Source organism: Amyelois transitella, chromosome 2 (genome assembly GCF_032362555.1).
Source record: "Amyelois transitella isolate CPQ chromosome 2, ilAmyTran1.1, whole genome shotgun sequence".
Lineage (NCBI taxonomy): Eukaryota > Metazoa > Arthropoda > Insecta > Lepidoptera > Pyralidae > Amyelois > Amyelois transitella.
The window spans coordinates 3358766-3419713 of record NC_083505.1 but is presented as its reverse complement, the minus strand read 5'-3'; the positions used below and the strand labels follow the sequence as shown (position 1 = coordinate 3419713).

At 35.8% G+C, this 60948-nt stretch overlaps 2 protein-coding genes across 2 annotated transcripts in view; both read right to left on the bottom strand.

The window, feature by feature from the left end:
• Positions 1 to 1688: 1688 nt before the first annotated feature.
• On the bottom strand, positions 1689 to 25699 carry LOC106143077 (protein Wnt-1). Its single transcript, XM_013345048.2, has 4 exons — positions 25567 to 25699; positions 19599 to 19861; positions 5416 to 5714; positions 1689 to 4481 (listed from the first exon to the last, which is right to left on the bottom strand). Exons 1-4 carry the CDS (start codon positions 25662 to 25664, stop codon positions 3954 to 3956), a joined length of 1188 nt encoding a protein of 395 aa, XP_013200502.1. The 5' UTR covers positions 25665 to 25699; the 3' UTR covers positions 1689 to 3953.
• A 35001-nt stretch (positions 25700 to 60700) lies between these two features.
• The window catches only part of LOC106143050 (protein Wnt-4), a 2216-nt gene continuing 1968 nt past the window's right edge, over positions 60701 to 60948 (bottom strand). Inside the window, exon 2 of the mRNA XM_013345022.2 lies at positions 60701 to 60948. This exon is cut by the window's right edge and continues 1246 nt beyond it. The gene's annotated coding sequence lies outside the window, so the exon portion shown is untranslated.

Here is a 60948-nt window from a genome sequence, read left to right as displayed (position 1 = left end):
CTTATGACAGATTTCTCAGTTCATAAACTTCATAAACATAAATTTTCCAACGTGAGCGATACCCGTGGGAATGCGCCTGCGGCCCCACGACCACCAACACCGATCGACTTTTCACTCTCGACATACACCACCAACCAAATATAAACCTTAAAAACTTGATAGCTGCGTATCCTTTCCAACAACTGCAAAAGATTTGCAGAAAATAAAGCTGTTTCAGAAAATTGCAAGCTATCAAAAAGACCTCAACGCAGCTGTTGCGCAATGAAACAAAATGGCTGATATCATAGAATTATGACAGTTGTTATTAAATTAAGTAAAGAGGGAGTATCAAGTGAATGAAATCATTCAATCTCAATTTAGATCAAGAATTACACTAAAAGTAATTACCTACCGTACAAATACTAATACTGGGTGTGTAATAAAACATAGTAACCTAAAAAATATATTAGCAATACCAACGCTAACATCTACCTACTACTAAGAATACTCTTCAAATGGACAAATATACTTATTACGAACGTAGATTATGAAGCACTATTTTGATTCATCCCACGACACTTTATCCTCAACCACTTTTACTTATATTCTATATCTATATCAGTGGATATTCTCCTGTTTTAATTTAAACCACTAACTACTTGATAGATAAATAAAAACATAAAACTGTTTCATAATAGTACTAAATCTAAATTGTTATTATAGATATATGCTTAATAAAAGTTAACAAAGTTTAAATTGCAACTAATGTCCCTTCTAGATGTCATAATTCTAAGGCTGAGATTATGACAGTTGCTTTTAGCAGTGCGCGCATAAATAATCGAATGAAAACATCATCATATATTGAGCAGTGGACATCTTGGGGTTGTTACTTTGCGTCTTATTACGTATCGGAATGTGACTGAGATAGACTGCATTACTTAGGATGGCGTATACTGTAGAGTGAAAGAGACACAAATAGCAGATTGCCGATAGCGATGGTATCTCCTTCACGTAATAAGTGTGGTAAAGTTGAGCATACAAGAAACTGAGACATAAATGTCTAATGGACATGTTTTGTTCTTTTTCTCGTAAGAATCTTTTGTATTGCCCTTAACATTTTATTACGAGCTTATACATAAAATCACGCCTCTATTCCAGAGGGGTAGGCAGAGACTACATCTTTTCACTTGCCTCAATCTCTGCATACTTCTTTCGCTTCACTCGTCGGTTTCGGGTACTCTTGAACTGACCTTTTGCCAGATTCATCCTAGTCTCTCGTTTACTTGGTAAATTTTGATCGTATATAAGATCATTTATTTACCTGACTGGAGATCCAATCCTAGACCCGATTTTTAGTAGGACTAGAATTGATATTATAATCAAAAAAACATTATTTCGTTAGTCGCCTTATGTGGATATCCTAATCCACTTTTTCTCTACCATCGTTTCTAGATATTAAAAAATGTTACTGATGTAAATCTTTCAAAGTATTCGGATTCAATAAATTTAAATAAAATATCCGGAATATAAAAGGGGAAACTGATTGACTGACTGACTGATATAAATGCTCAGCCCAAACCGTTGGTTCTATAAGTTTGAAATTTTGAATGAAGTTTCTTATGGAACCACAGGATTTCTTCATATGAAAATAAAATAAAATACGAAGTATTCGATCAATTTTGTATTTTTAGTAACAACTAGGTAATCAATACTTTAATTATAAATAGGTACTGCTAATGTACAACCAATATTAATACAAATGTGTCAACCCCAAAAGCGGTCATTGGACGAAATATCATTTCAATAGTACATTACTTTATACAACAATAAGCTTTGAGATTCAGTTGAGTTCAGCTGATTTCAATTGTATTGTTCACTAAAATTAACAATAAAAATGCTACATTCACATAAATAACTTAAAAAATATATCTACTAATAATGACAATATTTACATATGTAAAATTTTAATCGGAAATTTGATTGGTTACATGAATTACCGTCAGGCGTAAAATGCTTAAAATGGCACCAAAATCAACTTTTGAATACACTGGTTTTAAATTAAGTTAAAATAAGTTTTTATCACATTCGCTTTCTTTCTAAAACTCAGACATGGCTAAAGGCTTAATGCAGTCATGGACATTAAATCTACGATAATTAAAAAAAACTTCAGTCTTTTAAATCCGACGTATCAGTTCCACAGTAATTTTAAACTTGGAAAACACTACGATTTTATCGCCAAAATGTAGACAGTGCATGCACATGCGATTAAAATTATAATAAAGTTCAACATTTTGTGTGATTTTTTAAATTATGCGACATAACCGTAGTGTGCACCCAGGCTTACACTGTTTTTCTTTTTAATGTCTATTTACAAAAAACCCAAAATACATTAATAAATTTAAGTACAATACCTGCAAATCACCGATCTTTTTGACCTCGGATTTTTTCACTTATTCTAAAGTTTATTTTACTTTGAATGGCAATTCTCAAAGTAAAATTAAATAAATTAAAACAAGTTCAATAAATATTTGTTATTTTTAAACATTCCTACGCGTTCAATGATATTTATGATACAGTTTAAGCTCACAGGATGGCTATCTATAATACTTATTAGCTAACACTATCTTATATCACATATGAAATATCATTCACGTTGATATAAATACCTATTTTCATAAATAATAAAGCTACTATTCATTGATCGGCAAGTCTGTAGAATGCGGGCAGTCAGAATTAGTAAATCTTTAATGATCAAAATATTATTTCGAAATATTATAATATGTCAAATTTATTGTGTCGTGTAAATATTTTAAGTTATAATGTTTATTTTTTGAAAAATTTATGTGTCGGATTTGTTACAGTCAAAATTCCATCACATATTCGGGTTAAATTCAATACAGTAGTTACAAGTGTTGTTAGTAATATTATAAGCACTTTATATTATAAATAACATGCTTAAAATGGACGAGCAATGTATAAATCCTATAACAAATGTCAAGAGTTTGCGTGCCACCTTATCTCAACACATCGGACTCAACACGCATACAAATATAATACGTATAATACTGATTATTTAATTCCTTTAATATTTAATTAAAATTCTCCACGAGAGCGGTTATCTCGTAATGTGGGACACTTTTACGATGGTGCTACTTACTCACTGATAAGGCTGAATGCAGCCTGCGACCGGACACCCAAGAAGAAACTTTATGCTAATGCCGTTAAGCCACAATTTCCATTAACTGGCGTAATTATAATATGAAATTATAATTACAAGATAATTTCGCTCTTGGTTCTTAAAACAGTTATGCGTCCACGCACCGAAGTCTAAATAGAAAGTATATTAAATACGGTTCATTAATACTCATTGCTTTACAACTTCGAGATATTTAATGTACTTTAGAAATGATATTAAGAAATATCAATCAAAGTCCCTTCAAGCATTCACATAATCTCTTCACTGGGTGCGATTATTTTTAGTACGATAATTAAACACATGATAATAGACCCTTACCGCGTTAGGAAACCAATGAACCCAAGTTCGTTTATTAAACGGGGATGACAGGTTGACAAAAATATGTCGCCGATAAAGTAACTGGAGTCATTAATTTCCGAACGTCGCAGTATCCACCAGAAAGAAAATTACATTTACTAGATCACATGTTCGCACTTAATAGCCAAATAAATTAACCGAACGAGTAGCTTATTTTAATTTCACGCCGTATCAATTATCGTACATAAAGAAGGTAAAAACAGTGGTAAAGAACTATTTACATAAGTCAACGTGAAAAACGATATCGAATAATTCGATAGATGAATAAGTGAAGCGATTATGTACAAGGTCCGTTATCTGCCCTCGAGTACTTAAACAGGTCCACTTTCGTCCAAGTCACAGTCACAACCATCCAACACTAGTTACTTTTGATCACAAATGACGCTACCAGTACTAGTTCGGGTCATTGGCGTCCGCGCGCCTATAAACACGTGTGAACCACTTTTTCCGTGCGACAGAGTTTGCATTTGACTTCGCAGCACCAGTGGAACGTGCAGTTACATCGTTCCACCACGAACATTGTTTCCGTCTTATATCCTCGCCCGCAACACATGAGGTCGCAGCCATCAACTCCAATACTGGTGTCGTTGCAAGCTCGCCCATGCGTCCCAGCAATACCTAATCTAGGGTTCTTTTCGCAGAAACCTGGCGAAGGATCCAGATATACGAGGTCTTTCACTCCTGGATTCTTGTAATCTTGATTGAGTGCCCGTAATTTGAACTTGTACCGTTCCTTGCGCGGCACCCTGTGTGACGCCGCGTCGTTCCGCTGTGTAGGTGCCTCCAGATCAGTGTTGGACATCATGACTCGTGAAGCTCCATCGAAACGATCTTTTAATGCGTCGCCTACCGAGCGAAAACTCGGCAGTCTCATCCAGCAGGTCTTCACGGTACATGAACCTGACATGCCGTGGCACTTACACTCCTGCCGCATTTCTGTTTGCACGTGCTGTGGACAAAATGAAAGAATAAACATCTAATATTTTAATCTATTCTTACTTAACAGGAGGTCTGTTATGTCCAAATATCTTTGAATTCCTACGATAAGCTTCGATACGAGTGATCGATGATCTCTTAGGCGCACTCCATCGATCGCGTCTCACGATCGAGCAAATTGTTACAAATCGTGAGGAGGTGGGCCGGTCGTCACCGCGTGTGGACTGATCATAAATCATGATCTAGGGACATTCATCATTCTAAGAAGGTAGATAAATGACGCTAGGTTGGAGACAGTAAATATTTTCCTATCCACAAGCGCAGGCGCTTCGGAGAACGTGTGTGATGGTATTTATTCATTCTCATGTAGATAGCTGGATATTTTGTACGCCTAGTGTCCAAATATGTGTTAAACAATCGCTGGAATGTCGTGAATATTCATCAGGTGGACACCCAGTGCGTTTGCCGTGACAGGAATTAAGTGCAAGGCTTAATGATGCGTCTGGGTGGCTCGGGGCGCATGCTCTCCCTTTTTGATAAATTTTGGAAGGACTGAGCATACCGTATGCAAATGTGGGTGTGCAATGGGAGGGAGATGCGCGAGCGCAGCGAATGGGTGCCTGTTGTGCAGTCGTCGCGCGATGGGCCGACCCAGCGCCGCATAATTAATATTACACTTAGCAACATGTCAAGTAGCCGACGATCGATCGTCACCCGTAATGGTAATGTAAATACGTCCGTTGACAAAGGCCGTCATCTCACTGTTTTGTTTAATGGATGTTTATGAGGTGCTACTGTGGAGTGGCGATTGGATAAGTGGTATTGATGGATGGGAATGTCAACAAGCCGTAGACCAATCATCGAGCGATTTAACTTGTAGCTGTGACCAATTGTGTATTCACATGCTTTATTGGCTAACTGACAAATACAAATAAAGTGACGCTTACCGCTCTGCCAGCTTCGTTGTTATGAAGATTCATTTTCTCCCTCAAGGTCTTCCCCCTTTCTCCAGTGTCGACGAATTCGCGACTGAATCTGAAGCCAAAGCCGATGTTGTCGCTGCATCCGCCCCATTTCCAGACGCGGACGTTCGCGGCTGTAGCTGCGCGGGAGCGAATCGGCGAGCGGTCTACGTGCGAGTAGTCGCAAGTGCAAGACTCTATGGAACCCTCGGCACATGCGCGAGCGACTGCGTGAGTCACTCCAGCGCTGGTGATGGCGTAGATGAATGCTGTTTCGCGGCAACCTGCGACAAAAGAGATGCGTTTAGTAAAGCTTGCATTGTTCAGAAATTTCCAAAGTATTTCTTTGCTCATTTATCCATTGCTTTTTAAGGGAACAGTAATGTAATCCTTCGGTCTGATCTGAAGGCAATAATAAAAACTCTTAATATTATCTTTGTTGTTTGTTGACTGTACCAGTACAAGGCTGATATATTTGAGACTGGGTCAATATGTTTAAGCTGTACTTGTTGTAGGTATGTTTGGTATGCGAGCAATTAATTCGCACTAAGTTGAAGGTTTTGGGGCCTCAGCCCAAACGTCCTGTGTGGTTATTGACATACCTTATTGATTTTAGAAGTATGTCAGTTACGTAATTTACAATCATTTTTATTTCTTATTAAAACATCGCTTCAGTGAGATTTTTTCGTAACAACCCACACACTGGTTTATCTCTTTGCCATCATCAAAATCGGTCAAGCAGGTTTCGAGAATATTCGTTACAAAGAAAAATACAAACATACCTACAAACCTTTTCTGTTATTAAGTACTTAATTTATTCTAAATATATTTTTTTAATTCAACAAAGTTCATGAATCAATATGATACAATTTCTAAATAACCTTATGATTACAAACTAAAACCACTTTAAAAAAAAAAGATGATTAAAACTATATTGACTATATGACAACAGCATAGCATCAACCTTCGGGACTATGCCAAGAAGGCTGGCAGTTTTGCCATTTTGAATGGCAATGGAATATATTTCAATTAGTTAAAACATCAATTTAATGGTTAACCACTGATTTAAAAAATGTTATTCACAGAAAGGTTTGACATAAACCGATCACTGTACAGCATTCATTCATCTCGTACGAATACATAAATCGATGTTCTCATCCCGTATCGAATACTATAAATAATTAATGGCCTGACATTAGAATCAAATACTCATAAAATACAATTAAAAGAGAGAGGGTATATCTCGACGATTGAAAATAAAAGAAGTGCCTCTTACCTACCCGAGAGATTATAAATTTGATCATTACAACTGGTACGGCGCATCGAATTCCCTCGCTTAATATCGATTTAATAGCCATCGTACTTTTATCGATTAATACCAAACTCATTGTCTACGAGCATGAAGGATCTACGATGATATTATTAACGGATAATATTGGACGTATCGATGAATAATGATTGCCTCACCATGACCGATTAAAAAAAACAGTGCATAAACTTGCCAGATTGTCGTGTACGGCCATTACCCGGTTATTAATTCGCGTGCGTAGACATTGTAATTTTATGGGATAATACACTTTAATAACTAAGCTATTGTTGTTGGAAGCTCATCTCATTAAGGCTTTGGAGGTTATGACGGAATTCCTGCGAGACTATAAAACTGCAGGCACCGTCGAATAAAAATGAACGGGTAATTAACGCCGTCCTAATATATGTGTAATCACATGTCACCAGTGCGGTTGGTGCCATCCATTTTGAAATATACTGCGCACCGTGCGCCTGCGCCTTTGGTGGGCTTCCGGCCACCATGCGCATGCGCACAGTAAATTTCAATCGAAAACTGGCCAAGTTCGAGCTGTTTAGAGTGGTGATGATTCCGAAACTGAATCGACTTTTTCAGGTTAAAGACATGTTTCAAGAAATTCTCTAACATTCAAGAAAAAAGAATTTTTGTTGAACCTTGAAATATCCTGACTGACATTTTCATACCTTCAGATTCTAGTTTAAAAATACGAAAGTATGATAACTCCTAATAACATCGAAATTCCGAGCCCCTGAGAACTAACTTTAACGAGGAACGCGTATTTGTTGTTATTTATAATAATAATATGTGGAACAGCGAACGGACCGCGCCAGCTTTATTAAGGGCTCAATAAGCAAATGAAATCATTTTTTTATTGAGTTGTCATCGTGCACGGATATAAATTACGGTCCGCACACAGCGGCATGCAGCCCCGCATTCGCTTTTTGTGATTCCCTTTGCGATGTTATACAAAAGTATTTTATTCAGCAATTACTTGAGACGTTCGACCGGGAATTTTAATGTCAATTTTGCCATCATTCAATGCTCGGACGAAATTAATTCAAGATACGAATACATACGGGCCGAGCCGAGCATTTATCTTCTGTAATGTCTGCGAAACGTTCTCTCGCATTAACTATAACGAATAGGTGGGGGCCAATTAAATATGGCACACGTAAATAACCCTCGTTAAATAATAGCTTTCGGCTAATCCGATTTACAGTTGACATCTCAAAGGTAATGTGCAAATAAAAGTGGAGGACCGAGATGGACCTTTTTGTCAACTTAGTACTCTTGAACGAACGAGTTACGACAAAATAAATATAAAAGTATTTCTTATGGAAGATTATTATTTACATTGGACGCGTGTAATAACATCAAATAATTACTTAATTTTTGATAACCTCTTGTATTTTGAAAAAAGATTTTAATGCTTAAATATCGTTCCCTTAACTGTCACACTGTAACACGAAGACTTAAGTCGATTGGCTACATGTAGTTGCTATGAAGCAATTATTAAACCCATGTAAAGTTTTAACATCAATTCCTGTTTTTAATTATCAATTAAATTTAGATTTCAAAGAGCCACTTTTACCCAAATAATGATGATAGAAAGCACGGTTATCTAACAGGAGCCGCGGGGAGTCCGACCAGGTGGTCGCGTGCTGTGAAGAGCACCTCTCAATCCCAACCCACATCTGCCCTAACAGATGTCAAGAAACCACAGATTTACAATACTCTTTATAACGGAAAAACTATCACACCAATCACAAATAAACGACAACTGGACACAATTTTTAATTACCCTGCCAGAATTTTTAAGGCTTGTCTAAGCAATAACTCACTATCAACTAGTTTGACTCCATTCGGCAGCGAAATCTCTGTCTGACACACAATTCAACTATAAATAAATCGAACAATTTATAATCGTATCCGTACAAAGAACACTGTCACATTTTGCGAATAATCGCGACGTAGAAAAATTATGACAGATGTAAATACGCTTCATCCGTATAGTCGCATTAGTCACGGCATTAATAAAATGCAAAGTCCCTTCACGAGCCTAATCAAACGACCAAACCTAATCCGACAACAAGTACTTACTAATATACAACAACCATTAGTTTCCGTCTACGATAAAATACAAGTAATTAAGGCATGCTATTATTTTATTATGGCAATTTCGCCCCATCAAATAGCAGTCAAATAAGAACAAACATGAGTAATGTGGATCTATAAAAGTAAATTATTATTATAACTGATAATAAAGTGGTGTCCGTGGATTATCTGTGCGGATAATAAATGGTCCCGGAGTGGGTTTACAGCGAGCGATAATTCCTTCTGCTCCGCTGCCAGTTAAGGTGAGGCGTTGAAAATTTATAAAAGTCAAAAAGTCGTAAATCCGGCTGCGCGTCCACTGGCCCGCGCGGCGAAATAAAACTTAATCACTGTTGACGTTTGACGAACACCTGGCCTCACAGAACAAACCATTAAATAATTCGAAATTAATGCACTAATTAAATATGTTCCTGTCCGCATTAAGTCATCACGCCTGGCGTTTCTACAAGATTAATTTGAAGGATTGACTTATGAGGATGACGGTTTCGCGCTCGGGCCTTATTTATGAGGACTTTATATTATTCAAATTTGATGAGGCGTAATTACTCAAAACATCCATAAATCACTCGTTTTATAATAAGACGTTTGGCCGGTTTAGAGATCGTTCTATCGGACGGCTTTATCGACAAATGATGAAGTCATTGATGTGTTATTTTTATCTAAACTCTCTTTTATGACAACATAATGACATTTTATTTATTTTTATGGCAACAAGTGAGTAGACGACCAGTGCCTTTTGGCAAACTCGCCTCTAAAACTATTTCTGTCATTCTTTAACCTAATAAGTTCGCAATTTATTTCTCCATTGAAACACAGAAATAGAATAGAGATATTTTTTGCTGCGAAATTGTATCGAGATGGTGCAATAAAAAGCAATAATTCATTTTCGTTATGGCGTGTATGGGTGATAATTTCACATCGAGTCCGCGTTTCGAGGCTTCAATGCGACAATTCAAAATTACGTCGGTGGTATATCTCTCTTTGTGAGAGACACAAAGGGGCCGAGCTACCACTCGGTACCAGCCTCCGCCGTGGCTCCCGTTCACACAATATCCATTTGTTTCACGACAAAACGCACCCAAAACGATTCCGTTTTAAGTAACCTATACACAAACATCAAAGTCTAAATTAACGTTAGTCATTTAAAAAAGGTAACACGCCGATCATCACTTGGGCTACATCGAAATTTAATCGTCTCATTTCAGTTTCACAAAACGTGTGTTATCTCGAAAACAATTCGAACGCCACAAAACCTAAAACGCTTATCTAATTGAGCATTAAATATTTCGTCGAGGGCATTTTATATCCGTTTTATTTTCGGTGTCGATCGTTTTATACGTTTTATCCACCCACGACGTTGGAATCTCGGGGGCTAACAGAGATACACCAAAACAGGAAATATTTTTAAAAGGTCGGCTTTATTGGCCGAGTTACCTGCCATTAGGGTCGTGTTAGGTGTAAACCTGGCTTCCGTGGCTCTTGTCCTGAGAGCAGTGCGTCGCTAAACTACTCCGCGGGGGGCGCGCCGCGGGACTTCGGACCATATATTTTTCTATTCTCCGAGCGACAAAGCCGAGGTGAATAAAGGCCGGAGCATTGTATCGTTGTCATCATTTGTGTTAATACGGTGCTTGAGGTTTACGCCACAATGCGATGAAGTCGTCCTGCCGTCGTGTCAATGGCGTGTCAACGTGTAAATTAGTAATTATTCGTGTCCCATCCGGGGGTCTTTGTGATCGCGAGCAGTAATTATGTCTCGCAACAACGGTATTCATCTGTATTTTGATGAGCTGGAGTTCGGAGTCATGTTTGCTACTTTTTTTTGTGAGTAGCGTTATCGTCCCCCGTTGCGTCCGCTGTCAGTTTTTATGCGATCCTCAAACGACGTAATTGCAATGTATTAAAAGTTTTATCGAGAATATTGCGTCTGGACGGGTAAGCTGCGATTCGCTCGCCCCGCTCGCCCTTAATAAAGTAATATGCTCTAAATGGACGCGCATATAACATAAATTTCGTAATCTCTTTGCTCTTTTTATCAAATGAAATTATTACGATGGTGGTCCGACTCGTACTATAAGTATCTGGTTTTTAATTTAGAAAAATGGTACTCAGCCTTTATGGTACGTTCGATTAACAGTATTTATATTTGCTCTAGGCGATGTTTTTTATATAATGGTAGCATTAATATTTTTTGTGATACTATTTTGCTTGATTACTTTATTGTTCATCGGTTGGTGAAGCACAATTTGATCGGGGCTTATTAATCATTGATAAAATTTGTTCTGAAATAATCATGAAAAAAATACATAAGTTAGTCATTGCGTCAACCACTAAAGAGCATTATTTCATCAGGAAAATTTTTAGAGTGCAACTCGAAGAATTTTTAAGTTGTTATTAGTTAATTAAAATATTTGGTCTTTTTATAGATATAAATTAACAAGTGTATTCTTAGCCCAATAATTCTTTTGATATTACCTGCCCATTCTAGCCACATTCGGGTCTCAATTCGCCCGAGGCGTGTGCTGACCCGCGGACATTTTTTATTTGTTATAAATATTAATGTTGTGTAAATATATACATCTAATTGCGATTTGTTACCAATTTACTTTTCCATGAATATTTTAATGTTTATCGAGTCTTGTCGAACGGGGACATACCTAGTAATTAAAATTTACGGCGACATTTGTATCTAAAACATATTGATTTATATTTTATTGAAGGCAGACGTGTGTGATTAATGTCCTAATCAAGTCGTGTTTGCATTTTATTAGGAATATCGAAATTAGACAGGAAACGACACATACCTACAACAAAGCTTTTAGTTGTAAACATCTATACATATTATCACCTCTTTTTCTATTACTGGGTAGACAGAGCAAACAGTCTCGCAAATACAGAAAGGCCACGTTAAGATGTTTGACTTAGTGATGTAATTGAGATTATGGTCTTTTAGTAAGTAATGGTAAAATTATTGCTTTATAGGATATGATTTGGATTTTGTTTCGGCGAATGAAAAAATAAGATCTCGCACTAATTTGTTGTCATTACTAGATTCAGAATTGAGAAAAAATAAAAGATTACATTGAACGACATAAACTCCAACGAAAAAACTAGTTGAAAATCAAAAAATAATACTGAAGCATCGAAAAAGTTACCGGCTCACATATTTACATTATTTACCATCGCATTTAAATTTGTAACACAATAAAGCACAGACAAACTCACAGTAAAAACATAGTCACAAACAAAAACATACCGAATCGTTTGAAGGCCACCACAACTAATAGAAACATCTCACCGAAAGCGCTTGCACAATTCATTAACGTATTGGAAGAGAGGTCAATAACCGGGCCGCACGGACAACCCGCTCCAAGACGTATCCGAAATGAAATCGAATTAGACCCAGATATCGCTCGAGCACAAGATAACCCCCTAATGCAGCCCACTGATCTCGACGGGCATTATCTAAATTTTTATTAGCACTCAAGGAAAATGTTACGTAATACAAATTACACTTTCATTGTTAAAAAACACGAAATTGAATCACCAAAACTTTTTTGCTAAAAGGCCAGATGTTCGAACATATAATAAGCCGTATCGCACAATGAATCGAAATCGGACACCGGAGATAGCACAGCCTGTGCGAAACTTTCTGTCGAATTTAATGTCAAACAATTTTGAACCTTGACCGTGACATCGTAAGTGCTAAGAGTAATTTTTTGAACAGTTTACAAAATATTTGTGTAATAACAAAGCCGAGGCTCATTCAAAGTCGACGAAAATACATTTTTTACGTGTTTTACAAGAACGAAAGTCGTATACGTTTCCTATGCTCTAAATCAAGCACTATATCGCTTCACTATACTTGTGTGACCAGTTGTGAAGCTAATGGGCATCTATTTGCAGATTTGGATCTATTGATTACAATCTACATCCATTGAAATCAACTAAATGTATTCACGCTAGCGCGATTCTGAACCGGTGTTTATGGCATAATAGATGCTCATTTTATCCAATTTTTATACAAAAAATTACGTGATGTTTAAATTAAAACATTTTAACGCTTATACTGAGAAATGTTCGTAGATATATGTCAATGAGCATAGTAGGTACTCGAAATCTCATGGATATAAACACTCCTTCAAATATAATTTCTCTGAATTTTAATAATACTTGTGAAAGTCAATAAATCAAAACATGATAATTATTTTCACTTAATCAAAAACTTATTACCTGCATCAAAGACAATAATATTATGAAATTTCGAACACAGCTGTTTCAATTATTTTAAACAACTTTCAATAAAGAATTTCTCAAAGAGAATTCAAAAAAGGTACACATTCGGCGTATAAAAAGAGAGGAACGGGAACTCAAACGTCATTCGGTTGCATGTAATTGATCCAGGATGTTTTATCTTGATGAGCCCTTTATATGTGCCCCTGACTCGCTACCCTCCCGGTGAATACAGATAAAATCTTTTAAAAGGGTTGCCAACTAAAGATATCACTTAATTTGTAGCCACTCTTTGTAGCTGGAATTAGGAGCTTGTAAAAAAATAAACCTTTTTGTACGCCGAGCTTTTGCAGAGTTAAACTGAGTACATTCGGAGGCGAAATGCCGATTACATTCAGAACATCATTCAATACTTTTTAATCTGTTTCCTTAGTATTTTTTGAAGTTATGCCTTTTTTGTTTTGTTCTGTACCCGAACCGAATTAAGACAAGAATGACGCGTGTTCTCAAAAATCGCTATTTAAATATTGCTTTTATTATTGTCCTTTTTGTGTCGGCGTGGAGCGTGATGCGAGTATTGCAGTTCGCATCGAGGCACAGCGCGCATCACACGTACGACATGCCGATGGTACGATCCCCACCTCCGCCCGATGTATCTTCGCGAGACGAAAACACAAATAGTGTTGATAAACTAAAATGTGACTCATGTAGAATTGTGATCAACGAGTTGTTGACTTTCGTAAATGATAAAGTTGATACCTTACCCGAGACAGGAATCGTGCAGATATGCACCAGTGCATATGACACAGGAGAAATTGAAGCAGCGAGGTTATTAGCTTACAAGCTTATGGCTCCAACGAAAAAAATAATGAGGAGAAAAGAAGGAGACGCACAGAAAAGCATATTAGAAATTATTAAGTTGATAAAGGAATGTGAGAAAAAGAATTTGCCGGTATTTGCATGTGTCAATTTGAACAAACTACCGCCAGTGTCATTTGATTACGTAGATGTGACCACATTTCTTAAACAAATGACTGTACTCAAAAGGGACGTCGATGAGTTGAGGCAAGAGAAAAGCACGGATGTATGTAGGGGGGTATCGTCATCCGATATTGTGCACCTTAAAAAAGAAATCGATGAGGTTAAAAGTATTCTATCCAAATTACAATATGTAATGCCTACAAAATGTCACCCATCTCCTAGACCTTGTCATAGTGATAAGGAGACCGGAAATGAGAACTTTTTAACCGATTTAAGAAATGCAAATGTAGGTTTGAATGAGTGTTGCAATGTCGCTAATATTGATGGTTCGAGCCATGTATGCAGGCCGAGCGGACGGGGACGCAAGACGAGAGGGGCGCGCGGTAGAGGAGGGAGATCGGAGTGCCCGGCCGCCGCGATTGGCGCGAGCGTGACTCATGCGCCGCCGCTAGCCGTGGCGCCAAAACCGACGCATTCAACGATTGCAGTGCAACAACAGCAACTGACCGATGCGAAGGATATGACATACACTGCTTCCTATGCAGAAATTTTAAATAATGAAAACGTTGTGCAGACACATACAGACAACACAGGTTTTACGACAGTAACACATAGGAAAAGTATTAATAAAAATAAATACAGAAATATTCGAGGTACTTTACGAAGTAATAAATTAGAGGCAGCAGAATCGCTGGCATATATATACTTATCACGCACCAAAAAGCATGTCAAAGTTGATGATATAAAAGAATATATAAGAGAAATGAAAGAGGATTGTTTGGAAGTAGAAATGTTAAAACAAAACAAGGACACGCATTTTAACTCTTTCAAGATTACGATTCATTCATCAAAAATCAATATATTTTTGCAAAACGAATTCTGGCCTTTTGGTTTAGTCTTCCGTCGATACCGGCAGCAACGTCCACTCGTCGTGGGTGCAAACGCAATAAATAACACTGATAATGGATATACAACCAAACAATGAGATTGTTATGTCGTCTTTTAACTGTAAAAATGTTAAAAGATCAGTGCATCATGTCCAAGACTTATGTGGGAGCGTGGATATACTTGCACTGCAGGAAACTTGGCTCTGGCCACATGACCTAGGATTAATTCAGGAGATTGACAAAGAGTTTAGCTGCTGTGCTAAGTCGTCCATGGATACTTCTACTGGTGTCAAACGCGGGCGTCCCTACGGAGGAAATGCTTTGTTGTGGCGCACGAATTTGTTTACGTCTACGGAGATAATATCGTGCGAAAGCGACCGCATAGTGGCCGTAAGACTGTCTCGTGACGATCGAAGCATGTTAGTTTTTAGTGTATATATGCCATGCAATAGTGAGGATAATTTACCCGAGTTCACACAGTGCCTTGCGGAAATTAGTGCAGTGATTGAGACTTGCGACATAGAAAGCGTTTTTATCCTCGGCGACTTTAACGCGCATCCGGATACGTTGTTCGGAAAGGAATTAGCCAAGTATTGCAGTGAGTTGTTTTTACGTTGTATCGACATAGAACGCCTACCGGCTGACTCATATACTTTTGTGAGTGATGCACATGGGACTTGCTCATGGCTTGATCATGTCATTGCGACTGTCGCCGCTGATAGGCTAGTAACTAATGTTTTTATTAAATACGATTGCTTTTGGTCGGATCACATGCCTCTAGTCATTAAATGTAATTTTAATTCTATAATACCAAAAAATACAAATGATTCTAATAACATTGTAAATAATTTTAAATATATATGGGGTAAGAGAAGTGCTTACCAAATTGAAAGGTATTCTAAAATGTGCAATAGTGGCTTTTTAAATATTTTAAATAATTTTAATGAATATTGTTTTGACTGTTATAATACTGATCCAGATGTAAAACTTGATAAATTTTATGGTGATATAATTGATGTACTGCAATCATCGGCTGAGCAAGCCTATTGCAAGCCTTACATTAATAGTAAGAAAGTGGTCGGATGGAACTTTCACGTTAGGGACAAACATGTAAAGGCTCGTCAGACCTTCGGCGAGTGGATGTTCAATGGCAGGCCGTGCTCGGGGTACTACTATGAAACTATGAGTGCTGCGCGCAGGGATTTTAAGTATGCTTTGAAATATGTACAAAATAATCAAGAAAAAATAGTAATGAACATGCTGGCTCAACAGCATACTAGTAGTAATAATTTTGTGAAATTTTGGAAAGAAGTTAAAAAATTAAATCCTAAAAGTAGCCTACCAAATAGAATTGAATCTGAATCTGATAAGAAATGTATTGCTAACCTATTCAGCAAGCATTTTAATAAAAATACATGTAATAGGTCTGAAAATAGTAGTCATGTCAGAAAAATTAATGGTCATCAGGGCGGGGAGAACTGTCGTGTGACTGTTGAACAGATCGCTCATATACTAAGATATATGAAAAGGGGCAAGTCTCCCGGCCATGATGGCCTTAGTATAGAACATTTATTATATGCTGGTCCTTATGTTTGTGAAGTCGTGGCGCTGTTTTGTAGTCTCTGCTTGCAGCATTCATACCTGCCGAGTGAGCTCACTCGCACACTTGTTGTGCCCATACCTAAGAACAAGACGGGTGATATCTCGAGCATTACTAACTACCGCCCCATCTCACTAGCAACTATAATGGCCAAGGTACTTGATCGACTAATACAGAACCAAATAAGTGCAAGGTTGAAAATTGATGACGGCCAATTTGGGTTTCGACCCCATTTATCGACTGATGCCGCAATTTTTTCACTAAAGGAAGTCGTTAAATACTATAAAAAACGTGGCACTACTGTTTACGCGTGTTTTCTTGATCTAAGTTGTGCATTTGATACAATAAATCACGATTTACTTTGGAGGAAGATGCGCGAGGTAGATATTGACCCTAGAACTGTCGACCTCTTAGCGCAGTGGTACCGTAGTCAATCTAACAATGTAAAATGGGGTAACGAAACATCTGATCCCTACAGGCTGTCGTGTGGTGTGCGGCAGGGTGGACTTACTTCTCCTGATCTATTCAACCTTTATGTAAATGACCTTATTGTGGAGCTGAGTAGCACCCGGGTCGGACTCAGAGTTGAAGACAGATATGTCAACAATTTGAGTTACGCAGACGACATGGTGTTGCTCAGCCCCTCAATTAAGGGCCTGCAAAAGCTAATACACATATGTGAAGACTATGCTAAAAGTCATAATCTCAGATATAATGTCAAAAAAACAGAGATGCTGGTGTTTAGATCGGGTAAGGGGCCCGATTCAGTTCCTGCCCTGACTTTGAATGGGCAGCCTGTGAAAATTACTAAATCGTTTAGGTACCTTGGCCATGTACTCTCGTCGTCTTTAAAGGACGATGAAGACATAGAACGACAGCGTAGATCTCTTTGCGTCGTTGGCAACATGATCGCTAGAAAATTTTTCAAAGCGTCGTACAACGTAAAAATAACTCTGTTCAGATCTTTCTGCCAGTCCTTTTATACTTGTCAGCTGTGGACAAACTACACGCAAAAAGCTTATGACGGTTTAAGAGTAGCGTATAATAACATCTTTAGACACCTGATGGGCTTTAAACCTTGGTGTAGCGCTTCCGGGATGTTTGCCGAAGCTCGGGTAAATTCATTCAATGCTATCCACCGTCATCGTATTGCTGGCTTTATGTCCAGAATGACGACCAGCAATAACTGCATTTTGAGAGGACTGGCAGAGGGACTGGTATCCACCGACACTTACCGACATTGGCTATCTATAGCTGCCAGTTAATGTTTCTGCCTGACAAATATGTTATTATTATTTTATTTTATTTTTTGTTTTACTATAACTGTCTGACTCTTTTATTGTCAGTTATTAATGTAACAATTAATGTTGCAATAATAATTTGTTTCATTTAATCTTTGTAATTATCATATTTTATGGATCTTGTGTCTGAAATAAAGTATTATTATTATTATTATGTTGGTACATGTAAAATGTGCACGGGCCCATAGGGACCCGGTCATTTGGGAGGCGTTCATGGGGCCGAAGCCAACATGAAGAGGCCCTTTGGTACCTTTTGTTCTAAAGTGAGATGGCTGCAGCTGTGGAGATCTGTCCCTTGATGAACCATTGGGATGCACCAACGGACAGCCCTCCATAGCTGCCAAACTATTGCCAGGAAGGGATTTACTTAATTTGGGTCATGCGGATGGGATGCTAATGGATTGGATTTCTGGGCTATGGAGTGAGATACGGACATCTGCCTTGAAAATCTCTCACATAATTTTGATTAGGCAGATGGTGACTCGCTGCTCATTGGCTATACAGCAGCCTGTGGGCACCCTAAATAAGCCACAATGCGGCAGCCAGGGCGCAACACGTTAAAAGCAGCTATAGGATGCCGAGAGGTGCGGCCCCGGTTTCACGAGCACGAGGCATGACCCCGTGCTGGTTTCCCCGCTATTACGCCATTACGTGCAATACACTTCCATCCTGGAGCATAGGATCTGCTCTTGCGACTCCACTCTGGCCGGCCGGCCAAGGCAAGCCAGAGGCGGGGAAAGTGTCACTGTGTGTATGTGTGTGTATGGCGCATGTCTGTATGTTCCCCAGGAGGTAGGGTCCGTGGTGTCGCCACTCACCAACGGCTTCGCCACAAGCCGCCCCGCGGAGACTGCCTGCACTGGGAAGGAAACCCTTCCACAGAGGGCGATGGGGTCGTCACGTCCCGACGCCTTTATTATTATTATTATTATGTTTCTCCTCTTAGATTTCACGGGTCTATACACCCCGGATTTTTGAGAGGCTTGCGTGGGGATATAAATCCAACACGTAGAGGCCCTTTGGAGAAGTTGATGTTATGTTGTTCTCCTGCCAAAACCCGTTCCCGGGCATATCAATAGATGATATGTCCATGAACAGATCTCGGCAGGAGGTGAAGCTATTACAAAATAAGGGAAAAGGATTATGGTTTATGGAGTTGACGTTTGGATGGATTTTAACTGGGCTATTGCTGGAGAAGTTCAGACACCTGCCATAATCATGAATACGTGACTATTATGTGGCAGGTGGTGACTCGCCACTCACTAAATGGGCCCCTCAAATCAGTCACCATAATAAGCAACAAAGGGGCAACATCGGCGTGGGTGGCTAAGGATGTCGAGAGGTGAGACTGCGGGGCGTGAAATCGTGGTGATCCAGTCAGGCACCCCCGGCGTTATGACATTTTACACTTCCATCCTTCGAGCGTATAGCTCTCGCGACTCCACTCTGACCGGCCGGTTAAGGCAAGCCAGAGGTAGGGGTCCTGTCCCTCATCGGTTTCCACCCCGACCTTGGCGAAGGAAGATCGGAGGCGAGGAACAGGGGCCTCCCCTGGGAGCACTCAGGTTCGTGGGGTCGCTACTCCCCAACAGCTCGCCACAAGCTGCCCTGCGGAGACTGATTGCACTGGGAAGGTGACCCAGGGGGCGATGGGGTCGTCACGTCCCGACGCCTATTATTATTATTATTAGCTGAACCCTTGTCAAGTGTTTTGTCATCATTACAAAATCTGATAATCTACTTACTTCTGTCGACGATCTTGCCAAATAAGTTCTTTCCTCGTAAGAAGTTCCTTGTTGAACAGTTCCATCTTCTGTACTTGAATTGGTGCTGACATTCTGCAACAGCCATGCTGGCGCCTTTGGCTACGGCTAATAACACGCCAGGGTTTTCTCTGGCCAGTCTCCTCTGTTTCCTTCTCAGTGTTGCATGAACTGCTGGATCCATATAAAGGACTCCAGGTGACATTGGTGACAAGTTATTTGGCTCTCCCGCTTTGGCTAATCCCCTGCAAACAAAACATGGTGTTAAGCAACAAAAACATTTCACAAGAATTTAAAACAATGCCTACTAAGTTGCTGAACGTAAAAAAAAAAGATAAACACATCGGCGAGAACGCCACTTAAAGCAATGGGTTCGACTTGAAATGAAATGCTCATTTGAAAAGGTAAAGACAACAAACAATTGACGACCGAACTGTCAATCTGCAGACGTTTAGATAAATATTTGCGTCGCGCATTAATCCTCGAGGACAGAGCGAGTAAACACTAGTGTTGAAGACTGGAGAGCGATCGAGATCAGGCATGTTGACGGAGCCCGCGGTGCGGTACTAAAAAAACTCGGGCCACTCTCGCTTGGAAATCGTATTACTTTTCTATTTACCCTTCTTTGTAGTTGAGTGTTACGTAAATATGAATGTGTTCGTCGGAAATTCTCATTTCCTTCGAGAATTCATGGAGACGCAGCTACGTTTTTCGGTTTATATCTGGTCAAAGTGGAAGAACATACGTACCACCAATGCCAATGAAAACGTTGGTATCATTATATTTTCATAATAGTTAAGAACAGTACAATGAAAAGGAAAATTTTTAGAATATTTTTTTTCATTATTTTTCATTCTATAGCTACCTACCTAATGATAAAATTTAAAAAATGTGTCAGTCTATATATGGGTACGCGAAACGATACTTATATAGAATTTCATGCTTATTTCATAATTGTATTGCGAACTGCTTGGCTCAGTTATACTGATATCATTTGAATCATTTAAAGTGATTGAGATAAGAATTTAAGATATACCTAATCACATATCTATATATGAAATTTGATTAAAATCGCTATAAATTTTACAGCCAGCATGACCATAATAAATCATTCAAAACGTCACATCAAATCTGCAGTAATTAAACAATCAAACCGACCTAAACTTAATCCAGCCGTGGGTGCAATCAATTTACAAAACTCGTCAATTTTACACCCACAGGATTAAAACAAAAACGCGTATGTCCATATTTGACCGTTCGTAAAGAATCCTTTGCACTTGTCACGTCGTCTAGAACAAATACACTAGAAAAAAAAAACTCGATGGCTTTCACGAGCAAACGTGATGTTTGCTCTGAGATAAGTCTGTGTGAATGTGTCAAAATAACAAATATTGTCTTTGGTGAGTTTGTCTCTTTATGGCAATTAAGCCTTTTCTGAGTTAAGACTTTCATTAAGAACGTAACATTTGAGTCTTAGTTCTCGGCATTTAAGAGCAATTCCGTCTTTTTCATATGTATTTAGTAGAAGTCTAAGAGTAAGCCTCATCTTATGCAACAACCATCATCTAAGATCGGTTAGGTTTCCCTGTTTTAGTCACAGAGGTCAGATGGAAGTATTTCTCTTTATTTACTTATATTATTATGTTCCAATGACTCACTTTAACACACGTTTCCCGCTTACAAATTAATTTTATTATTTAATTTGACGTCATCTTGGAGTGTCAAAATAACGAAGATTAACCACACTACACAGAGCTCTCTTCACCTTTTAAGATAAGTTTTCATTTGAAAATTGTAGATTTATGAAACAATTTGTGTGTCTTTATAAATTGGTCGTTTTATCTGGTGTTATCAGCACGCAGCACGCGATTTCAAACGTAATGTAATATGGAGTACGCAAGATGCATATGAAATTAGTTGAGGTGTGCCGATTTCTTTTGGTTTTATTAACTTTATTTTCGCACTACTCTTAATTCTAATCGTGGATATTTTATCAGACGACATGAATAAGCTAAAAAGTTTAATAAACAATTATCAATAATACTTAGTTATAATATGAATAAATATCTATATTCAGGTATACATTAAGGGAGTAATACAAATAGTTTGATTTGATTTCATATGTTAAGATTAGTCTTTGGATTGCGTATCCTGAGTCCAGAACTCAGGATTCACTATCTGACATCTTATTGTCTGCCAAATGATCTTAAATGCAAAAAAATCACTTTAGCTTTTGATATAAGCAAAATTATTGTAGTAGATAATCATCGTCGCGATTTGCGTCATATTCCTCATTTTTTGACTTCTACTCCGAGCATATCTATCACTTTTATCTGATGTTTTCCCTCCATATGTTGTGGTCTTTTGCATCATCATTTGCCTTGAAGGTATGTGTCCAAGGACGATCGGACTTGGTCCGACCACCTCGTAGGACTGCGGCCTCTAAGTCGTTAGCCGTCGACCTTGCCTGTCACAAACACTGCTAGATATTTTAACCGTCTCTCCGTTCAGTGGCCGATAAACTCTAGTAGTCATTGGTTAAAAATTGTTACTCCATTAATGTTTGAAAATGCACGAAGGTATAAAAAGTAAAGTGCAAGTGTAAATACGCAAGTTATCATCCCTGTCACATAGCCTTGTACTTTAAAAGGTTCATTAAAATAATTGGTACGAGTTTAAATTGGAATTGTGAGTCTTCCGGCAGCTGTGATTTCGCTCAAGTGGTTGAGATGCCTTATTTTTGTAGTCATTTTTATTTTTATACAACAAAAAATTGAGCATTAAAAGTTAGAAACTTGCATTTGGTTACGATCTAAGTTTTGAATAAAATATAAAAAAATATTTATATTATAATTTCTGTTACAGTTATCGCACCACCCGGAAATCCATCTCAGTTTTGTCCGAAGGTTTGCTGACAGACAATGCCTTGTAGCATTCAGTCCACCTGCTTGTAGTACCTACATTTTACGTGCATAAAGTTTAAATAAATGAATTAATATTTGTATTGTTACCAAATATATATTCTACTTACAATTTGGTGTCGAAGATTAGACAAAATCTAGAAGAACGATGGAAGGAAGAATCTGGGTTCCACAACATAACAATGGAAATAAAACTGGCAACACACAAAGTTAACAGGGAGAATATTCCTTATTAAATAAATTTTCAGCATTTAAATAGTTTTACTACGTTTAGCATGATATTGCTAAAACTATTGTATGTATATACCTATACACAAACACACGTATGCGAATTTAATATATTTAGAACCCACCCATAATAACATTTAGCATTCAATTATAATAATATGTTAACACTATTATACCAAATAATGCTAACGACTGACGTTTTCAGTATTATTCGCATTTGGGTAGGTAAATAAATTGTATCGAAATTGGTACAGTAGTGAGAACAAACAGACACGTCAACTATTAGCGGATGAATGTGAAAATAAATAGTTTTGTTATACGTCAGCACTATGAAATGTTTATATTAGAAGTAAATAAAGGTATAGACACAATGCATATCTAAAATTAATTTATAGCTTTGACAGAAAATTCGCTCCCGTAAAAATAACCAAAATCCATTGTTTAGCAAATTTCTTCAACAAAACTAAAAACTATATTGCACTGAATGCGTAAAATTTCGGCGAGACCAGTTCAGGACCTTTTGTTAAGAGTTAAAAAAATATGGGTCACTTACATTATCCTCAGTAGGTAATATGGGTTGTATTGCTAGCAATTAGACTTTTTATTTTTTTGGCATAGCTATAATAGTTTAATCTATTTAAATCTTACTGTAACTGTACCTACATTAAATAATCGCATAAAATTTTTATTTTGTTGATGTTTTTTTTAAATATACCTACATAAATCATTCTAAGTATTTTATTTATCATTTCTATTCCATTTGTAAGAGTAACAAATAAAATAATACAATAAGGTCAACATTTTGTAAATATTATAAGTATTTCTACTTTTTTTCATACAAAAATGTAACTATTTGTTCAATGCAATCAGCACGCGCCGCCGTATTGTTTTGTGTGCCGTCAGTCACCCACAAATCTAGAAGAAACGATAACATTCCAAAGATTTACGAAATGTCTAGAATAGACAAAGTATTATTTATACTTATTCCTCAATGAAAAGGAGATATCAAAATAAAATGCCATACTTGACCAGTAGTAGGTACAAAGTATATTTTTATAACTTGTGTAAATTGTATTTGATTATTTTTCTTATTTGAAATCAAATTCCATAATTGTAAATAATCTGGATTTGTGATTTTTAGAAGGTAATTCTTCTTTTTAATATTTTTAATAAAAGATATAAAAATTAAAAGATAATTTAATATTTCAGCTAGATAAAAATACTTTTAAAGTTATATCAGATTTGTTCGTTTTTAACATTTAAAATTCAAAAGTGATATAATTTAAAAAGAACTTTAATCCTAGTAAATTTGAGTATAGTACTCATAGTAAAATTTGAAAATGTGGTTCCGTCGGAAAATTTATTAAAACTTAATGTACATTTAATGCAGAGTAAATCCTAATATCCATGGATCATTCATATACAAAGTAATTGGTATTTCTTTTAACGCGTATTAAAATTATGGCCAAGCCAATTTTAAATAAGTTTTGAAATCGTGTGTACCTTTTCTAATTAGATCCCCGATTTAAAAATATAACTATGATTTGATACAAAGTTTAATACTATGGAGTTTTATTAATATGATAATTATTTTTAGTTAATATAGTGTTGACAAAAAAGACATTTTTTAACTCTTAATGTATTTATAAATAAATTCTAACTTTTTTACGTAATTTAGTTCAAGGAGAATATATTTATTTGTTTTTATTTTAGTGATATATATAATCGTGAAAGTGAAGTAATTTATAAATTAATAATTAGGTATCTTAATTGAGCATGCATTATTTTAAAAATATTTATAAATTTTAAAATATTTCTTCTAAAGTGCTAAAACTATTTTTATATGAAAATTATTATTTCTAATAGATTTTCTGGTCTATACAAACTGGGATTAGGACATGCGCATACCAGGAGCTGTATGATAGTGTGTACAAATATAACATAACACTGCTGTCAGTCAAAACGAAATGCGGCGACAAACTGTGCGTTTAGACACGGCTTTATTTGCATAAATTATTGATATTGATAAGTATCTTGTACAATATATATCCGATAAAATTGTTAGCATGTATTTGGTTGCAAATAATTAATATTAGGTACTTTAATTACTTATTGTAAACACACATCAGTAGTGGCCAGACAATAAAACTTTGTATAGTAATCCAAGACAGTAATTAAAATTAAATACTCATTACAAACTTATTACACGATAAATCACAGTTCTGATTCGCTTAAATGTGGCTTCACTTCATAGTTCCCACAATCGTAAAATTTAAGTGCCCATTTAGCAATTTGAGCATCATTTATCATTCTCGCACAAGTGTGTTTACGCCTTTATTAATGATATGTTAATTATGCATACGATGCTAGAACATGTGCAACCACACAATAAGTATTATGTTTAGTGCCGTAGTACCATAGTATTGTTGTATTTTATGCGGAAGTTTATGTTTTCTTTTGCAATGATTATTATCATAGGGGAATCACCTTGCATTGACAAATCTCAATCGAAAGTAATTTAAATAAACTAAAACGTCACTTTAAACATTTATAGGAAGGTCTATAACTTGTAAGTCGTTCAGCAATTTAGTTATATTAATACATATATTAATCTGGGTTCCAACTTGATTGTCTTTTAACTAATGACATAACCTACAAATCACAGGTACATTTCACACTGAAATACACAAGCAATTAAAATACCATGAAGTTGTTTATCATGAATCTAACCTCAAAAATTATCAAATGTCACAAAAAGACATTATAAACCATATCTAAACAAAATAAAATATTAAACTCACCACCACATACTGCCGCGGCCTCTCCTGGGCTTGTTTCCAGCCCCATCGCATTTCAAACACAGAACTGTGAGCACAAACAACCACGGACACTTCATCATGGGCGGTACCTCGGGTCTCACATGAGTGCGGTCGATCGCAGCACCACTACGTCTGAGTCCGAGCCCGGCTCGCCGAGGCGGAGTCGCCGGTAAGGTGGGAGGCCTTACCTGCCACAACGCCCGATTGGACTCGCACATTTTTTTTTTTTAATTTCAGGTCATTAGGTCCGAGTTATGCAATAGATAATGTCGGATTATGGTTTCGGTTTCAATTGTTCTTTTTTTTTTTTGTTGATGATAATGGATGTATTTTTTTTTATTGTTACAATATTAAAGCTGTAAATATAATCATGTTATTTTTTACAAAAAAGTGTTTTAATTTTCATTTAATAATTGGAAATAATCTAAAATTTAAATATAATTATTACAATAATAAAAACACAAAAGGGTCATAATGAGTATCTACAATTAAAAGGATTGAAGATGTAACAAATACAATTACCAAAGGTTTATACATTTTATTCCTACGTTTATACATTTTATTCCTTCGTATTCCTATGTAATATAAAATGTATAAACCTTTGGTATTAACATAATATTACTTATGAAATGTAAGTAACTTGTCAAAATTAATATTATTAAAATCAAATAAAAAGATGAAATTAAACCTAAAAGATTTATATTTTTATCCAATATTTTATATGGCAAGTAAATTTATATATGGGTTTTATTATATTGAAATGTGAGAAAAAGATAGCGTAATAATTTATTGAATTAAATTCCTGGTACGGGGCATGAGTCAGCAGTTCGCATGGAGGATCTCAGTGGGAGGGGCAGCGGGAGCCAATGAGAACGCGGCAAGGCTGCGCGCGCGCACAACGCGACAGACCACGTGTGAGCTCGCGTTGCGCCCACGCACTGTCGCCTCTAAACTTTTACAACACTACAAATTTCAAATTTCCCATTTTAAACTACCATCCATTTCCGTTTCGATAATTAAATCATTTAATGTTACTGTATTTTTTATAATCACAGGTCAATACTACTGGTATAAATAGTTGAGCATTTTTTTATTTATATAATTAATCGACAATCTTATCGATTAACTTAATTCGGTTTTAATTAGGTTTTGATCTCGTTGGCTATATTTATGACGACAACTGTGTATCCGCGTAATTAGTGGTCGTTTTGTATGTTTTTTTTTTTTTACTTATTTTATGATCTTCTTCATAATAAACTTAATGTTTATGAGAGTTCTACGCTTATGCTACGAGCTGTGTCTACGAAGTAAATTTTGCTTGAAAAGACATCAACGCGATCTTGGAATAAATAAACAGAGTAAGTGAAGGCTTGGAAGTACATACATACGTACCTACACAAAGTCCCGTTTTTATACTTATTAGGGTAGACAGAGCCAACAGTCTCATAAAGACTAAAAGGCCACGCTAAGCTGTATGACTTAAAGACGGAATTAAAATAAGTAGTTTCTTAAAATTGCTACTGGAGATAAATGTGCCACTTTGTAATAAATATAAATTGTTTATTGATTTATTTATTTTCTAATTTATGTACACATCGAGAATGATAAAACACAAGAAACAAAATTATTTAAGTTCCACTTACTTCAAAAGAAATCTCTTACAGCAGACCAGTGATAGGATTGGTTATGTATTTTATAAAAAAATATTATCTGAAAGTGCAATTATTATTATTTAAAGGTATATTTATTAAAACAAAAAACATACAAAGACAGGTTATGAAAGTTAGCTTAGGAAAAGACATAGGTAATCTTGAGGAATTTCTTTTCTATTAACAGACAAAGTCGTGATGTATATATACGCCAACGGTCTTGAAAAATTTGAAAGGCCACGTTCTGATTGAAATAGTGACAGGTTGCTGGCTTGTCGCCGACTATAAGAATCCTAAGTTAATAAGTTCTTTCTCTTAGTCGCCTTTAAATACTGAACCTATAAATATTTGTATAAAAAAATAGCACGTGTCTTTCTCCATATGTCGACAAGGACGGACACGTGTCAAGGTAAATTGGATATTCATGTATTTGTTGGCTGCACTTCAAGCGGGGAAGCAGATGTTTCACCGTCGAGGGTCCACGTTTTAGTTATGAAGTCAATAAAAAATGTTCTAGGGCGAGCCCTATATTTAGCCGTAAGTAATTGTATTTTAAACGGTTGCTATTTATAAAGTTGTATTGTAAATTTATAAAATATTAATGTACGAAGGTAGGTAGGCACTTATCTATTCATGTGACTTTTGAATAAAATCTAAATTCGAAAAACAAATTTTCGCGTTATACGTAGTCGTAGTAAAATATGACTAAAGGGATTTGCACATTTGTCTTGTGCCGGCTTGCATGTTGGCCTAGTAGCGAAGTGAAAATGTAATGCAATGCATATGCGAACAGAGCGTTTCGCGCAGCTTGAAACATTCTATGAAGGTAAAGATTTATGAATAGCAAAAACTTCTTGAAGGTGATCTCAGTTCCATTCAGAAAATTTTTGTAAGTTAAGACCACAAATCATTTCAGTGCCGTGTGGTTCCCGGCAAAAAAGAATAGAACCATTCCATATCTTTCCCATGGATGTCGTAAAAGGCGACTAAGGGATAGGCTTACAAACTTGGGATTCTATTTTAGGCGATGGGCTAGCATTCTACCTGTCACTGTTTGAATCTCAATTCTATCATTAAGCCAAATAGCTGAACGTGGCCATTCAGTCTTGAAAAAACTGTTGGCTCTGTCTACCCCGCAAGGGATATAGACGTGACCATATGTATGTATGTAGGTATGTATCATTTCCGTAGTCTCGTGACCAAATATCATTCACGTGGCCTCCCGACCACGTATCATTCCCGTAATGTCCTAAGTAGTAACTTACTGACATGTCCTGTATGAAGGATCTTTGTATAATGGATGAAATTCTGGCCCTCGAAAATGTGAACTGCCAAAGAAGAGGCAATTCGTCCCACATAGTTTTTAATGCTTCTCCGCACTTGGCATCTTTCGAGTTTCATCATCACAACATATCACGGATACACTATAGGATGCCACCTTGTGTGGTATGGTCCTTATAAGTTACTTTATCTTCGTAAGTCCTATCCACAGCCTAGATAAAAGTGGCACTTTCTCCAATCAACAAACACCCAAAAACTGGACACGTGCTGACAATTATCAAAACAATAGATTTTTCTTACACGTTCAACCGTTAAGTTCTGACAAAAATTAGCCACGCTTAAGGACACAAACGCCCTTACTTCACATTGTCATCTTCAATGGCATTCCTGACTACTGCTAACATACCAATACCACATCGTAAATTAAAGCGCGCTACCAATCAATTTTAATTAGCTACCCAGCCCCTAAGTGTAAACCAGTAAAGTTGAAAATCGCAAAAATAAATTCACTCGAATTCATTCACGGGAACAGCAGTTGATCCACAATGGGAACCGTGTAATTTACGCTAGTGAAAATTAAAAAAGACTCATTACTTATAATTCAGAATGAAATATCGCGGCACATATAAAATTGAACTCTAAAACTAAGCATAAAAGATATAATATTAAAGTGATATTTTCGAAGTGTGCAGCTTTTTACGCTTGACTTATTTTCGTTGATAATTAACAATAGCGTTTAAGAGAAACGGGAGTACCTAAATAATGAGTTATTATTGTAAAAGATTATTGTTTTAATGACATTTTCGGAAATTAAATGGTTTTATGCTGATTCTGTAATTATTGCACTTGAAAAGCGTGTAGATGAATATTATTAATTTTTATGGATTATGTGTTTTTCAAAATAACAATTTTGTTTTTTTATTCAATAATGGATTAGTAATTTGTGTTGACAATGAAAACGAAAATGTTGCATACTCATATCCAAGATACATACTTAATTAAAGTTATCTAGTAAGTTCGAAGTTGTGTTAAGTACCTACGTTCTAAGTAGTGTTATGTGAGTAGGTATCACAATTAAAATGTTGTCTATTTTATCTAATATATAGTAGTTAAAACAATCAATTTACGTTTCCGCAGTTCGTTTTAATAATTACACACAAATTATACAGACTTTTTGCAATAAAAGATTTCTTTTAAAAGGTAACATTATCGTTCATTTTTATTATTACGTTTAATGTTTTTCAGACTGTACCTACTTACATTCAACAACCGATCTGGACATTAACTTGACTAATTACCTTTAAAAAGGCAAATATGAGAATCAACCGTTTGGAAATTGAATAAATTATCATTAATTATGGGTTCATTTAAATAAAAAGAAACCGTTTTAATAGATTCTTGTTGTGACTCCCAGAAAATACAGTTTGCAAACAGTAAAACTATCCAAACATCCTTTAGTCAATGCCAAGTTATTCAATGAAACAAACAAATCATTGGTAAATAAACAAATAAAAAAACAAAGAATCATTTCAAGGCAAACGCTCTTCCTATCTCAACGCAAATATTATTAAGACAATGCGCATTTTACAAATAAGTTCCATAAAGTGTACCGATCGACTCAACGCCCAAGGAATCGTCATAGGAAACTCAACTTACCACCACCAAAAATAGAGAACTATTCCTATTGCCCAGATCAAAAAATTGAGCATCGGATAGCGCTCACTCTCATTGTATCTTTATTGCTTTGAGTGAGAATAAATATAAAGGTTTTATTATGTTTACGAATAGGCAAGCCAAGGTGGTCGCCTCCCAAAAAGGTTATGAAAAAAGTATTATTCGCCCCTTTTGCTTTATGGCGTTGTCAACCTTGGTAGCTACCTTCCCGCTGCGAGGAATTCTCGGATGCCCGCCAAATTCAACACATCTTATGATTCGTCTATGACTTTGCATTTTAATGAAAACACGACGTCATGTTCTTTCAATCCCTCCGTTTATTTCATGGTTTCTGGTTTCGGTAACTATTTAGTTATGATTTCTCATGGTCTGCTTTTTTGAGCCTATGGGCAGAGATAGTTGGAATAATAAATCGGAAACCTTTCTAATCTTGAGAATGGACGAGGCCAACGTCATGAAAAACATGAGTATTATAATTAAGTATAAAAAAGTATGATAATCATGTTTAAGAAATAAAAGCCCATATACATACATGCATAATCACGTCTATTTCTTTTGCGGAGTAGTCAGAGCCAAAAGTCTTGAAAAGACTGATAGACCACGTTCAGCTGTTTGGGTTAATTAAAGAATTGAAGTTCAAATATATATCAAATATAATAGGTTGCTAGCCAATCGCCTAAAAGAAGAAGCTTTAGTTTATAAGCCTTAGTCGCCTAAAAAGACCCTACGGCTTTACTTGTGGGTATTTTAGCCATTAATGTAAATCTTTCTTCGCGAAATTTTTCTAGCTCTATAGGTTTTACAGAACCACATCGATCTCGCTGGCGGCGAGGTGAGTTTCAATTATTCTGTCCGCGTTCATAATAGTTCACGCCTTTCTATAAATTTTACCTACATCTTATTTTTACATCGGATCCCCTTTGTCAATAACACTGCCGAACCTCCGTAGTTACAATCTCTTTGTCGATTCACCAAAACTTCACTTTCCCAACATAACCACAGCTTAACAACCAATCTTGCAAGGTAAAGAGTATTTGAGACTAGCTGTGCCCGCGACTTCGGCCGGCTTTTTTCACATTTTCCATTATTTCTTCGCTCCTAATAGTTGCAGCGTGTTATATAGCCTGAAGCCTTCGTCAAAAAATGGTCTATTCAACACAAAAAGAATTTTTCAATTCGAGAAGGTCCTGAGATTAGCGAGTTCAAACAAACAAACTCTTCAGATTTATAATATTAGTATAGATAAGGCATTTCAAACTTTAATTTACTGTTATTATAAGTTTTCCTTCTAAATGCAATTAAATTTTCACTCATTGCGTTATTAAAAATAAATAAAGCATGTGGTAAATTAGACATATTCCGATAAACAATGGAGGTTGCGGCTTCGCGGCCTGCCACCAGGGCGGTCGCGAAGACCGTGAGAGCTTTTAAGCTCAAAGCTCGCACATAAAGAACACCGAATTCATTCCGCATCATCCCATTCACCCTAATAGCCAGATACATTGTTTTGATTCGCAAAAAAGGATGAAGAGAATCAGTTTGTATTTTTTTTTAGGTTCCGTAGATTCGTATTAAAGTGAGGATTTGCAGGTGCGTGTGTTTTTTTACTGTTTCAAGCAAAACCTACTGGACAGCTTTTGGTGTAATTTGGTACACGTTTAGAAAATAACCTTGAATAACATAATGAATAATTTTTGTCTCGAAATTCCACAAGCAGCTGGAAGGCTTGACGATGGAATTGAGGATATTTACTTTCGTATATTTTTCAGTAAAAAAGAGAGTTATCCTCATAAAAGCATTAAAGTGCATCATCGAACCTTATCTTGGGCGGCTTGTCCATAAATATTAAATTTATAAAATTAATTGTGGATAAAGCGAAGGAAGTACGCAGAGATCGTGGCAAGTGGAAAGATGTAGTCTCTGCCTACCCCTCCGGGAAAGAGGCGTGATTTTATGTATGTATGTTAAGCAATTAATCCAAATGTTTACCACATCCTTTACGTTTTTGCTAATATTTAGTTGTGCATAAATATAAAGAGTTTTTTTTATTTCCCGGCCTTTATCTTTCAAATCCCTCAACCCATTATGTGGTAATAAATATTTATGATTTGGGTATGGTTTTGCTATTTTTATCCAAATTGGTGCCATTTAGATCTACATACTTTCAATGAATTTTGTAAAGTTTTGACAGAGATTTATGGTAGGCGATAAAACATTTTTTTATATCATCTAAGTTTCTTCTAAATTTTGACACTATAAGTGAAAGTAATACTTTAATATTTACATACATATAATCACTATATTCCTTGCAGGGTAGACAGAGCCAACAGTCTTGAAAATAGGCTGATAGGCCACATTGAGTTGGTTGCTAGCCCGTCGCCTAAAAGAAAAATCCCAAGTTTATAAGCCTATCACTTAGTCACCTTTTACGACAACCATAGGAACGAGATGAAGTGGTCCTATTCTTTTTTTTATTGGTGACGGGAACCACACGGCACCATTTAATATTTCACCATTAATAACTGGTATTACCTGCTTTTTCTGTAATGTTGTAATGCAAAAAGTTGCTATTAGTTGGAACATGTCACAACAAGTTCATAGACTAAGGAGACCACGAGGAAAGATAGAAAATAAAAATTAATTACTATTAATTATTAAAAATATTTTTTTCAAATTCCATGCAATATACTTAATAAATTGACAAACTATTAATATATGTATCGCATAGAGAAAAAAGTGCTACAATTTCAATAACCCCAATTTCATACTGATCATGTAAATTTAATACCCAAATTTACTTACGGAACGCCAAAACTATAGAGACGTCCAAATTTTTGTAGGCATTTAGGCGCGATAAAATCAAGCCCTTGAATGATGCATCGCATCATATAATCTAATAGCTTTTTAATATCATGGGTTATTCATTGTGAAGTCAAAAAAACGAGTCAGCCGAGTCAATAAAAACTACAGTCCTCAATGAATACGGTCTGAGTTTAATTTGTTCGTCTTAAATTAAATTGTTGATACCTGTAAATATTTTGTTCAACTATTTTTTTTCTTTTTTCATTATGAACAATTAATTTTAAGAAATGTACCGTGTGGTTCCCGGCACCAATACAAAAAAGGATAGGATCACTCCACCTCTTTCCCATGGATATCGTAAAAGGCGACTAAGGGATAGGCTTACAAACTTGGGATTATTTTTCTTTTTTTTTTTGGCGATGGGCTAGCAACCTGTCACTATTTGGATCTCAATTCTATCATTAAGCCAAATAGCTGAACGTGGCCGATCAGTCTTTTCAAGACTGTTGACTCTGTCTACCCCACAAGGGATATAGACGTGACCATATGTATGTATGTATGTATGTGAAATTGTGTTTGTTACCTTTTCACGCCTTATCTACTTAACCAATCTATTTCATGTTTAGCATGAACGACAACTTTACACAATCGAACCCGCAGTTAAAGGCTAGTGATTGAGTTTCAATGGTAACTATGTTACATCTACAGCCTTTAAGAAATTGCTTAAACCATAAGGCCGCCTTTGTAACATGAACTGTATACACATATTTCTCTAAACAATTTTATCTTGGTGCCATAAAGTGTTATTATTATTCCATATTGACTAGATATTTATAGAGTTACAAATATAATTGTTAGCATGAACCTGCAAATAGGCATATGTTTAATTGCTGCTACAGTTATTTTCACAACCAAAGAAAGAGACTCATAAAATTCGGCTTTCTCGGACCACCTGCAAGCCTTATTATTACACCAGCCTCTCACTTATTACACCAGCCTTGCTTCAAATTATGTTACCTATAAACAACCGCTGACCGGCCTTTTTCTAAGAACTAGCGCTATTGTCAAACAAAATTTTTTTAAACTTATTGTTTTATTACGTCAAACAAAAGATTATCGATAACATTATTGTGTAAGTAATATTTGTCTGTTTATCTTTTTGTCTTTTAAATAGTTGTGTAAAACTGGGGTATCGATGTCGCTATAGATAAATGATGATTTGGTTTGTTATTCTATTGTAGAGTTAACATGGGAATCATTTGTGAAATAGTTTTGAGCTTACCAGTCTTTTCAACTAATAAGGCATCAATCATGCAGTAGCTACTACTTACACGGTGAACTTGTAAAAACTTGAGAGAGGAAAAACTGAAATTGCTGTCAAAACGAATACATATAAGTATACATCTTTCATAATTCACTTCTCTCGTAGGTACACCGTACATGGGATGTTCTAACGAACGTGCGCGTTTAATACCTGTAATAATGTAACGTTGGCTCTGTCTACCCCGCAAGGGATATATACGTGATTATATGTATGTATAATGTAACGTTCTCATTTCCAACACGTTTATTATTCCTGCCACATAATTTCGCATTTCATGTAGGTAAGTAAAGTACATACATACATACATAAAATCACGCCCCATTACCCGGAGGGGTAGACAGAGACTACCTCTTTCCACTTGCCACGATCTCTGCATACTTCCTTCGCTGCATCCACATTCATAACTCTCTTCATGCAAGCTCGGCGGTTTCGGGTACTTTTGACCTGACCCATTCATAAATCACGTTTTTTTCCCAGAGGGGCAGGCAGAGACAACATCTGACCACTTGCCTTGATCCCTTTACACTTTCTTGCAAAAGGTCAGGTCAAGAGTACCCGAAACCGACAACCTTGCATGTTAGGTTGCTAGCAATGGTATATCTAATAGAATAATCCTATGAATACAGCTTCGTTAATTTGATCAAGATACGTTCGTCTAGGTCTTCCAACTCCGACCTTTCCCTCCACACTCTCCTTGTATATCTGCTTAGTAAAGTAAAAATTAAAAAAATAAAAGCGTTTGTTTGTTTCCTCGTGTCAGAAAATCTCAAATTCCTCCAGCTCAAAATAAAGCTACAAATAACATCATTGACATGTCGTAAAATGTTTATCAGACGTTAAATTATTCTGTGACTACCAGATTTCAAAACATTGACCAAGTTAACAACTTCACGAATATACATTAACTTAAAGTTTACGATAAGGCAACTCGTCTCGGCCAGTTTATGTCCATTTTATAACTCTTATTATAAGTCAATTGAACGTAGGGAATATTGAATCGAGTTACATTATATGAAAAAGCTTTTTTCTTCAATCCAATTTAATACCGAATCAGTAAAAGAAGTAAATTAATAGGCATGAAGAAAATGCTAACCCTTTTCGATGAAGTGACTTAATAAATTCTGATAAAAATATATAAAAAAAAATGTATTTCTGTCAAAATTGATTTGTTGACCTCGCTTGCTTCGCTCACTCAGTATGTTTGTTTGTAATACGATAACTTTTAATTAGTAGGTATGACTTTTATGAAATACATCTTCTTCTTCTTCTTCTTCAGCCCATATTCATCCACTGCTGGATGTAGGCCTCTAGTAATGCACGCCATTCTCCCCGGTTTTGTGCTTTTCTCATCCACCTCCTTCCAGCAATCTTGACCAGATCGTCCGTCCATCTGATAAGTTACCCACATTTCGGCGACCAGTTCAGGGTCTCCATTCCAGTACCACTTTGCCCCAGCGGTCGTCTGTGGTACGGCATATATGGCCCGCCCATCGCCACTTTCTTTGGGCTACTTCCTGAGCAATGTCGGTAAGCCTTGTCCGTCTTCGGATTTCCGTGTTTCTAATTTGAAATACATACATACATATAATCACGTCTCCCTTGTCACGTCACGTCATATCCCTTGCGAGGTAGACAGAGCCAGCAGTCTTAAAAGACTGACAGGCCCCGTTCAGCTGTTAAGGTTAATGATATGCTAGTCCATCGCCTATAAGAAGAATCCCAAGTTTATAATCCTATCCCTTAGTTGCCTTTTACGACATCGCTGGGAAAGAGATGGAGTGGTCCTATTCTTTTTTATTTTGGTGCTGGTAATGATATTTAAAAGGTATTTAAGATATGTCAATACAAGTATACAATTTTATAAATTCAATTTTACACACAAACACATTTCGGTATAAATCATTTATTTATTATAGGTACATTTCCCTTTTTGAAACATCATTCTCCAAGCAAGTGAAGACTTTAAGAATTATATTTTACACGTTCCAAACAATTCATTCCATATTCCAAGTCTTGAAAATCCGGGAGTGCTATTAACGCACCTTTCGCGGCCATCAAAGAAGCCGTGAGACTACCGTCGGCATATCAAAATATTTTCCATAGGGCCTTATGCTGCTGTCTGTATGGCCGAGTTTGGGTAGGTATACGTGTGGGTGACTGTACAATGGTCACGGGAGGGCCAGGAGGGCAACATAAAGTAATTGATCCGTCAAGCAAACGCCAGCGGGCAGACCACACGGCCAGCGCATGTCTTAAACACCTTATTTTGCGATCTCACATTCGTTGTAGACTTAAGAAAATTCAGACATAACTAGCTTCTCTTATTCGGGGCTTCGTTTCTGTGTGGATTTCGGGAATAAAATTACTCATTTTATAATTTTACCCATGTAACAAATTTCATTAAAATCCGTCCAGTGGGGCTAGCATAGCCCGCGCGTTGACGTTTTCATCGCGCGATCAACTATCGCTGTCCCGTTATACGTCATAATAAAAAGCGAAACAGCGATAGTTTATCGCGCGACAAAAATAGCCCCATATTAGATTTTCCGAAAGAGTAACTAACACGCAACTTTACAAACTTTTGCGGTTTTAATAAAGATAAGCAGAATATTCCTAATACCAAAGTATAACAAAGTACAGATCGCTCAAATTCTGAGATGTCTTAATTTTATTAATAGTTCTGCGTTACAAACAGAACGACCTATTAAATCGTTATAATAAAAAAGTACCACCCAGATACCACACTTATATTTGCGGTATTTCCGATTACCGAAATTCATTAAGCATAAACCTTTCGATACCAATATTAGCATAAATTTCGATGTTATCTGCGACCGAAACCGAAATTAGGTAGGCATTAGTGGTGCGTGTGGTCATTTGGTGGTCACACGGTGAAATATGTCAAATACATTTTGTATTTAATTACTTTAATTTGTTATGCAAGATGTGATAAACTACTATAAAGCTATTAATAAATACATATATACATATAATCACGTATATATCCCTTGCGGGGTAGACAGAGCCAACAGTCTTGAAAATACTGATAGGTCACATTCAGGTGTTTGGCTTACTGATAGAATTGGGATTCATATAAAGTGACAGGTTGCTAGCCCGTCGCCTTAAAAAAAGAATCCCAAGTTTATAAGCCTATGCCTTAGTCGCCTTTTACGACATCCATGGGAAAGTGATCCTATTCTAATGGTCCTATTCTTTATTCTTTACAAACAACACAAATAATAAAGATATTAAACGCGCACGAAACCTTATAACTTAATCTCGCAAGTTTCGAATCATGTTAAATGATACATGGTCGGTCATCGAGCGACTCATTGTCTGTGAGTCGTCCGATGACGATGAAGTCAAAATACAGTTTGAAAAGTAAAATAATGGCGCCAAAGAACCTCGCCATTATTATGACAATATAATAACATTAGACATAATAAAACTAAATAAAAGCTTGTAATATTGCTTTATCGTAACTACAAATCGGTTTGAAGAGTCCATCCTAATTATAGTACCTGAATGATGATAGTGTAATTTTAAAAGGCTGACAGGTAAGTCACACTCGGACCGTGTGAATTAAAAAATTCACCTCAGCTTGAAAGAAAAAATGTAGGGTGGATGCCATTGATTAAATAAAAATATTTTGGAAGTGAGTAATTGTTTTGTTTTTTATTAAGATAAGATAATATTGATATGAACATTTTTACACGCTTTGTATTTTTTAACTACTTAGATCATACTCGCAGCTTAGCTCAGATAATTATGGGAAATATTTCCTTAGTTCTCCTATAAAAGAGTTTCTACGTCCAATACTCATGATCACGCTTAGATTAAAAAAATAATTAACAGTTGACAGTAAACGTAACTATTTAAAGGTATCTAAGTTGTCTATCAACTCAATCAGTCATTAAGCCACTCAAAAACAAAAAAAAACCCTAAGTGTGAAATAATTGACATTTATTTCACACTTAGCGTCGATTTAAACAAAAAAATGTTTAAATAACATTTTATAATATAGGGGATACAGTTATACCGTAGACAAATTTCCGACTGAACTCTTCACCCTTTAGGCCCGAGCACAGCAAAAATAGATCAGAAGCAATGTACCGCACCTAGTTGTAATATAAGAAAATATTCGATGATGTCACATTAAATTGAAACGCGGGTCTGCGCTCAATCTACTCTGCCACGGCGCTGCAGTGTGACGACTCTGAAGAGTTTCTTTCATTACCTACCTTGATGCGGGGCCGCTTCTGCTGCGCTGCGTTTTCTGACTTGCTTTTGGTGTGCTCTGGCCTTTAAAATATATTTATTCTTAATATTCAACGCGCATGTGCGAACGCCACATAAATAAGTCGGTATATCATCTTGTGCCGGCGTGCACATAAAAGGATATATGATGTTTTAAAACCAACTCAAAAGCGATGTAGATGACTCCTTCTGTAGTTAAGAAAAATGTGCTAATAAATTACTACGATTTACGTTACTGTAAGCATTTAAATTTTCTTTTACAGCTAGAAAAGAAATGTTAAGACCAAAATTCGAACTGAATACAATTTAGACATACAGGAGAGATCATTAAATGCAATCAAGGGAAAAGCTTAAAAACTACATTTCTACTTTTAGGCGATAAGTCCTTAACCTGCAATACATACATATATAATCACGTATATATCCCTTGCAGAGCAGACAGAGCCAACAGTCTCCAAAAGACTTATCGTCGGGGATAGTTCAAATCCGCGTAACTAGCATTGGATAATTCCGCGTATATGACAAATGTAGCCATTTTAAGTTTTCGCGGGAAATTCACGCAAATCTTGAGAGGCTGCCACCGACTTGAAACGAGTTCATTTCGACCAAGAGATAGAACACATTACTAATTACTTTTTGTGTAAAAATTAATTGAATATAAAATAAAGTTATTAAGTTTTAACCTTCCCCTGTAAAACTAGATCTATTGCAGATATGCACTTTTTACGTATGGTAGATTCGCGGATTTGCACTATTCCCGACGTTATGATAGAATTGAGATTTAAATAGACAGGTTGCTAGCCCGTCGCCTAAAAGAGGAATCCCACGATTTTTCTTTTAACCTATTAACTATCTTTAAATTTCATTTCCATTTTCAATCCTTCAGCTAACTGTAGCCGCCAAGACTATGGACTCTGTCTACCCTGTACGGTATAAAGACGTGATATGAGTATGATATTTGAATGAAATCCAATCCGATGACGCGATACTCGGTCAATGGCAACATTTTTTATTCTCTAATTATTATTACCGGTTTATAACCAAATTAAGTCAGATCGAAATATTTTGACGGAGATGATAAATGTGTGTTTGCGAGTGGGGTAATCTTCGTTTTAAGGCAGTGGCATCCGTATACGTGTACATATAATAAAATTGTATCTGACCGATTTGTCTGTACTTGCAAAATATCGCCAAAAAATCGATATAGGAGATTTATACAGCAAAAGAAGTCGAAACGTATTTTTTTTAGAAATTCAGTACCTACTTCGGTATATTTGTACTCATATCATAAAACTATTGCAGCGATTTGAATACAATTTTCTCAGATGTGTTAGGCTTGGTTTGGTCCCACTTCAAAACTGGTATACGAAAATTCTCCTTTCACCCCTCTAAGGAGGCAATAACAGGGTCACCTTTTTTGTATAGAGTTTGCCAGTGAACTTTTACACCGGACGAAATCGCGGGCTACAACTAGTTAAATATATTCCTTTAAGAACGGCAAGCAGACGTGCCCCGGGGGCCACTAAATATTTATATGACGCGCTAAAATGCTGCTTCGGACGTGTGAAATTTACTTCGCGAGTTGAATCATTACATTTTAAAATTTCAAATTTGTGGCATACAGGTGATACTCATTTGTTATTGTCGATTCATTTCTATTTATTGAGTTTTGCTTTTGTGTAATTATATATGTATATACGTATAATCACGTCTATATCCCTTGCGGGGTTATGGGTTATGATAGAATTGAGATTCAAATAGTAACAGGTTGCTAACCCATCGCCTAAATAAATAACCCCAGTTTATAAGCATGTCCCTTAGTCTCTATTCACGATATCCATGGGAACGAGATGAAGTTGTCATATTCTTTTTCTTGATTCGGAGAGCTCCTAGTCGCTCGGCGTTCAAACGTGCTGTGAATGAGTTCTTCCTTCGGAAGATCAATAATGGGTTATCCTCATTTGATATTTTATGTATGTATAAGTATTTTATGTATCTTGTATGTATTTATGCATTTTTTAATGTATTTATTTTGCAGTATGCATGTGCACTTTATAGCACCACCAACATAAAGATTTTCTGTTTGGTCAGCTGGTTGACTGGCAGAGAATGCCAAATGGCATTAAGTCCGCCTTTTTGTGTAATAAAGTTTTAAATAAATAAATACGTATATACAGGAGGTCCAGGGTCCGAATGGATTGTGTTGTGTCATGTGATTCTCGGCATTGTAAAAAGCGATTAATAGACATTCATAATTCATGGTGAAATATCAAAATTTATTTAAATAAACCATTATTCAAAATTATAGGTTCATTTTAACACTTACTGCCAGTTAACCGAAGCCTTGACCTTAACTTGACATAAAAACAGACAGTAATTAACCTAATAGCGGCTAGGTATTGTATAATCTGTGCTAATAGTTTGATGGCGTGTTGTTAACAGAAGTTCGTTTTCGTTTTATACCTTCCGGCTGTAAACTCGACCAATATTTGTCTAGAACATGTGTAGGTCAAGATATAAAAGAAAAAAAAAATAACTGACAGACGTATAGATGCATTCCAAACTGCTGTTTCAAATTTGGTTGGTTTTGACGTTCAGTAAGAGAGAATTTCCCGAGATTTTCGGACTCGAATTGACGGTAATTGAAGAGATTTTTTGTACGACGCGGGCGAAGCTGCAGCCCGTATTGTAGGAGTAATATCTTTGTATGTATTAAAATTACATGTTCAAGTATTTTCCCTTTATTTTCCATTTTGTTTTTAAATGATAAGATACTCATTTAGAGTACCGACTACCGACGAGTTTGCATGAAGAGAGTAATGAATATGGATGAAGCGAAAAAAATATGAAGGGATCGTGGCAAGTGGCAAAATGCATATAATCGAGTCTATATCCTTTGTGGGGTAGACAGAGCCAGCAGTTTTGAAAAGACAGAAAGGCCAAGTTCAGCTGTTTGGCTAAGGTAATAAAAGTGAGATTGAAATAGTGACAGGTTGCTTTTTGCCCATGGCATTCGCAAAAGAACAATCCCAAGTTTATAAGCCTATCAGTAGCTTTTCACTACATCAATGGGAAAGAAGTGGAGTGAGTCTTATCCTTTTTTTATTGGTGCCGGGAACCACACGGCATCTGATACTTATTTTAACTTGTTTTTATTACGACATATTTTTTTTAACGGCTTGAATTTGATTAAGTCTCTGGTAGTCTAGAGCGATTATTTATGTACAGGTTGGCGCGTGTAAGCGACTACTCGCATGATTGGTTGATATAATATTTCAGATTTGTGGATTGGTCAAATTTTAATTTTGTGCTTAATTAATAGTATTATAATATATGCTTTTCGTTTAAACGCCACCTCTAATAGTATTGAAGAGCGATTATTCGGTCTTATTTCCAGTGCTTGTATGAAATTACGATTTTCCATTTTTTATTTATTCTTAATTGTAACATTTACAATTTATGTAAATTTGACTTTGATACTCCTTCACGCCGTTATTTTTCTTACGGCTGAAAAATGTTTTAGGGTCAACCACGTATTTTCACTTTTATTAAATACTAGCTTTTCGCGGGGCTTCGCTTATATCTATTCTATCTGTGTACCGAATTTCAACAAAATCGGTTCAGTAATCTTATACTTGCGTACAAAAATACAAATCCTTTCTCTTTATTATTGGTAGACAATATTTTTCTAGAATATTCATTTTAAATTGTTTGATAGATTCTTGTTATGTTTGTATTTCATGATTCAATGTAAAACAAAGGGTGACAAACAAAGCCCCTTTGTTTTACATTCACCACCACATTCCATCATGGGAACTTGCGTCGGGCTTCGAATAATCCTCTCCAAACCAAAATTCTATTCTAGTAGCGACTCCACACATAAAGGCTCCAAAAGCAATTAAAAAATAACAGATCCCACCATTCAGCTCGCCATAGAAAAATTTGTTAACATCTAATTCAACAAATCATTACGCCTCCCACCAGGAAGGTAGACCTTAATAGAGACATCCCGACAAAAAATATAATAATGACTCATATTTAAAAATTCATATAAATCGATTAATCACTGCCTCTCACAAGCATGGTAATCGCTTACTCATTTTCGCAAGAATGTTGAAAAGGTAACAATTTTAACAAATTAGGCGACAATCATAGCACTTTTTTGGTCTTAATTACGGTTTTTGGAACGATATTATTTATGTGCTGGAGGCGTGGCCGGGAGTCGATGAATATTGCGAATGAAGTATCGATGTAATCTCGAAAGTTGTCGAATCGATTCGTTCTGGATACTCGTGGATTTTAAACTCGGTTATATTTTTAAAAATTTAGTTAGGAGTGTAATAAATTGTCCTAATCTTACCAATCACCAACTGAATTGAAGGAGATGTTTGAATGTTTGTAAGTTGGTTTGTACTTGTATTATTGAAAGCTAGGTACCATTTAAACAATGCCAAACCAACTATTAACCAAATAATAAAAATAAAATACTAAAAATAACCTAAACAAATTTTCCTAAAAATTCCTGCATGAGCAAAAACCCACATAAATGTAAGTATGAAATATATAATAGCTTATCGATATAAGGTTGGCACATCACTAAAACAATACAAATGTAAATCTCATTTCTGTGTCCATCACGAACTTGCTGAGAAAGAATGCTCTCGCACAACCATTATCCGTCTCATTTACTCGTAATAGTATTGAAAAGAGACAGCTTAACAAATTTATTAAAACATCTACGTGTGAGGTTTTACACCATAAAGAATGCAACAATTCCATATTTAATTTTTTTTAGTTCGGGATGAAAGATATAGTTTTTATTGGTTGTAAATTGGCCAATTTATGAGAACATGTTTCTATGAATGAAAATGCTTTTTATGATTGCTTAAACTTTGTGAATACTTAGGTAAACATAAAAATCATGCCAGTTAAGTCTTTTTGAAGATTTCATCAGCATAAGACATATTTGTAAAATATGTTAATATAACGCGAACATACATATAGTCGTTACTACGTCTATTTCCCTTGAAGGGTAGACAGAGCCAACAGTCTTGAATAGACTGAAAGGCCACATTCAATAACAAACGGGAAAACCTAAATATTCAATTAAATTTATAAAGCTCAAACATATGTATTCTGTAACTGTTTTATTTTGTAATGATCATAAAAATACAATCAACATCATATTTAATGAATCCTTATAATGTAACAGTCGACGTTCAATCAGCTTGCTTGTCGGTCAAATACATATCTTGCAAAAGCTGTTCCCATATTAAACTATAATAAACGCGTTTAGACAAATTTCGAGCCGTCCATTTTGGTTTCATAATAGCGATATCCTGTCCATTGATTGTCAAAAATTAGGAATTTGGACAATTACATCGCGCCTCCCACGTGAAACTTGTAAAAAAAAAACTAGCACCCGGTGCATCCACATATTCTTAAAAGATCCGACAATGTAGGGACAAGTCATAACAGTTTAGCGATTTTACACATGAAAAAAATATATTTAGCGCACCCGCAATGACCAGAACGTTCATCCAGTGAACGTTCGAAATTTAAAATTGTTTAAATGACCAATCGTTTGAGGCTAAATGAATAGAAATTGATTATTGAGGTTCTTTGCGTATTTATCGGTTTTCGGTCATTAATTATAAAAAAAAATATTTAAAGAAATATGAGTATGGTAATATCACTACAAATACCTACTGTAAATAAAGTTCTAGGTTTTGCCTTAAATTTTAACTTTTCACACATATACTTCATGCTCTTTTGGATCTGACGGGCTCTTGTTACATAAAGCTTGATTCACATTAGCCGCTTATGACTTGTACGTATGAAACCTCATATTTTTTTTCTATTTTTTCCTTCTTTGTTACCTTTGTATCATCTAGCGCCGGCTCGAAAGGATCCTAAAAGGTGTTCTAAGGCGTAACTCTCAATGATGGGCATCGGTTACATATTTATTTTGCGTTGTGCATTCTTGTCCTGACACATAAATAAATGAATTTGTTGCCATTTTTTACATAGTCCGATTTCGCGCTATCATGGTGGCACTGCGGATGCTCATATTGTGTGCTCTGAATAAATTTATTATGTGTTTTTAGCGTTAAAGGTGAAAAGTAGGTGGAACCATTCTTTAAAAGTGTATAATGACATTGCGCTCTGGGCGGGCGTGGAGAAATTTTAATTATTTTGACGGTTTATTTGCGTAAATTTGCGACGCTTATAAAAAAATTCTGTGCGTTATTTACTTACCACAGTTAAAAATATGTATAACATTTAATGGATAAATTATGAAAAAAACATGGGAACACAACTCATAAATGCTACCTCCACTGTACAAAGGGCGGACTTAATGCCGTTTGGCATTCTCTACCACGTCACTTCTCTGAGGTATGGCAAAATATATACAGTACAAACAAAATATATAAATAAGGGATGGGGTTATAAACTTGGGATGGATGGAAACCAGCACGGGGTCATACCTCGTGCTAGTGAAACCGGGGCCGCACCTCTCGGCATCCTATAACTGCTTTTAACGTGTTCCGCCCTGGCCGCCGCATGGTGGCTTATTAAGGGTGCCCACGAGTTGTTGTATAGCCAATGAATGTATAGAAGCATTTGAGTCACCATCTGCTAAATTAAAATTATGTGGGAGATTTTCGAGGCAGATGTCCGTATCTCACTCCATAGCCCAGTTATACAATCCACCAGCATCCCAGACTAAGTAAATCTCTCCCTAGCAATAGTTTGGCAGCTGTGGAGGACTGTCCGTTGGTGCATCCTAATGGTTCATCAAGGGACAGATCTCCACAGCTGCAGCCATCTCACTTTAGAACAAAACGTACCAAAGGGCCTCTTCATGTTAGCTTCGGCCCCATGAACGCCTCCCAAATAACCGGGCCCCTATGGGCCCGTGCACATTTTATATGTACCAACTATAACGTTTTTACATTTACGTATATACAATAATGAATAGAAAGAAAAAATCCTGTCTACCCACACTGGGTCCCTCCTGATGGAGTTTCCATGAGCAGGTGGTGTTTTAGTGCGGTAAGAGTCCGGCACTACCTGGGTCCTCCATCCCAGGCTGTCCATTATGGATTTCACCACCTACTTGTGTAAATAAAAAAATATATATTCAGAATATGAAGGTTTCAAACGTTTTTACGAAATGTGACCTTCATTCGTTCCGCCCATAATGCCTGATGCAGTGTGGTAAAAAATGGGTAAATTCCGCTCAAGAGAAAGCACAACCTTTGTGTATTACTAAAACCGTAGAATTCTCTCGTAGATTTACCGTCTATGAATGGAGCTTTTTATTGAAGGTAATTGAATTATGGGTAAATACTGTCAATGAAGAAAGAAACAATACTTGGCTGTCCGTAATCGTAAAGTTTGGCGCCAAGTCATTACGTAAGCCATTGAAAGAAAATATAGAGCGGTTTCATAATTTTTTGTTGGTAATTTGGAATCAGGAGAATTGAAAACCATATTTTTTTTTAATTTGAGGGTAGTTCACATAATTATTAAGAAAAAAGGAATGTTTTATTATATTTCGGTACCGGTCCCAAAAAGCAACTCCCCGATATAAATAAAGTAAAACTCAAAGGTAAAGTAAAGTAAAAAAATCTTATTCTCTCCAACAATAGTGGGTACTTGAAAATACATATTAACATAATAAATTGTTGTAACTAACACCGATTAAAAGAGACTGGAAACAGATGAAGGTAAGGCCTGTGCTACAGTACCTACCTACTCCAGTGCTCCCGCCCTTATATGTGGTACTATATTAAAGAAGAGTTATAATTTAGTTAGCGATGGGTAATAAAGAAAGTACAAAACAATAATAAGGACAAGTCCAATACGGAAGTACGAAAAGAATAAAAATAACAATAACTAGGTATACAATAAGAAAGCTTTAAGTGAAAACATTGCAATTATTGCAAAGCTTGTAATAACAGGCGGCAACATCCACACATTTATTCATTATTCCATCATTAAGTCATGCGTACAGATTAACGTAGCTTTCCAGTCTTTTTAAGGAATAAGGAATAATAATTCGTAAAGGATAAATACATACATACATAAAATCACGCCTCTTTTTCGGAAGGGTAGGCAAAGACTACCTCTTTCCACTTGCCACGATCTCTGCATACTTCCTTCGCTTCATACACAATTATAACTCACTTCATGCAAGCTCGGCGGTTTTAGGATAAATATGTGACTATATATGCATACATCATCCTCACCTCTCTGGAGAGATGCTTAAGCTCCCTATGTGTGACCAACGCAGAGAAATCTCTCACATATTAGATTATCTGTTACATATCCACTTTCCAGATGGGCTAGCAAACTGTCACTATTTGAATCCCAATTCTATCATTAAGCCTAACAGCTGTACGTAACCTGTCAGTCTTTTAAGACTGCTGGCTCAGTCTACCCCGCAAGGGATATAGACTTGGTAATATGAATGAATGAATAAACATCCAGTTTCCTGAATATGCAGGTTTTCTCAAGATGTCTTCCTTCACTCCCTCTTTTTTTGTAAAACTCTTACGTACCTACCAAATATGTAATCTCTTTATCTGAAGTTAAGTTTCATAATGTAAAGATGTGATGTTCATAAATACAACAAAAATAAATAAATTACAAATAAATGTGATTTGTTGTGGAAAACACATTACTGCACCACAATTATTATCAACAACACATCGATCTGTATGCATTTTTTAATTAACACATCAAGATTCGAAATCAATTTATTCCTTAGTTTATATTGAGAGTGCGCGAAGAATTCAATTTTAAAGATAACTTACGAACGCTTATCAAACAAATCTGAATGTCAAAACCCAGTGTTAAATGAAATTAAGGCGGAATGCGTGCTGACCGATGAAAAATTTTATGCATTTCAGAATTAAGTACTATCCCTTGTGACTTTACATTAGTCTCCTCGCCCTTAATTTAATAGCTTTTAAGTTATAAAGTACTAAAATTTTGCACGGGCCTTCGTTTTCTTGTGAATTTACAGAAGTAAAGATTGAATTTCTTTAATGCGTAATAATAGCATTACAGACGGCATAGATCTTCCGAATTCATTATATAAGTATGGAAGAATGTATGTATATTTTCAACAGATTGCATTGCTTAAAAATAATTATATTAGTTTCTAAACTTATTATAATATTTGTAATGTTAACTAGGTCAGAATTAGTCAGCGACTAAATTAGATTTTTTTTTGTGAGGGTGTTTTTAATTTCATATACGGCGTATACCGAGCGGTTTAACATTGAGAAAGGTGTTAGGCAAGGATGTGTTGTTACTCACTGTTTAACTTATTTATTGTCTATAGTTCCCCTTTATCATACAATTATTTAGATTTTTCACATTTTCTACTTTTGTTATTTTCACATTTTTCCTAAACTAAATTCTTTTAAGTGTAGGATTAGGTAATTGGGAGCAAGCGGAACACATTCATTCCCCGATTGAACGATATCGAGAAGTGAAACTCTGACACAGACCGTATTCGATTGGAGAGTAAAATGAATTTAGACTCCAAGTAGGTTAAATTTTTGGTGATTTTCCAAATTATTTATGGTTGTTGTATTACGAACACTAGCGAAATATTACAAACTTACATTGTATTTTTATTTACTTATATTAAGATACTTGGTATTCTTTTTGTAGGCGATGGGCTAGAAACCTTTTACTATTTTAATTTCAATTCCATAATTAAGCCACACAGCTTAACGTGGCCTTTCAGTCTTTTCAAGACTGTTGGCCTCTTCTTAAAGTATATAGATTACTTAATATTATGTACATATGTCTATATAGACGACATTATACATGTCTCTAGAAAGAAATAAGTGCAGTGGAACGGACAGAAAAGTAAACTAACTTTAATACGTGTACGATACGTTAGTACTATTACTGTACCTAGCTTTTAAGCAGGGGAGAAATAACTCAGTAGATATCGCAGAAAGTAACTAAAACACAAAAATATTTACAAGAAGGGAGAAACTTAATTCTACTGCTAAGACCGCAGCTTTTAGGGGGAGTTTTAGATATGCTGCTTCACGTTGCTGGAATAATGTTCCACCCCCTATCAAAAAGTCAATAACTGTTACTACCTACATTTAAGGCAAATCTAAAGAAATTTTTATTTAGTACACAATTATTGTAATTTTGCAGCAATTTGTATATAATTTTTGAAATTACAGATTAGGCACTGTCTAGATATTTGCATAAAAAGCACATTACTGTTGGATACCTACTCTAGAATAATTTGATGCAATCATGCCACTTCGTGCCGTGTGGTTCCCGGCACTAAGAATAGGACCACTTCATCTCTTTTCCATGAATGTCGTAAACGGCGACTAAGTAGTAGACTAGAAATGATTGCTTGGGATTCTTCTTATAGACGATGGGCTAGCAACCTGAAGCCATACAGCTGAACGTGGCCTTTCGGTCTTATCAAGACTGTTGGCTCTTACCCCGCAAGGGATATAGACGTGATAATATGGATGTTTGTATGTATGCTACTTTGCCGGAGGGAAAAGAGGAGACTTATTGCATCTTTTCTCTCGCTTCTATTTCAAGACTTTTTTTTTTGTTGCAACGTCATTCGACAATCTTTTGTTATAAGTTTGTCAACTTGGATCCTTATAGCTTATCCTTATAATCTTCCAGAACTTCTCCAAGTCTTAATTATTTTCCCAGGTAAAAAAGTACCTTTACTTACTTACCTAGAATTTTTTATTCCTGAATTTATCAAAAGGGCCAGGGTCATCCTCAAAAAAGGCATATCCGGGATAATCAAACGCCTAAAAATAACTTTAATGTTTCCTTAATTTGTACGCACCTTATACAATTCAGTAGGTGGCGATACTTTGACGTAATGACAGCGATTAATATATACATACGTGTGTTTTATTTTAATTGGCTTAAAAGTTAAATGCCGCCAGTACATTCAGATCAATTTAGTCGATACCAAGAAGTAGGTTGTATTGCGATTAATTTCATACGGTTGTATGTTTGTTTAATTACCCGCTGAACGAGTTAATTTAAATGATAGACTACATAATGAGTGCCACTCCATCTCTTTCACATGAATGTCGTTAAAGGTGAATAAGTGCTAAGCTTATAAACTTGGGATTCTTCTTTTGGGCGACGGACTTTGAAACACTATTCGCATCTCAATTTTTCAAGACTGTTGACTCTGTCTGCCCGGCTAGGGATATAGACGTGATTATTTGTATGTGTGTACTATACAAAAAAGGGAATAAGTTATCAAAACATTCCTCAGTTACCCAAGCCCTAATACCATAATTACCATCATCACAGAACCTTCAAACAGCATATAAACTCAAATATTAAGGCAGCAGAAGATTAACTCATGAGTGTTCAATGAAGTCATGAGCGCGACGTTAGGAGCACCCGTGGCGCCATCTCTACGCCACAGCCAACAACAGCGAAAATCCTTAAACACGCAAACAGAATTTCTATATATTGGAACGTTATAGGTACCACATACAACGTCTGACACTGTCAACGCCATGTTTGAAGTCGGGCATGGCTTTGATTTTTTGGATAACACCCAAATTTGAGTTTATGGTCGATGGATTAACAAATAATCAGATTTCGTTTTCGTTTAATTTTTGCGCCGAGCGTCCGAGTATTAACAGTCGCTACAGTTCTTCTTGTAGACAATGGGCTAGCAACCTAGCACTATTTGAATCTAAAAACAGCTGAGCGTTGCCTTTCAGTCTTTGCAAGAAAGTTGGCAAGGATGAAGACGTAATTATACGATTGTATGTTTCAAATATATTTTAACATCACGTCTTTGTCATTTAACATCACTTAACATTCAAAACCACATTGATATAGAAACGAACATAGCGCCACATCCACTTTATTTATATTGTGTTAAGGGAATCAGTTTTGATTATTTAATTAAGAGTAGGCCTCAGTGGAGGACCGTGAATAATCAGGAATGACGCCTGACTGGTGTGCTAGATGTTTTGTTAATAATTTTAATCTCTTCATTTGGGTTGCGTTGTCGCTTTACTATAAGAATGTCGTATGTAACGTTTTGTTACATCTAGAAAAGGTTACAGATTGTCTATTGTTATATGTTAATTTGAAACCTGCAGATTAAAAAATGCATTCTTTTCTGTGTCTATATGTCTATTTGCATACCCAGAAATCATTACAAACTATTAGATCGATGTAATTGCGATAGAATAGTTCTAAGTTTTATGATTTATCTCATCAGCGGTTAATAAAGAACGTTAATTAATTCTTCTTTCAACATACAGAAAGTCAGACGGGAATCACTCTCTGTTTCTATCTGACTTTCCCACTCTTTGATTCCAGAATTTGACCATTCATAGACTGGCTAATTCTGTGGCTTGTCATTCGTAATCAAGGAAGATTCAACCAATGTCCAAAACAAACATGATGAACATTCAAACAATAAAAATAAGTCTAACTAATCAAAAAAGTCTTAATTCAAATCCGCAGATTACAAGAATGCTAACTGCCGTTCCCTGCTGAGTGGCATCAAAAAAAAGCGTTTCAGAACGGAAACAGAAAAATGTTGGAACTGGATCGAACAGGTAAACATTACTTAAACAAAAATCAGCAAAAAAATTAGCATCTATTAAATTATGTATTACCACGTCAATGTATTATTTAACACGTGTCCGGAGTTTCGACACATTTCTTACAGACTCCCTACTGAGAGCCTTACAATCAGTGTGTGGTGCAAGGCAAGAGAAATAACACGATAGATAGGTATAGCGCACATTTTTGGCGACAACTATCTTTATCGCACATCATTATTAAAATAGTTCATACCTTTTTCATTACATACCTATCTGAATCTTCAACAATAAGATTTTTTTTTTTGTTAATATGCTACTAAACAAAATTTATATATAGCTTGCTAACTAACAGATGATACGCCGCTCAAACTAGATTATTAGTTATTTCCTTCATAGCAAAAGTGACGATCGTACAATAATGCTGCTTTAAACGATTTAGTTTTGCAGTTCACTGCACGCTTTGCTTAACATCAAGATACCAACTATTTCATGAATTTTTCATGCGAAATTTGTAACCTTTAGTAATTCTGCCATTCAACCACCATCTTTAATCGCCTAAATCCGCCTTCGCTTATGAATTGCACTCCACCATCGTCCTTGTAGGTGTTGGGTATTTTTTCACGGGGACATCCAGATCGGATTGACAACTCGACAGGTTGAGACTGTGACAGAGCAACAGTGTTAGACCATCACGAAGGGTTAAGACTTTTTGTGATGAATGAATTAATGAGCGAGCAGACAGGACTTTTTGTATATCTGTTTCATATGCCGGTAGACTGAAAAGTAAGCAGCAAAGTTGAATGGCGGAGTATTTGTGTATTCTTGAATAAGTCATTAATTGAATTTATATACATTAATGTTAACGTCTTTATTCCTGACGGGGAAGACAGAGTCAACAGTCGTGAAAATTAACTTAATTATACTGCTGTCATAAAATACTATCTTCCCACAAGTTTTCCTTTTAGACAACAAAGGCGTGATATTGTTAATATAACAATATTAACTAACATTGTATAATTAATCGGAAACTTTCAATATTAATTGAAACTGATTACAAAACGAGTGCTGTTTAATTCTACTAGGTTAAGCGCTCTTAATGAACTATTCTCCCATACTTGATAAATCTTTAGATTAATGTCCACTTGCCTGACAATTAATATGCATGTTTGCACGTAGGTAATTATTTTTAACACCTTGCGGAGATTACTATCTTAAGAAATGGTGATACGGTTACAGTAAGGACTAACCATGTGAATAAAGGACTCGCTAATTAATATATCACCTTTAATGCAAACTATTTGCTGCCCGCGGCTTCGTACATGTGTTTTAATGGTATTTTCATATATTATATAACATATATATATGTAAAATAAATGTGAGTCGTGTGGTTTCCGGCACCAATACAAAAAAGAATAGGACCAGATCATCTCTTTCCCATGGATGTCGTTAAATACGACTAAGGGATAGGCTAATAAACTTGCGATTCTTTTTTAAGGCGACGCCCATCGCTAGCAATCTGTCACTATTTGAATCTCAATTCTATCATAAAGGCAAGCAGCTGAACGTAGCCTATTAGTCTTTTCAAGACTGTTGGCTCTGTCTAACCCACAAGGGATACTTATAGACTTTTACTCGATTCATGGCGTGTGTCGAGCTGGTCTTCTTGTTACTACAATCCGAGAGAATAAACAATAAGATGTTAGTGCTGTTCCATATGCTTACTGATGTAGTATCAATCTTACGGACGTGGAACTCGCACTTCGCCGTTAATACTTCACCAAAATTCCATCAATCGATATCCCCCAAAAAATCTTTGAAAAGTATTGAAACCAACGTTGCGTTGGATTAAAATTTTGTCCCCACATCACACGTGCCAATGACTTCCAAAACAACTTTCTAACAGTACTACACTATTGCGAAATACCATAATCCCGAAACAATAGATTACTATTGTATATGGATTAAAGTGGACATTCATAAGAGCAGGTAAGGACTGAAGATCCAAGATCCAAGTACGTAATTTGCGATTTTTTGACTTAATCCCTTTTGAACGCCGGTTGACCAAAGGTGTGCGCTTTTATAAATTTTTACATACGGACGTGGATCTTTCAACAATTATACCGACAGATTACTAATTGAAGTACCTAAGGATTAATTTTGAGTTAGGTATTTTTAGTTGTATTCGAGTTTAGAAAGTTTGTTCGAGTGACATCTCCATAAATCTAGATGATGAAACTAGTTAGGTCTAGAGATGCTAAGGGGCTAAGGAAGAAATACAAAACAATGATAAAACACCTTTGTTTTGAAAAAAAAAAACATGGTATATAAAGGAAATGCAAATATCTTTAATGACATTAGCAACATTTTTAAACTTTTATCCTTAGGTACCTTTAAGTGCCTGTTTTCACAGTTCATAACATGGCTTTTCATAAAAATTCGCTATGTTTAAGCCTTTTCCTAAAAAATTAAATGATTACATAGCCCCGACCCTTAAATTCGTGACTCAGAATACAACAATGGTAAATACCTGTATCGCAATGGTCATAGGTAAATATTACTTAAAAAATGTAAAGCTTATATTCTTACTTTTATATACATAAGTAAAAGAACCAAAACAATTCAAGCAAGAAATGCCACGGAATATAACAAGTTGGAATGAGGTTGTAAAAACATCATTTATACAAAACCGTAAAGGTAATTTACCACCCAAATCATACCGGGAAACGGGAGTCAGAAGACGCATATTACCGACTTAATAATCCAAAAGAAACTAGTAAGTAATTGAGCGCATTTACTTTTCGTGTCCACTCAAAGGTGAAATAACTCTTTTTGACGCATTGCCACTTGACAATATCCAAGGGATTACAAACAAAATGTATTCAACCTCAAGTATTTATTTGAAGATTACAATGGTCCAACAAATATGGACGCAAGTGTATATAATTAGAAAGGCGGCTGTTTTCACCTCACACATTGAAAGAAGGATTTTAGGATAGTCAGCGGACTTTAAACATTCCGCCGATGGGATTATATATTGTAAGGTCTGCAAATACTTAATTAAACAATAAAAAGTACCATAATGAATAATGGTTCATCCCATTGTATACAAAAAAGAAAGCGTGAAGATACATAGGTATATCTATCGAGGCAAAGCTGAAAGTATTGAAAGGATTTTGGTGAAAATTGGCATACGTTGGGAAGCTTGTGTAAGTTTTATGTATCGGTTTCTCACTTTTATATGTATAGAAAATTATCCTGTATTAAAAATTATATTTTAGTACTTTCCTAAAAGTGTACATGGCAACACTCACACGTGACAATTTTATTTGTGCACAATCGGCGGCAAATGCTCATGCCGCCGCCAAAACGGTATTGTCACTTTTTTTAACTTTGCTATTCGATCCGATAACTTTTTCTAGCTGCAAAACGAAGTACAGTCGACAAAGTTCACATAAATTTTACAACATGATATTGTTGGTTCAATTTAACACTTTATCGGCAGATAAGATTGTATTAAACATAAACAGAGAATATCCATTGGGCAGATTAACTTGGTCGATATCGAATTACCAATAAAACACAAAAACCGAGTCAGATTCCTTGTGCGCCGACGCGTGTGATGGGATATGCATAATATCGCATTATTTAACATAATTAATTAGTAGGGCCTTACGAAACAACGATGAAATAGAAGTGTCACTCGTTAACTTGCATGAAAATATTTAATTTCAATTGAGGATAACCTGAAATAAAAAGACATATGTATCACTACACATTATAAAGGAAAGTTCCTCTATTTTTTCTAACTGAATGCATGTACTAACCTCGGAAATTTGTGGATGGATTTTGTTCCTGTTCGAAATGTTGGAAAGAGCATTTTCTAAGGAAGGTTAATATCTACTTATAATCAACCCTTCATCCGTCCGTACGACTCCGGGGCGGATCGCTAGTGATAAACATACCAAGTGTGCAGTGGAAATTGATATAAATTTCTCTCTGCTGAGTCTTCAAAAGACTCGAAAGGCATGTTAAGCTGTTTGGCGTGAGGTTGAATTGAGATTTAAGAGTAAAGGCGAAACATCGTCGGCAGCCCGACGGCTTAACAAAGAATTCCTAAAGTGTAAGCTTCTCTCTTGTTTAACTAATGGAATAGTATTAAAATTAAGCAAAAAAATCTTTTTTACTTAATTATCTCATTTCTATATTATTTGCCGGTTGACTGGAAGAGATCCGTTCATGGGATATCTCCGCCACTGCAAATGATTTATTTCTTTTATAACTATGCACTTAAAACTGTGAAACTGTGTTAATTTCTGTGCAATACAGATACGAGTATTACAAACAAACAAACATTCTTCAAACAGAAATCCATTCTTGCTACAGTCGTCATTGTCTTCTCGCAGCGTGATAATGATCTTGGTATATTTCTGATAGTCCCCGATCTCACATTCGTATCCCATTGTCAGATGTCATAGCTACAAACTTTTCTTTATTTCCAAACTACCTAATAAACAGATAACGTTACTAACTATATCTTTTCATACATATCGAATACCACTTAACAAATTTTAGTTAGTTTGTAATATCGTTCTACTCTACTCGTAAGTAATTTCGTATGAAGTGTGTCTTCTATTCTCTCATTATTTGTGGTTTGCCTCGCAACAGACAGATTGACAAAACAAAAAGCAAGGCATTTACGTCTTCATGCTTCGTATCGACATCTTCATCGGGGTAAGCAAACATTAATAATTAATAGTGAAGGTTGATTTCCGTCAGACTTTCAGATACGGAGTGTTCTAGCAACGTGTTAAAATAATCATTTAGCATCATAGAAATGGGAAAAATTAAGCTAATTATTCCGAAAATGGTAACGTCTATACTTACCGGTAAAATTTATTGATTTTCCTTTGTAAGAAAACAATAAAAACAGGAAATTAAAAATTAATTAGTAAAATAAAGAAGTAAGAAATACTAAATAGGAAATGAAAAATTACCAATTTTTTTCCTGAAAATTATTTCACCAAAATTTGACGGATGCCTATAATAGTAGCTAATATTAAATTTAACATCGTTGGGAGTGCATTAGTCATATAGTTTTGTTTAATGGTCGGTAATTGGTCAGAATAACATAATTTTTATTAGGTCTCGGATGAGCTATACGAAATTTTTTACTACTGGAACGCGAATGTGACGGAACGTAATTGGGGTGATTAGGGAAATTCGTGGTAGATTTTTCGAAAATTTAGTAGTAATATGTCAATATTAGTTAAAATATTGGTGCATTTTCTATTAGGAGACATACTATCAACTATTTGATTCTCAATTCCACCGCTAAGCCATTCAGCTGAATGTGACCTATCAGTCTTCTCGTAACTGTTATTTTTGAATGTGTATATATTTGTAACATTCATTTATTGTATTTAAAATAGCTTGGATTGTTAATGGCCCACTTAGTGACGTGACAATGTATTGCAGAACAGAGTCCCACACGACCAAAATTTATATCTACATATAAACTCTATTCCGTTGATGTAAAAAATAATATATTACAAAACGAGTGACTGAGCATCGAGTGACCGTAGTGTCGGTCATCTCTATAGGGCCAATAAATAAATAAATCTTAAAGCTGCCGTTTTTTCCACTATTTTTCTTTAATAACGGTCGTAATTATGTGAGTTGGCATCAAAAACAAACCGCAATTTTGTGGTCCGCCTTAATGGTTTATGAGTCAATTATAGGCGTTATAATAATCGTGTAGAAGGCCCTTACTAGTAATATACTGTGCTGGTCATTAATTTAGTGATTATTGTATATTATTTTAAGACCCTAAGGATTTATAAGTTCATGTTTTTGTATTTTTTATTTTATTGACATTCTTATGAGAAAATAAATGTGGGGAGTAGGGGCATTCATTAATGTTTATACCTATAACATGATTATAAATTATTTTTATTATATTAGAAAAAATATATTTAGAACTAAAATCATCCTTACACTTACAAAATCCCCTACTACAAAATACAATACCTTATAATTCAAAAAGTTCGTTAAATGTAAATTCTCTTCAGTGTTACATGCATCCTAAACAGGTTGAGATAAAACTTTTTCTACACATAAGTAAATATAAACAGACGCTAGTTAAAAGTCATATTTCCGTTTAAGTGAATTCGTAAATGTATTAGGTACTATAATTTTTTTATAACTACAACATTTAATGTTTTTTGATAATTTAAAGAAATATACCTAAATACGGTTCATCCCGTAAACATGTAAGGAGGTATTTATCATATCTACGATCATAGTTATTGATAGCTCCTTTAAGTATGTTGCGTGCAGGTATTCAAATTAAATACACGCACTTAAGTCGCAATCTGTTTTAAAGATAATTATGAGATGCATATTATCGATGGTTATTTAATAGTCACTAAACGACAGAATCAGTAACACCTAAACACACCTACATATATATAATCAAATCTTTATCCCTTACGGGTTGAAAATACCAACAGTCTTGAAAAGACTGATGGCCACGTTCAGATAAATTAGCTTAATGATAGAATTGACATTCAAATAGTGACAGGTTGCTAAAAGATTAATCCCAAGTTTATAAGCCTTAGCGCTTAGCGCTTAGTCGCTTTTCGCTTAGTGAAGTGGTTCTTGTCCTACTCATTTTTTCATTGGTGCCGGGAACCACACGGAATTATTATTTTCATCAATTTCTGGGATTTCTTCTGGTAGTCGAGTCCTTGCCTTTATGGAAAAAAGGTTTCCGCTTTTCACCAGGATCGTGGTCAGATTAAAGTAAGTTAGCGGTTTTTACACGAAGCAACTACAACTCACCTCCGCAACCTTTGCAGGGGTACCCAACCCATACTCGATCATGGTTGCTGCACTACGTAATATTAAAGATGTATTGAAATGGAATGTTCAAAGTTCCAGGAACCACACGGGAACATATATAAGTACAAATATATTTCATCTGTCTTTTACGCAGGGTAGACACAGTCAGCAAGACAATTGTCTTGTTGGCTCTGTCTTATAACGTAGGTACGCGGGTTGATAGATAGATAGATAGATAAAAACGTTTATTCAGTTGCTACAGGCACAAAATACAGAATTAAACACAACATTATAATAAAAAAAACACTTTTGAGATGCATTTGCGTGCAGCAAGTAGAAAAGGTCATAACTCAGCGGAATTTTTGCACTAACTGAAGTAAAAGTAAGTAATTGGGAGTAATTTGCTAGTTGGGAAGACCGTAAAGATTCCTAAGGCTTTAGAATGGAGTTTAATATTACTTTAAATTGTATTTGAATCCACCTGTACATCTTGCAAGACGCGACATTTCAAATATTATGAGGTGGTTGGTATAAAGATGGAATTCATTTGGTCGCTCCCGCTGCCGTCGCGCGTCTTGTAAGATCTTTCACGTCTCATCGCTTTCTTGGTGAGTTAAAGGCTGTAACACATTAGATCCATATTATTTTAAAATTGCGATGCCCAATAGCGTTCATATTGTACCTATTCATAAGCAGTAACTGTTATTCAACATACATACACATACTTACATATAATCACGTCTATATCCCTTGCGGGGTAGACAGAGCCAACAATCTTGAAAAGACTGATAGGCCACGTTCAGCATTTTGGCTTGATGATAGAATTGAGATTCAAATAGTGACAGGTTGCTAGCCTATCGCCTAAAAGGAGAATACCAAGTTTATAAGCCTATCCCTTAGTCGCCTTTTACGACATCCATGGGTGCGAGATGGAGTGGTCCTATTCATTTTTTTTACTGGTGCCGGGAACCACACGGCAATCTGTAATTCAACTGATGTACAATACATATATATGATATGCAATAGGTAAAGATTTTGAATTTCATCACCAGGAACTGCCTTGACTTAAGCTGTGAGTATTATTTGTATCTATTAAAGAAGTATTACGCATCCACCACATCAACTCCAGTGCAGCCATTCATCAGAGATAGCTCTGGTGACTATAAACTAAAACGCGTCAAACTCAAACTCAAAAATATTGATTCCTTTACTGTGTAGACTTTAGGATGAAAATACATTATGATAGTGACAACAGGCATGCATTATTTTTAACTTTGTTCCAAGGAAATAATCTGTGTTAGCCGAGCTTACGGTGAAGAGGGAAAACTTCCTGGGGAAACCTGCACATTCAAGAAACTGGTTGTGTAACCAAGATCCCATGTGGGTTTGGTTCCTCTGCGAAAATTGTGGAGGACAAACAGGAGTCGGTTCGTGTCATAGTCTGACTTACCCGATCCAGAATCATGGTCAAATGTCACACACATTGCTCCATGAGAATTCCCACGATTTGAACGAACAACTGAAATGTTTATATTAACGCAGGCTGAGATGCTGGCAAAAGCTAGTTAAATAAGTTTAAAAATTTCATTTTAATTTTTAACCCTTTTTACATGCAGCGACATCTGTCATCAAATCATGGAAATATTATTTTAGTATGAAGCACGCCGCAATGCTCGTTTATTTGAACCTACAGAAAGAGGCAGAATCAACAAACTAAAAAGTTAACGTTGTGTCCAATAGATGGCGTTAATTGTTAAAATATATATAATATTTTTTTGATGACAGAAATTATAGCACGTACCAATCTGAACAATGTATTCTCTCGTCCACATTTCTATTATAAGTTTGGATAGTTGTGAAGATGACGTTGTTGAAGAAAATGCTGCAGTGCAGTTTGTTACCGCTTCTTCTGCAATGACGCCCTGGAAGCGGCAGTATACTTAGTTTTAAGTAATTTATTTGACGTCAACCAATGTTGTGAATCCAAATGATTTGACAATTATTAAGCGATATGAAGTATCCGATAGTAATAAATGAAAATTTTTGAATTTAGAATTTTACAATGTTTTGTGAATTGTGTTTTTTTTTATTGTTGCAGATTTTTAGTGTTAATAATAACATGATATCAGAGCATTTCCCTTAAAAACCTGGGTAGGGCAACCAAATATATTTGTTGAAGCATTTCATAATTAAATAGCAAAAGTGCCGTGTGGTTCCCGGCACCAATACAAAAAAGAATAGCACCACTCCATCTCTTTCCCATGGATGTCGTAAAAGGCGACTCAGGGATAGGCTTACAAACTTGGGATTCTTTTTTAGGCGATGGGCTAGCAACCTGTCACTATTTGAATCTCAATTCTTTCATTAAGCCAAATAGCTGAACGTGGCCATTCAGTCTTTTCAAGACTATTGACTCTGTCTACCCCGCAAGGGGTATAGACGTGACCATATGTATGTATGTACGTATGTATAGCAAAAGCATGCAAAATAACGTATTCAAAATTTTATAAATTATTTTAGTATAAATTTATTTTATTTTACGAAATACTTATCCAGCAATTAAAAAAATAACCTAATTCGTAGCTCTCTCATACAGAAAAGGTTTTGGGTGTAGATAATTGAAACAAAAATAAAACTTATTAAATTTATTCAGTTATATTACAAACATCGAAGTTGCCTCTTGTCCTAAATTTAGACCTAAAATTTTGGAACTGTTTTCATTGGACCCACCCTTCCGACTAAGCTTATCACAGCCATCCCACACGCCACACCCTTGGGCTATGTATGTACTTCATAAAACATTCAGTCTTCTTATCTTCTATAAATATGAGTCAAATGTACTTTAAGCCTGACCTTAACATTATACAAACAACCGTATTGTCATATTTAAAATTTTAAATAAGTAGGTGTACATTATAATATATTTTTT

Bases quoted from the DNA above. Each gene is read 5' to 3' on its own strand.
- LOC106143077 (XM_013345048.2), bottom strand. From the start codon at position 25,664: ATGATGAAGTGTCCGTGGTTGTTTGTGCTCACAGTTCTGTGTTTGAAA. The intron at 19,862-25,566 runs GTGAGTTTAATA...TTTTGTTTGCAG, and splicing joins GGCCGCGGCAGTATGTGGTG to GGGATTAGCCAAAGCGGGAG. The intron at 5,715-19,598 runs GTAAGTAGATTA...CTTTTGTCGCAG, and splicing joins TGGCAAGATCGTCGACAGAA to GTTGCCGCGAAACAGCATTC.